General features: G+C 48.6%; 1 protein-coding gene across 2 annotated transcripts; it reads left to right on the forward strand.

Annotated features, from left to right (window-relative positions):
- Positions 1 to 15514: 15514 nt before the first annotated feature.
- On the forward strand, positions 15515 to 45108 carry NDUFS8 (NADH:ubiquinone oxidoreductase core subunit S8). 2 transcript variants are annotated; one of them, XM_075347343.1, is made up of 7 exons: positions 15515 to 15612; positions 17882 to 17935; positions 28305 to 28367; positions 28842 to 28931; positions 29033 to 29205; positions 37011 to 37139; positions 44379 to 45108. In XM_075347343.1, exons 2-7 carry the CDS (start codon positions 17887 to 17889, stop codon positions 44508 to 44510), a joined length of 636 nt encoding a protein of 211 aa, XP_075203458.1. In that variant the 5' UTR covers positions 15515 to 15612; positions 17882 to 17886; the 3' UTR covers positions 44511 to 45108. The 2 variants fall into 2 exon arrangements, with proteins under 2 accessions (XP_075203458.1, XP_075203457.1); XM_075347342.1 differs by lacking the exon at positions 15515 to 15612 and adding an exon at positions 15950 to 16094.
- Positions 45109 to 72089: the final 26981 nt, after the last annotated feature.

The raw sequence follows: 72089 nt of genomic DNA on the forward strand, positions 1-72089 counted from the left end.
CCTTCTTCTGACAAGTGGGGCATCCGAGAGAGTGCATCAGCATTAACGTTGACACGACCGGCCCTGTATTTGATTGTGAAGTCGTAGTTGGCTAGCCTGGCCACCCACCGCTGTTCCAACGCACCCAACTTGGCCGTGTCCAGGTGAGTCAGCGGATTGTTACCCGTGAAAGCGGTGAATTTTGCTGCGACCAAGTAATGGCGGAACCGCTTGGTGATAGCCCACACCAGCGCCAGGGGCTCAAGCTTGAAAGAGCTGTAATTTTCAGGGTTCCTTTCAGTCGGTTGGAGCCTCCGGCTAGCATAGGCAATCACTTTTTCCTTCCCATCTTGGACCTGGGACAAGACTGCCCCCAGGCCCACATTGCTGGCATCGGTGTAGAGGATGAACGGGTGGCTGTAATCAGGATACGCTAGGATCTCCTCCCCGGTCAAGGCCGCTTTCAGCTGGTGGAAGGATTCCTCATGCCTCTCTTCCCACACCAGTGGAGCCCCGAGGGGTCTACCACCTTTAGTCTGTCCCACGAGGAGGTCTTGCATGGACTACAGCTGTCCCTGATAACCCCTGCCTCCTTCATGTTCCTCAACATGTCTTTGGCACATTGGTAGTGTGCAGGGGGAATAGGCCTGTACCTCTCTTTGATAGGGGGGGGTGCTCACCGGTGGGGATATGGTGTTGGACCCCTTTGATCTGCCCAAAGTCTAGGGGGTGTTTGCTAAAAACTCGTTCATACTCCCGTACCACCCGGTATACCCCTTTTTTGTGATGTGCAGGGGTATCGTCAGTGCCTACATGTAACTGTCTGTGCCACTCCTCTGACTCCCCTTTGGGAAGGTGAGTGCTGGCAGTCGGTGGGGAGGTTGGGGAAACTGTCTCGCGGATGGCGTGGGGATCCAGAGTGAGCAACTTAGCAAGTGTAGCATACCGGGGGAGCCTGACTTCTTCCTCCCCACAGTTCAGCACCCTCACAGGCACTCTCCCCTTCTTTACATCTACCACCCCTCGGGCGGCCATTACCGTGGGCCAGTGCTCGGAGGGCATGGGCTCTATCATGACGGGGTAGTCACGCCCCTGGGGCCCTACTGCTGCCCTACACCAAATCATCATCTCACTCCTGGGAGGCACAATCTACGGGGCAACATCCATCACTCTCGCCCCACCAATCTCTCCCCCTGTCGAGTTCACATGTTGGCGGTACATCAAGGCTCGGATCTCACGCTGCACAGCTCTCTGTTGGCTTCCCGCCGCCGTGGCGGCCAGCTGCTGCAGTAGGGTCAACACATCACTCATACAGTGCTCTATCACATTGGTTCCTAGCACTATCTTAGGGTTATGGTCACTGGGTTCATTCATTATCACAATCATACCCTGGTGGTGCAGTTCAGCTCGCCCCACGGTCATGGCCACTTGTTTGTATCCCACTTGGGTCAATGGGAGTCCATTAGCAGCGATCAGTGTTATACTAGTATCTGGGGGAGCCAGCTCGTCTGTCCCCCAATACCGTTGGTACAATGTGAATGGTATGGTGGTTACCTGTGATCCAGTGTCCAAGAGAGCCATCACCGGTATGCCGTCCACAGCCACGGGGATGATGGGCCGGGCCCCGATATACCAGTCCCGCCAGTCTGGGGGGCCATGGGGTTTTACTCCTGAGGATTGGCCCGTGGCCCCAGGGGTTGCTCGTTTAACGGGCACTGTCGGAAGTAATGGCCAGGCTTGCTGCACCTGTAACAGATTGGGGGTCTGTTCCGCGAATCATTAGCCCTTCTCCGCTGCATCCAGGGAACATCCTCAGGGCTGTCGGCGAGCTGTATCTTTGCTGGAGGCTGGGATCTGGTCAGAGGCTGGAGTGCGGCGAGAATCTTGGCAAGGTCTCCATCCATGCGGCGGACCTGGGCAGCCAGTTCTTCCATCGTACTGCTTGGAGCTGTAGGTACTGGAGACGCTGGTAGGGCAGGGGCCACCACGACGGGGGCCGTCTCAACTGGCCATGGGGCTTGCTCCAAGACTTCCGAAGCTGGGGGTTGCAGAGCTTTAATGGCCCGTTCCTTTAACACAGCAAAGTCTACATCAGGGTGTTCTAGGGCCCACAGCCGGAGTTGTTTGCGATCCTCGGAGGACCTCATCCCCTGCACAAATTGCTCTACTAACATTTTGTTGCTGTCCGCCTCATTGATGGTGTCTACCCGCTTCAGTGTGCGGAGGGCGGTTTGCAGACGTAAAGCATAGTCCCGAATACTGTCCACAGGTCGTTGCTGACATTGGTAAAACTGCATCCTCAGCTCGGCTTCGGTACGGGTCTCAAAGGCAGTCTGTAGTCTCTCAAAGATGGTGGCTACAGAGGACCGGTCCCCCTCGGCCCAGGTCTCCGCCTCCTGCTCAGCCACGCCGGTTAGCTGCCCCAGCACTACCGCTGCACGTTGCTTATCAGTCAGGGGGTACAATTCTAGGAGCGGGCTAAGCTTTTTCCAGAAGACCTGCAACGCATCAGGTATCCCGTCATACTGCGGCAGCCAGGTAGCTCCGGGCACATAGGGCAAGGAGAACGGCATCACCTGAGCGAGAGCTGGGGCCGCGGCACCCCCTGCCAGCGCGGCCGAGACCTGGGCAGGCCCATTCCCATCCACGGGTGCCACTGCGGCTGCGACCACCGCTTCTCCAGCAGCTCCGTCGGGCGCAGACATCTTGTTTCCGTCCCCCTTAGCCTCTTTCCGGCTCCTCCTCTATCGGGGCGGGGTTTTGGCCTTCGCGCCTCCACTACTCGAGGAGACGCTCGAGCGGGAACTTTCCGCGCCAAAGATGGCGGCTTCTGAAATTTTCTGGCCGGACACCTCCGGCGATAACAAGGCGCACCTCTACCAAACGGCAGAGCGGTAAGATCCTGTTCGTGACGCCAAGTTGTCGCGGGCGGAGGAGGGGACGCTGCGCTCTCCCACTGTTCGGGTCCGGCCGCTGCTGCTGCTGCGGCTGCCGCTGCTCGGTGGTGGCTCGAGCGGTGTGCCGGATCCCGGGGACTCGAGCGGCGCTCCTCGCCCGTGAGTGAAAGGGGTGTATTGGTGGTGGGGGAAGGAATTTGGTTATTGTCCGTGACGCCACCCATGGTTGTGGTGATTTTTGGTAACACCACCGCTGCTCTGTATGGGGATCCCGGGAGCGGTGACAGGGAGCAGCTGAGTTGTTAGTTCTCCCCTCCGTGGGTAGGGGTTGATTGTCCCGGGGCCCAGTGATGGGGTGGAGGATGGGTGATGGCAGGCCGGGTGCGGGGCCTGGTGAGGTGCAGGGTCACGGGGGCAGCGCTGTTCCGCACGGCACGGTGGTACTCACTCAGCCTGAGACGATGACACAGTTTTACTGTCTCTTTCCCTGCACCTAGTACTTCTGTTGGTTCCAATGGGTTCCCACCGGTAACCCGCTCCCCGGCTTGGATATGGGCTGGAGGAGCCCCACTTTGCCCGCAGGCGCTGGCCCTGAGAAACTGGTGCCCTGGCGGTGGCGGTGTCTCTCTCATACGGTTGGACTGTTGCCTTCAATCGGGACTTAGTTGTTTGGAAACCCGGAGGTCCCCTTCACTGACGGATTTGGCAAATTCACGGCGACTCCAAGCCTTGCCGGGATCCGAAAGGCCCCTGCCAATGGTGCTGGCTTCTCCTTGTGTACCGGTCCGGTACCGCCGGGCCACCGCCCGTCCACGGCCCTTACGGCAACTCCGATAGGCCACTCCTGCAGACGGTCACCGCCGTCTGCTAACCTTGCTGTCTCTGTCCGGGACACACACCCGGACGCTCTCAGATAGTTGCTCTACTACCACTTTACTCCTCACACTCTCACATCCAAAACTAATCTCGTCTCTTTTCCCGCCTCCAGGACTGTGATCTCCTTGGTGGGCGGGGCCAACCGCCTGGCCCACCCCCTGGTGTGAACATCAGCCCCTGGAGGAAGGCAACAAGGATTTTTGGGTCTAGCTTTGATGTGCCTAACCGGGGCGTAGGGTGTAATGATGTCATTACCTGTGACCCCTGGCTTGTCCAGGGCGTCACACAACCATAGTTCATGGAAATCTGTCATCTTAAGCTGGCTTTATACGCTACGATATCGTTACTGAATTATTGTCGGGGTCACGTTGTTTGTGACGCACATCCGGCGTCATTAACGATATCGTAGCATGTAACAGTTATGTGCGACCTAAAACGATCACAAAAGTGGCAAAAATCGTTAGCCGCAGAGAGGTCATCCTAAAACAAAAAATCGTTTTCTAATTAGTGATGTTGTTCGTTGTTCCTGCGGCAGCAGCACACATCGCTGTGTGTGACACCGCAGGAGCAACGAACATCTCCTTACCTGCCTCCACCGGCAATGCGGAAGGAAGGAGGTGGGCGGGATGTTACGTCCCGCTCATCTCTGCCCCTCCGCTTCTATTAGACGGCTGCCGTGTGACGTCGAGTGACGCCACACGACCCGCCCCCTTAGAAAGGAGGCATATCGCCGGCCAGAGCGACGTCGCAGGGCAGGCAAGTGCGTGTGACGGGGGTAAGCAATGTTGTGCGCGACAGGCAGCGATTTGCTCGTGTCACACAACCTACAGGGGCGGATACGATCGCTTGCGATTTCGCTAGCGAGATCGCAGCGTGTAAAGCCCGCTTTACTCTTATGTGAGAGTATTAGTACATAATAACTAGGACTGACCTCAAATATTCTATAGTACTGGACTTTGAAAAATCCCGTATTTAAATACACAGCTTAGCCCTCTTGCGTGTACCAATATATTACACCTGAAATATATAGATCACAAATTAATTGATTATTCTTTATAGGATGTACATATCTGGCCATAGCAAGAACATCTATGATCTACAGTGAGAATGGAAAGTATTCAAACCCCTTTACATTTTTCACTCTTTGTTTCATTGCAGCCATTTGGTAAATTCAAAAAAGTTCATTTTTTTCTCATTAATGTACACTCTGCACTAGAGATGAGCGAGCCTCTGAAGGCTCGAGTTCGGTTAGGTTCGTCGAACGGAGGCCCCGTTCGAGTTCGGTTCGACGAACCGTTCGACGAACTTGTCGAACCCCATTGAAAACAATGGGAGTCAAACACAAACACATAAAAACACATTATAAATGTACACATACAGTTAATAAACATTGCCATTACACTTACAGGTCCCCGCGACACGTCCTGCACTCTGTTTCCCGCCGCTTTTCCTTCCGATAATCGCTGCGTCTTCCCGGTAACCAGCACTGATGATAGCACCTTCTGTGACGTCAAAAAAAGCATGTGACCAGTCACGTGTCTATTATCTCATTGGCTACAGACTGGTCACATGGCTATGACGTCATGCTAGGTCCTGTCATTGCATCTCTCCGGTACGTGGTGATCGTTCCAGCATCTCCGTATACCGGCGAAATGCTATGGCACATGGTTGGCTTCCCCGTTCTGCTTCCCCGTTCCGTTATTCACCGGCTACCACAGCCGATCAATAACGGAGATCACCGTTGCTATAGCAACCCGCCTGTCAGCGGTGATGTCACAGCTTACAGCCTGCAGCCTCTGCTCGCTCACTAACTGAGTGAATAGACTGCACGGGGAGCAGCAGCGTCTTCCTCCCATGCAGCGCTGTCTGATGTAGCAAAGCTGCATGGGTTGAAGGAGAAAGAAGTAGACCATGGATCATGGAGGGCTGACAGGGAGTAATAAACATGGAGTCTCTAAGTGTGTCTGTGTAATAGAAATAAATAAAGTATTTTTTCTCTTTGTGGGTTTTTTTTTTAACCCTTTATTGGAGATTCTTAATGGTCGGGTCAAACTTGCCTGACATTAAGGGGTACTTTGTGCATTGCGACATCTCTACTGCGATATCGTCTGGGTCAAATCGAAAGTGACGCACATCCGGCGCCAGTAACGATGTCGCAACGTGTAAAGCCTATATGCACCAATAAACGATCGCAAAAGCGTCGAAAATCGGTGATCTGTGTAGTGTCGGACATTTCCATAATGTCGCACCAATAGGAGATACGATGTTGTTCCTCATTCCTGCGGCAGCACACATCGCTGTGTGTGAAGCCGCAGGAGCGAGGAACATCTCCTTACCTGCCTCCACCGGCTATGCGGATCTCCGCCCCTCCGCTTCTATTGGCCACCTGCCGTGTGACGTCGCTGTGACGTCGCACAACCCGCCCCCTTAGGAAGGAGGCGGGTCACCAGCCAGAGCGACGTCGCAGGGCAGGTAAGTGCATGTAAAGCTGCCGTAGCGATAATGTTCGCTACGGCAGCTATCACAAGATATCGCATGTGCGACGGGGGCGGGTACTATCGCGCTAGCGATGTCGCAGCGTGAAAAGTACCCCTAAGAATCTCTGGCTTAATACTAGCTAGTAAAACAAAGCTAGTATTAACTCATGATTACCCAGCAAGCCACCTGGCTTCAGGGCTGCTGGAAGAGTTGGATACAGCGCCAGATGATGGCGCTTCTATGAAAGCGCCATTTTCTGGGGCGGCTGCGGACTGCAATTCGCAGCAGAGGGGCCCAGAAAGCTCAGGCCAACCTGTGCTGCAGATTCCAATCCCCAGCTGCCTAGTTGTACCTGGCTGGACACAAAAATGTGGCGAAGCTCATGTCGATTTTTTTTTAATTATTTCATGAAATTTATGAAATAATTATAAAAAAGGGCTTCCCTATTTTTTTTGTTCCCAGCCGGGTACAAATAGGCAGCTGGGGTTTGATGGCAGCCGTACCTGCCTGCTGTACCTGGCTGGCATACAAAAATATGGCGAAGCCCATGTCATTTTTTTTGGTTGGCAAAAAACTCCTGCATATAGTCCTGGATGGAGTATGCTGAGCCTTGTAGTTCTGCAGCTGCTGTCTGCTCTAGTGCATACACTAGTGAATGGAGCATTCTGAGCCTTGTCATTCTGCAGCTGCTGTCTGCTCTCCTCCATACAGACAGACAGCAGCTGCAGAACTACAAGGCTCAGCATACTCCATCCAGGACTGTATGCAGGAGTTTTTTGCCCCCCCCAAAAAAAATTATGTGGGCTTCGCCATGTTTTTGTATGCTAACCAGGTACAGAAGGCAGCTACGGGCTGCCCCCAACCCCCAGCTGCCTATTTGTACCCGACTGGGAACCAAAAATATAGGGAAGCCCTTTTTTTTATAATTATTTGATGAATTTCATGAAATAATTAAAAAAAAAAGACGTGGGCTTCGCCCAATTTTTGTGTCCAGCCGGGTACAACTAGGCAGCTGGGGATTGGAATCCACAGCTCAGGGTGCCCAAGCTTTCTGGGCACCACTGCTGAGAATTGCAGTCTGCAGCCGCCCCAGAAAATGGCGCTTTCATAGACGCGCCATCTTCTGGCGCTGTATCCAACTCTTTTAGCTGCCCTGGTGATGGGTGGCTTTCTGGGTAATAATGGGGTTAGGGATAGCTGCATATTATCAACTGGCCCTAAGCCCGAAATTCATGGTGTCACGCCAATATTAGACATGGCCATCATGAATTTCTAGCACAGATAAAAAAAAACACAACACACAGAAAAATATTTTTATTAGAAATAAAACACAACACAATTAGTGACTCCATCTTTATTGAAATAAAGAACCCCCCGCCGCAGTAATCCTGGGTCAAGGGTCCCGCACCGTCCAATCCTGATCCAATATCATCTGATCGGTTTGCTGGAAAGCAAAGCGATCAGATGATGTGTCAGGTTCAAGGGCCTGAATCACACGACACAGCAGCTGATTGTATAAACGGCTTTTATACAATCAGCTGATGCATCAGTGCAATGAAAGACAGAAAGACAGACAGAAAGACAGACAGACAGACAGACAGAAAGACAGACAGACAGACAGTGAGATAGCGAGAGAGAGAGAAAGACAGAGAGAGAGAGAATGAATGAATGCAGCCTCATTCCGTGAAGCGGCTCACAGCTGATGTCAAGCTACTCCCCTCTGTGCATAACTAAAATACAATTATAAATAAAGAATAATAATTAATTAATTTAAAATCGAAAATAAAAAAAATTCTTTACCAACACAGCCGGGACTTGAACTCGTGAAGTTATGCTTCTTAGGCGACCGCTCTATCCATTCAGCCACTGGCTCCAATGAGGAACATAGGCAGATTTCGTAGTCTTGAGGTCTGCATTGCTGACTGAAGTCTGAGGTGACAGCGCGATTCTCTTCATGTGCTAGGTGGAGCGACCACAGAGCACTCGTGTTCTGTAGCAGAGCTGACAGTGTCGTGTGGATTACTTCGGACCTGGAGGGGTATTTGGGGATTTTAATAAAATGGTGAAAGAGGATGTTTTTTTTGTCTTTTATTCCAAATAAAGGATTTTTCGCTGTGTGTTTCTTTACTTTCACTTTCAGGTTGATCATGGAAGGTGTCTCGGGGAGACACCTGGCATGATTAACTCATTATTACCCAATTGCCACCGCACCAGGGCAATTGGGGATGAGCTGGGTGGAGTCCCGGGACTGTCGCATCTAATGGATGCGGCAATTCCAGGCGGCTGCCTGCTGATATTATTAGGGTGGAGGGCTCCCGATAACGTGGCGCTCTCCATCCTGACAATACCAGCCTCCAGCCGTGTGGCTTTATCCTTGCTGGTATCAAATATGGGGGGAACCGCATTTTTTTTTTTATTATTATTATTATTTATTTATTTATTTTACTGCACGATATAGACCCGCCCGCCAGCGGCTGTGATTGGTTGCATTGAGACAGCTGTCACTCATCGTAGGGGCGTGTCTGACTGCAACCAATCATGGGCGCCGATGTGCGGGGAAAGCACGGAATAACTGATTGAATAATGAAGCGGCAGCCATTTTCAAAAAAAGGAAAAGACGCCGCAGATTTGTGACAGCCGTGCAGCGAGGCGCCCGTGATCGGTGAGTAGGAAAGAGAGAGGGATTGTGCTAGGGACGCAGGATGCATGCAGACAGCAACGTGAGCACATAGCCTTACTGTGAAAAGCCACGTTTTTGGTGCTCGAACCGCTCTCGAATTTAACTCGAACTGTCGAGCTTTTAGCAAAAAGCTCGAGTTCGTCGAACGTCTCGAACACCCCCCAAAATAACTCGAACAAGAAATTGGCGAACCTCGAGCCTCAAACATCGCTCATCTCTACTCTGCACCCCATCTTGGCAGAAAAAAAAAAGGTTTTCTTCCAGGATATCTCTACTTTGCCGCATTCAGTTTTCCTTCAATTGGAACCAGTCGTCCTGTACCTGCCCCCATAGCATGATGCTGCCACCACCACGTTTCACTGTTGGGATTGTATTGTGCAGGTGATGAGCGGTGCCTGGTTTTCTCTACACATACCGAATTATCACCAAAAAGTTCTATCTTCATCTCATCAGATCAGAGAATCTTATTTCTCATAGTCTGGGAGTCCTTTATGTGTTTTTTTGCAAGCTTTATGCGGGCTTTTATATATTTTGCACTGAGGAGATGCTTCCGTCAGGCCACTCCGCCATAAAGGCCCGACTGCTGGAGGGTTGAAGTGATAGTTGACTTTGTGGAACTTTCTCCCATCTCCCTACTGCATTTCTGGAACTCAGCCACAGTAATCTTGGGGTTCTTCTTTACTTCTCTCACCAAGGCTCTTCTCCCATGATTGCTCATTTTGGCTGGATGGCCAGGTCTAGGAAGGGTTCTGGTGGTCCCAAACTTCTTCCATTTAAGGATTATGAAGGTCACTGTGCTAGGAACCTTGAGTAGTGTAGAAATTCTTTTGTAACCTTGGTCAGATCTGTGCCTTGGCACAATTCTGTCTCTGAGCTCCTTGGGCAATTCATTTGACCTCATGATTCTCATTTGACATGCACTGTGAGCTGTGAGGTCTGATATAGCCACGTGTGTAACTTTCCAAATCAAGTCCTATCAGTTTAATTAAACAAAGCTGGACTCCAATAAAGGAGTAGAACCATCTCAAGGAGGATCACAATGAAATGGACAGCATGTGACTTAAATATGAGTGTATGAGCAAAGGGTCTGAATACTTATGACCATGTGCTATTTCAGTTGTTTTACATTTCTGTTTTTATTCTGTCAAGATAGGGAACAGAGTGTACACTAATGTGAAAAAATGAACCTTTTTGAATGTACCAGATAGCTAAAATGAAACAAAGAGGGAAAAATTTAAAGGGGTCTGAATACTTTCCGTACCCATAACCCGTAAGAGCCACAGAAATCAACCAGTGTTTGTTCAATTCTTCTGCCCATTGAAGATTAGGTTTTATGTCAAACTGTTAATTTTAACATTACCATAATATTGGTATCTTATTTACCAGAATAGTTAAATGGGGGGTTCACCCATATTCATTATTGGCCACAATGATATTATGTGGAGAAACAATGTTTCTCTCAAGTACCTTATGTTGCCAATAGTGCCTGTGAGCGGCGCCATTGCAGTTCACTCTGCCCATCACCTGACCCCCAGGCTGCGTGACCTCGGGGATCCGGTGATGTCACGTCAACTTCCTGCTCACCTGACATCACCGGCCCCAGTCTCCGTGAGTCACTCGGCTGTGGGCGGAGTTTCCCCGCTCAGCACAGCCCAGCGTCACAGCCCAGCATCTCCCTGCTCACTCCTCCTTCACTGCAGAGCGTGCAAGCAGGGGGGATGCTGGGCTGTGACGACTTTAATTTATTGCATTTATACACATTACCGGTCCCTTGTCCCGATGGCTATTCTGCAATTTTCCTGCTGAGGGATTGTTCACTAGTTGTCAATAAGGGCATGATAACATGGAAAGAGGGCCGACTAGTCTGGGAAGCAACGCACCTGCGACTAGTCACAGGCCTAATTAGCATAGGGACAGTGAGATTTATAAGTCGATATTTAAACATTCATATTAATGAATAGCAATATACAGGGCTGGTAAGGGAGGGAATTTAGGCATATGTACCGCCCCGCTCTCGGCAGCCGAGTTGCTCTGGTCCGGTCCTTCTCTGGGTGGCTCGAGGGTCTCCGGACCTGGGGGTCTCGCAGTCACGTCAAATGAAAAGGGGGAGTGATAGGATGGTGGATGTAGGATGTATATGTACGGGCTGAGCCGTACGGAGTTTGTGACGCCACCCACGGTATGTGGTGATATTGAACACTACCGCTGCAGTTACGGGGCACCCGGGGAAGATGTTGCGCAGCAAGTTGTTAACTCCTCCGTGGGCAGGGATGGTGGCCCTGGGACCCGTTGGGGGATGGTGGTGCAGGGAGATGGGCGACCGCAGGGTGCTGATGTACTCACTATTAGAAAAACGCACGAGTCTCTGGTAAACCAAGATGATGGTGGTCGGTGCCCGCAGCCGGCTGTGTTCGGGTTTCCCCACCCGGCTGGTGGTCTCTGTCTTTCTCCTGCACCTATTTTGGAATGGTGGACTGCCTGTGCTTGCAACTTCAGGAGTCCGCTCCCAGCTGGTTGTGGCCTAAGGAGCCCTTGCCCGCAGACGCTGGCCCGTGGGATCACTGAGCCTTGGCGGTGGCCTGTTATTCCCCTCAATGGGCTGTTGCCTTCAATCGGGACTTTGGGTGAGACAGGACTTCTAGTCCTGGCCGCAATCAGTTAATCAACTAGTTCCAGTCACTTCTGGGCCTAGCTTCAGGGTCTGAGTACCCCCCTGTGTGCTTCAGTTTCCGAGTCGGTTCCCCGGGTCGATAACAGCGGGCCACTACCCTGTCCCGGTCCACATCGGTTCCACCGAGCCATCTTCCCGGCTCCTGCAGACGGAGACCGCCGTCTGCCTCCTAGAAAAAAGCACCAGGGCTCCTACCCTGGTACCTGTCCAATATGGGATATTCGCCTCTGCTGGAGCTGGACACAGCTCCAGCCCACACTCCTCTCCAACTTGAACTCTAAACTTGTCTCACTTTTCCCCGCCCCGGGCTGTCTAAACTCCTCGGTGGGCGTCTTCCAACCGCCTGGTTCCACCCCCTGGTGTGTCAATCAAGCCCTTAGGGGGTGACTAGGGTTTTAAGGGTTGGCTGCTGTCACCTGTGAGGGAAGGGTGTAATGCGGGGCCCTATTTGTGACTACCTGGCCTGTGTGAATGCTGCCGGGTTGGAAGGCAGAGGGGACCTGACAGGTTCCCTTTAAACATATATGGTTGAAATCATGCAGCCAGTTACTGATACATGATGCCCATGGCACCTTCAGCATGCATCAACTGTCAAGTTCCCGTTAATAAAACATTATCCAAGTAATGGACTACCCCTTTAAGCAAGAAATACAGTGCTCAGATCTAAGCCATGTTAAGTAGCGCCGCCCAATCCTCCCCTCGTTTTTAGCTATGTTCACACAGGGCATTTTTTTTCTGCAGTAAAAGTGTAGCAAACCCTCATCTCTTAGCAGAAAATAACAATATCATAAGCTTTGCTGGTACTAGAAAAGCAGCATTTTATTAGCATAGATTTGCATAAAACCAACCAAAAAAAACATGCAAAAAAATTGTGAACATTGCCTTAAGTGGAAAGTGGTAACACATGGGGTATTTACCACAGGTCGCTGCAGACATTAGCCATTTCCGTGTGGTTGCCTAATATACGCCTATATTTTGTGCCCAAAGGTTTAATACTTTTCCTTCAACTAAGTATTACACATGGAGACAGTTAAAGCTAAGTTCACACTTCCGTTGTTTTGCATCAGAAACAATCCGTCGCCTTCAGGAATTACGGTATCCTGCAAAATATTTTGCAGGAATCTGTTTTTCCCCATAGGCTTCTATTAGGGACGGATTGTGACTGATGGCCCTGTCGTTTACTGACTGACTGTCAGGCGGGAGCAACGCTGCATGTAACGTTTTTTGTGTGCGGTGGATCGTTTTTTTTACTGTGAGCATGCGCTGTGAACGATCAGCTGATCGGCCGGTGGCCGGCTATTGTGAACGATCAGCTGATCGGCCGGTGGCCGGCTATTGTGAACGAGCAGCTGATTGGTCACAAAAGCCGGCCGCCGGTAAAACAGTAAAAAAAAACCCACAACGGAACTTTTTTTGCAGTATCAGTCACATCAATTGTGCCACTATCTGCAACGCATCTGTTGCATCAGTCACACAACTGATTGTGACTGCTGCAAAACAACGGAAGTGTGAACTTAGCCTAAGACTGCTTTGACACTTCCGTTGTTTTGCATCAGTCACAATCCGTTTGTGACTGATGTGACTGATGCGTTGCAGATTGTGGTACAACTGATGGGACGGATCCGTTAAAAAAAACGGAGAGATAGAGAGAGAGAGACCCCATCATCACCACATATACCGGCACTACCGCCCCCATCATCACCGCACACACACAGGCACTGCCGCCCCCATCATCACCGCACACACACAGGCACTCCCGCACCCATCATCACTGCACACACACAGGCACTACCGCACCCATCATCACTGCTCACACACAGGCACTACTGCACCCATCATCACCGCGCACACACACAGGCACTACCGCCCCCATCATGACAGCACACACACCGGCACTACCGCCCCCATCATGACAGCACACACACCGGCACTACCTGAGTGACGTCACCGCTGACAGCGTAACTCACTTCATTTGCTCCATGGAGCTCACAGTGAACGGCGGTGCTCTACGGCCACTCCTGTCAGCTTCCGATGTAGCAGAGCTGAAAGTGTCATGGGACCTCGTGTAGATTACGTTGGACCTGGAGGGGTATTTGGGGATTAATAAAGTGGTGAAAAGAGGGTGTTTTTTGTCTTTTATTTCAAATAAAGGATTTTTTGGGGTTTGTGTTTATTTACTTTTTACTGCAAGATATAGACCCACCCACCGGCGGCTGTGATTGGTTGCAGTGAGACAGCTGTCACTCAGTGTGGGGGCGTGTCTGCCTGCAACCAATCATAGGCGCTGGTGGCCAGGGGAAGCAGTGAATACAAGATGGAATAATGAGCGGCCGGCATTTTCACAACCAGGAGAAGCAGATGGAGCAGTGTGACAGCTGTGCAGTGCCGCGTCGGTGATCGGTGAGTATGAAGGATGGAGAGAGAGAAAGAGACTGACAGAGAGAGAGACTGACAGAGAGAGGAAGAGACCGACAGAGAGAGAGACCGACAGAGACCGACAGAGAGAGACAGACAGAGACCGACAGAGAGAGGAAGAGACCGACGGAGAGAGGAAGAGACCGACAGAGAGAGAGACCGACAGAGAGAGACCGACAGAGAGAGACCGACAAAGAGACCGACAAAGAGACCGACAGAGTGAGAGACCGACAGAAAGAGAGACCGACAGAGAGAGAGACCGACAGAGGGAGAGACCGACAGAAACTAATTTCCACTTCTGAGCATGCTGTTGCTATAAACGGATCAGTCGCTGGAATCAGTCATTTCACGGATTCCGACGGATTCCAGCGCCCATAGGCTTCCATTATAACCATGACGGATGCTGACCGACAGAGAGAGGAAGAGACCGACAGAGAGAGAGACCGACAGAGAGAGACCGACAGAGACCGACAGAGAGAGGAAGAGACCGACAGAGAGAGGAAGAGACCGACAGAGAGAGGAAGAGACCGACAGAGAGAGAGACCGACAGAGAAAGACCGACAGAGAGAGAGACCGACAAAGAGGCCGACAGAGTCCGACAGAGAGAGAGACCGACAGAGAGACCGACAGAGAGAGGAAGAGACCGACAGAGAGACCGACAGAGAAAGACCGACAGAGAGAGAGACCGACAAAGAGGCCGACAGAGAGAGAGACCGACAGAGAGACCGACAGAGAGAGGAAGAGACCGACAGAGAGACCGACAGAGAAAGACCGACAGAGAGAGAGACCGACAAAGAGGCCGACAGAGTCCGACAGAGAGACCGACAGAGAGACCGACAGAGAGAGAGACCGACAGAGGAAGAGACCGACAGAAACTAATTTCCACTTCTGAGCATGCTGTTGCTATAAACGGATCAGTCGCTGGAATCAGTCATTTCACGGATTCCGACGGATTCCAGCGCCCATAGGCTTCCATTATAACCATGACGGATGCTGACGGAATCCTGCGCACTGCGGTTTTTTTGCCGCTCCAAAAAACGTTACATTCTGCGTTGCTTCTGCCCGACGGTTAGTCATTTCAGTCGCATAGCGGATGCAACGCAAGGCCATCAGTTACAATCCGTCGTTAATACAAGTCTATGGGGAAAAAACTGAAGCTCTGCAGGATTCAGTTGTTTCTCAAAACGACGGATTGTGACTGATGGAGAACAACGGATGTAGTGCAGTATTCTCCCAGCGACACTGACACAGTGCGCAATTCTGTACTCTTCCCGTACGTTGTAGTATACATATACCCACGTGATCTCACACTGCTGTCCTATTGTCTGTAACACACGTCCCACCCTTCCCCAGATAATCAATTCTGATTGGTTATTCGTATGACAGACAGCTAAATTGACCAATCCCTGATAAGTGAAGTAGTCTGATTGACAAAGAAGGTATTCTATCTCAGGGCGGCTAAATCGTAGTAGGGCGTGGTTTGGAATGCTAATGAGTGTGCCGGAAAAGAGGGGTCAAACCCGCCTTTACATTTCAGTGACAGCAGCCTGGACCAATAGCTGCATTCCTAGCGACTTGAGCGGCACAGTTGCAGCAAGGTCAGCGGCCGCTGTCAGGTGAGTATAGCGGGGGAATAGCGTGGAATAGAGGTGCTGTGAACCATAACAGGCAGTGTGTAGGACCCGGGGAATGTGTAGGCTGCCACTGCTTTACTGAGCTCAGTCTTTTCTCAGCTGTGGTCCTAATTGTGTCATGACTTGTGGAACGCAAAGACGTTCGCCACTACGCATGCTCCTTCAGTTTGTAACGTACACTGCGCATGCGTGAGTGGTCTTTCGCTATAAATGTGCATGGTTTTCTGCGAGTTAACGTCAGTTATGTTTTGCACGCTGTATTCTGCGGACGGCGGTGGCTCTGTGCTGCCAGACGCTGATGGGCGCTTATTTGGCTTTCACGTGCCCTTCAGGTTTCTGTGTAGATGTCACCCTATATAATGTGGCTCTGCGGCTATAGGATTCATGAACCCTTATGTGTTGTCACATTATACAGTACCCTATGCTGCACCGATGTTCTGTCATGTGGCACCAGTCAGTATGTGGTCAGTATAATGTTTCTATTCGGGATTGGTCAGAATGAGGTTTTCTTGGGACATGTGATATCAACTGAAAAATGCTTTTGAGTGCTGATGTTGGTATTAAACCTATAGACTGGAGAATGCGGCCGGCTCGGGATTCCGGGCCCGCAGGGCGGGAGAATGCGGCCGGCTCGGGATTCCGGGCCCGCAGGGCGGGAGAATGCGGCCGGCCTGGGATTCCGGGCCCGCAGGGCGGGAGAATGCGGCCGGCCCGGGATTCCGGGCCCGCAGGGCGGGAGAATGCGGCCGGCTCGGGATTCCGGGCCCGCAGGGTGGGAGAATGCGGCCGGCCTGGGATTCCGGGCCCGCAGGGCGGGAGAATGCGGCCGGCCCGGGATTCCGGGCCCGCAGGGCGGGAGAATGCGGCCGGCCCGGGATTCCGGGCCCGCAGGGCGGGAGAATGCGGCCGGCCCGGGATTCCGGGCCCGCAGGGCGGGAGCAGCTGAATCGCCTCTCACCTGATGGCATAGGCAGCGTGATGCACCCAAACATCGTGTCAGCCCAGCTGGCAAGTAAGGCGAATGGCAGGGCTCGGCACAGCAGTAGGTTACACACACATAATGGTGATTACCTGCCTCCCCAATCCAGTCCTGCAGTGTCAGGATTGGGTACATGGGAGTCTATATATCAGGTTACCTAGAAAAGGAGTGGGAATACACTTACTGCAAAAAACAGTTACATGTATGAACGTTGTATCTCAATAGTAAACATGTTATTGTAGACTTTGCGCAAACTGTGTCTATTAGGCTAGGTTCACATTTCCGTTGTTTTGCATCGGTCACATGCGTTGCCTGACGCATGTAACTGATGCGTTGTACAACGGATGACAAAGCAGAAATCATTGTCGGACTCCGTTGTGTGCGGGGGGCAGAGAGCGAGGGGGGCGGGGCCATGGCGCCGGGGACTGCAGGGCTGGGGACGTGTGTGTGTGTGTACACATGCGGAGTGCGGGAGGGGCGGAGCCAAGCGGGGAAGTGTCGGCCTCCTTGCACACTGTATCCAGGGTAAATATCGGGTAACTAAAAGCAAAGCACTTTTTACTTGGTTACCCAATATTTATCTTGGATACCAGCATACACCGCTTAGCGCTGACTCCCTGCACAGGTAACCAGTGTAAATATCGGGTGACTAACCAAAGCGCATTGCTTGGTTACCCGATGTGTATCCTGGTTACGGGGGCAGGGAGCCAGAGAGAGCATGCGCAGCAAAATCCTACGGATTGCGCTGCTCAAAAAACATTACAGGCTGCGTTGCTGATACCTGATCCGTCAAAATACAGATCTGACGCATCCGTTTTGTCCGTTTTTTTGCTGATCCTATTTTTTAACAAAAATTGGAGCATGCTCAGTTTAAAAAAACTGATCCAGCGGCCGCATCCATTTTTGCCGCTATACGCCGGATCCGCCGTCCATAGGCTTCCATTGTAAATCGTGCCGGATCAAGCGCGATGCGGTTTTTTGTCAGGGACAAAAAGCATTACAAGAGACGTTCCATCTGGCCACCGCATTAACCAATTACGACGCATACGGCAAAAGCCGGATTCAACGCAAGGCCATCAGGCACAATCTGGCGCTAATAAAAGGCAATTAGGATAAAACGGATCCGGCGCCGGATCTGTATTATGTTTTTTTTCGGATTGTGCCTGATGGAAAAAACTGATGTGTGAAAGTAGCCTTAGCCTCCTATAAACCCTGTTATATTACACCTTCTGCTCCTGTGCCACTTATATATATTGATTCTTATCTCCGTAGAGAACATGAGCATGTTGGGAACTCGACTCCTCTACAATGCGGTCAAGCGAGCAGGTATGGTTGTCTGGTTTTTTTCCCTATGTAGCTGGTATGTTAGCAAAGCTTCCTACATAGAAACTGAACTCGTCCATAGGGCTTTATTAGCAGCAGAGGCCAGTACACTGTTCTTTTGGCTTCTGTCTAGCTTCTGCTCCACAGTATAGAATTTAAAAAAAAAAGTCTAAATTTTTTTTTTTTTTTTTTTTTAAAGTGGAAGTCTATGGATACCAGTGTATGGTATCTGTCATAGGTATTAATTTAAAGGGAATTTGTGATCGTAAAACGGCCTACTATCTAAATTACTGCCAGCACCATTCCAGCTATGCCCGAGCGGCACGACATTGTCATGCCAATCTGACTTCCAATGAGCCTCTTCACTCTCTTCCTTCAGATGAAACTGACATCATCAGGAAGCAGTCCTGACCTCTTCAGGTGTGCATTACGCCCTAAGGAAGTGTGTAGTGGCCCTTTAGCCACCGCTGACTAAGCTACAGGGCATAACAATGTCACGTGAGCCCTGGGAGATCCTGCCCCAACATCGCTGGAATGGCCTTGGAGTGGAGTATAGATAGGTTTTATTTTTACACTTCTCACTTTTACAACTACTTCCCAATATAGAATTGAGAAGGAGTTGTCCAAGTAGTGGATAACCCCTTTAACGTCCTATTGCTTTGGGAACTAACCCATACTCAATCACAAGAGTTGGATCCTGGCCTATCTTTTGTGTAGAATAAGCCTCTGAATGGAGGGAACAGGGTTAGCTGTGACTTCATCTACTGCAATGGTGTTATGAGGAATTCTCATAGGCTTTATTGGCATCTGTTGAAGAATCTTTGCCATGACAGATGTTTTTTTGTCTACATGTGACAGATAAGATGGTTGGACTTTCATCGCAGCCTCCATTTAATGCTTTTCCTGACATATACCTTAAACAGATGCTGTAAATCATGGTGTGAACAGAGCCATAATCCTATATCAGCTTTACCTTTGAGATTACCTGCAGGAAGGCGACTGTGATTGACAGACACAATGATGGTTTGGCTGCATTCACACACAGGCCATGTTGCAGCTTTTATAATAATAAATAAAATGGCACAAATTGGCCTTGTTTGACCTGACGAAAGGGTAATGATGCTGGGTAAGATATTGTGGGCTCTACCTTTTTGTGTGTGAGGAGAGTCTTGGCTCCCAGGCTTACCAACTGATTTATTTCATTAACAGATAAAATATTGAAAAACTAATGAGAGGAGAGTGCTCATGCCATGCTGATATCTTTATTTCAGCAAGCCCTAACCTTGGAGCACTGCCTGGCACCTGCTAATTGATTTCTAGAAAGATAAAAGTTGATAAAGCTGTCAAACTTCTATCAATTAACATTCGGGTTGCAGGCAGAATTCAAATGAAAGACACAGTCTAAATGGTGCCTTGGGCCGCCTGAAGAGCGGCTGTTCTGAATGGTTCCTCTGGCCGTCTGAAGAGCGGCTGTTCTGAATGGTTCCTCCGGCCGTCTGAAGAGCGGCTGTTCTGAATGGTTCCTCCGGCCGTCTGAAGAGCGGCTGTTCTGAATGGTTCCTCCGGCCGTCTGAAGAGCGGCTGTTCTGAATGGTTCCTCCGGCCGTCTGAAGAGCGGCTGTTCTGAATGGTTCCTCCGGCCGTCTGAAGAGCGGCTGTTCTGAATGGTTCCTCCGGCCGTCTGAAGAGCGGCTGTTCTGAATGGTTCCTCCGGCCGTCTGAAGAGCGGCTGTTCTGAATGGTTCCTCCGGCCGTCTGAAGAGCGGCTGTTCTGAATGGTTCCTCCGGCCGTCTGAAGAGCGGCTGTTCTGAATGGTTCCTCCGGCCGTCTGAAGAGCGGCTGTTCTGAATGGTTCCTCCGGCCGTCTGAAGAGCGGCTGTTCTGAATGGTTCCTCCGGCCGTCTGAAGAGCGGCTGTTCTGAATGGTTCCTCCGGCCGTCTGAAGAGCGGCTGTTCTGAATGGTTCCTCCGGCCGTCTGAAGAGCGGCTGTTCTGAATGGTTCCTCGGGCCGTCTGAAGAGCGGCTGTTCTGAATGGTTCCTCGGGCCGTCTGAAGAGCGGCTGTTCTGAATGGTTCCTCGGGCCGTCTGAAGAGCGGCTGTTCTGAATGGTTCCTCGGGCCGTCTGAAGAGCGGCTGTTCTGAATGGTTCCTCGGGCCGTCTGAAGAGCGGCTGTTCTGAATGGTTCCTCGGGCCGTCTGAAGAGCGGCTGTTCTGAATGGTTCCTCGGGCCGTCTGAAGAGCGGCTGTTCTGAATGGTTCCTCGGGCCGTCTGAAGAGCGGCTGTTCTGAATGGTTCCTCGGGCCGTCTGAAGAGCGGCTGTTCTGAATGGTGCCTCCTCGGGCCGTCTGAAGAGCGGCTGTTCTGAATGGTGCCTCCTCGGGCCGTCTGAAGAGCGGCTGTTCTGAATGGTGCCTCCTCGGGCCGTCTGAAGAGCGGCTGTTCTGAATGGTGCCTCCTCGGGCCACCTGAAGAGCGGCTGTTCTGAATGGTGCCTCCTCGGGCCACCTGAAGAGCGGCTGTTCTGAATGGTGCCTCCGGCCGTCTGAAGAGCGGCTGTTCTGAATGGTGCCTCCTCGGGCCGTCTGAAGAGCGGCTGTTCTGAATGGTGCCTCCTCGGGCCGCCTGAAGAGCGGCTGTTCTGAATGGTGCCTCCTCGGGCCGCCTGAAGAGCGGCTGTTCTGAATGGTGCCTCCTCGGGCCGCCTGAAGAGCGGCTGTTCTGAATGGTGCCTTGCACAGCATTCACGTACCTATGTGAGTACGGACTGTGATGCATTGACTATCTGCGGGTCTTGACAGCCTCCTAGGAGACCACTTATAGTCCATTTATCACAGTCTGTACTCAGACTGCGACACACAGACACTGTATGTGAATGTGGCGTAATAGTAATAAGGCATCTGGCTGCTACTTACCCTCTTAATTAAAATATGGAAACAGGGTGTACTTAATTTTGTCAACTGCTTTTGCCCTTTTTTTTTTTTTCTTAAAATATAACCTTTTTTTAACTTTTTTTTTTTAAAAAAAAAAAAAGAGAATTTGAAGAGGGTGCACTTAGTTCTTCACATGACTGTATATATAATTACATACACACTTTTCATTAGCTATTTGACAAAAGTATTTAGTTATGGTTTCCCAGATAACATAAATCACCTTTTACCCCCCCCCCTCCCCCTCCCGTGATGAGACTAATTGGCTTTTCCTCACATCCTCCAGGTGATTGACAGGTCTCTCACTATGCTCATAATGGGTAAGACCAGGAGCAGGGCTGGTAAAGTCCGTGTGGGGGTGTAAGGGTGGAAACACATCTATGCGAGTAAAATCGGTCCGACTGGGCTGAAAAAAACTCGGCTGATTTTAGTTCACGTTAGGTCCAAGTGCAACGCAAGTGCGATGCTTTTTCTGAATAAATTAATGATTTTACTAGCGTGTAATGCATGTGTAATGCGTATTTTTTACTATGTCATCTGCCATTCAGCGCTGCTACATGGCCGCTGACAGCAGACACAGACAGCCATGCAGCAGAGCTTAATGGCAGATGACAGCAGACACAGACAGAGCCGCACAATCAGAATGAACTCGGGTGAACTTCCCCCGACTTCATTGTCATGCTGCGGCTCTGTCTGTGTCGCGTCCTGATTAGTGGTCACCTGTGAAGGGCTCACCGGTGACCGCTAATCTCCTGAGTGACTGAAGTTAGCAGCCCTCTTTCATACTCACCGATCCCCGGCGCGGCGCTGCACACTGCTGCGGCGGCTTTTACTATTTTGAAAAAGCCGGCCGCTCATTAAACAATCTCGTATTCCCTGCTTTCCCCGCCCACAGGTGCCTATTTATTTCACTGCACAGTATAGACCCGCCCACCGGCTGCTGTGATTGGGTGCAGTGAGACACCTGTCACTCAGCGTGGGGGCGTGTCTCACTGCAACCAATCATAGGCGCCTGTGGGCGGGGAAAGTAGGGAATACGGATTGTTTAATGAGCGGCCGGCTTTTTCACAATAGTAAAAGCCACCGCAGCAGTGTGAATGCCGTGCAGCGCCACATCGGGGATCGGTGAGTATGAGAGAGGAGGGGAAAATGACTGACAGACTGTGAGAGAGGGACAGAGATAGTGACGGACCGACAGAGAGAGAATAGAGAGCGAGAGGGAGAGACCGACTGACAAAGAATAGTGATTGACATTGTTAGACATTGCTCGTTTCCAGTGTTTTAGGAAACATGCGAGAAATGTATTTAGAAAATCGCATGTCACTAGGATGGTGTGAATGCCGTCCCATGACATCCGATTATTTACACGTTCCCATAGACTTGCATTGGAGAGACTCGCAGTAGAAACTCGCAAGAAAGCAGCATGCTGCGTTTTTTTTTTTTTTTTTTTTTCTCAGTCCGATTTGGACTGAGAAAAAAATAGCAGATGAGAGCTGAATCGTTCACTAACATGTGTCCGATTCCAATGCGAGATTTCTCACATTGCACTACTGCGAGTAACTCGCAAGTGAGAAGCAGCCCTAAGCTGACTAGTCTCATCTTTTCCTATAGCTGTGTTTTCAAACTATAATTTCTCTGAATCACTGGAGCCGGGCTCTGATTCATGCCGTCCATGTTGTACGGTACAGATTGAATGACAAGTTCCCTTAAACTGTCGGCAGTTTTGCATTTAGCGGCACACAGTTATTAGTTTTTCGTTCACGAGTGCAACGCAAAATAGTTATTCTGCCACCATTGCATACTTTTCCTAGTTTTGCACAATAATAATAAAGTTTATTTATTGTAAAAGGGAATATTGTTCAATTGGGGATAAAACGCCAACACACCAACTATTATTGTGTAAAAGACTTTCGGCTCTTTACTATCACAAAGGATCTATTCCCAATATCACAAATATACTGTATATATTCCCAAGGGTAATAATTTCTCTGTTCCTATTGTTTTATTCTGCTTTGCCCTATATACCTGGTGCATCCCAAACAAGCATATACTCAGTCACTTTGTTGTAATAATAAAATATAACAAGTTTATTATTAACTAACAAGACTACACTTAATACACTTCATAGTGATTACATGTGTAAGAATTATATAAAGCATATACTAATAGATACACATACAATACAATAAAACACCAGCAAATACTTTACTATTAAACCCACAGTTACATACCACCCACTATGGCACTCACACAGTTACAGCCCACCCAACAATATGATACTATCTATCCCTATATGAGGGGTACTCAGCCATCCTTCTGTGTGTCCATCCAGGGAGCAAGAAGAGAGAGAGGGGGGTGAGAGGGCAGCTTAATATAGGGCTTGTGACCAAGATTCATTTAGCCCTATGATTGGCTGTAACCTGTGATGTCATGGGGGCGCGTGTATAGCCAGGTGTTGGAGACTCCCCCCAACCTGGCTGAGGGTGAAAGACATGATTTTCTGTGTGTTGCCCTCCCCCATCCAGCACAAGAGAAATTATATTATTTATTAGTTCACAATTTACTTCCCTGCTACATTTTATATAACGCCAACATATTCCGCAGCACTTTACAATCCGGTGGGGCTTTGTATAGACAAAAACAAAACAAAATAGTACATAATTCAACAGCTACAGTAGGAATGAGGGCCCTGCTTGAAAGCTTACAATCTATAGGGAAGAAGGGGGACACAAGCGGTGAAGCACACTTGTAGATCTGGCCGGCCATCGTTATGCTAGTTTATTGGTTACATATAAAGATGATTGATCTGGCCTTTAGATAGTAACCTTTTGGGTGCCCTTGCATGCTATTGCTTGTATGTAGTATCTGAGGACAAAAATAGGAGAGAGAAGGTTACGAGTAGCATTGAAAAGGTGGGACGGGGGAGAGTTAGGTTAGTAGTAAGTTATTATGATAAGCTTGTCTGAAGAGATGTGTTTTTAATGTACACTTAAAAACTTGGGGGCTGGATATTAGTCGCATTCTTTGGGTTAGTGCATTCTAGAAAACTGGCGCGGCACGAGAAAAGTCTTGGAGACGGAGAGGTTTGTATTTTGGCGGATGTTAGTCTAAGATCATTTGTGTAACGAAGGGGGCGGGTAGGATCATAGACAGAGATGAGGGATGAGATATATGGTGGTGCAGAGTTGTGGAGAGCTTTGTGGGTGAGGGATATGAGTTTGTATTGTATTCTGTAGCTGCTAGGTGGCCAGTGTAGTGACTGGCACAAGGTGGAGGCATCGATGAAGCGGCTGGACAGGAATATGACCCTGGCTGCTGCATTCAAGATGGATTGGAGAGGGGAGAGTTTGGTCCAAGAGAGACCAATCAATAAAGAGTTGCAGTAATCCAGGCGGGAATGAATAAGAGCAACAGTAAGGGTTTTTGCAGTTTTGAAAGTAAGAAATGGTCGGATTCTGGAGAGGTTTTTGAGATGCAGATGACATGTGCGAGTGAGTGATCGTATATGAGGAATGAAGGGGAGTTCTGAGTCAAATATGACCCCAAGACAGCGAGCATGCTGCTTGGGAATAATGATTAAATCATTGAAGGTAATTGAGATGTCGGGTGTAGGTTGGTTGGTAGAGGGAGGAAACACAAGAAACTCAGTTTTGGAGAGATTCAGTTTCAGATAGAGGGAGGACATGCTTTGAGAGAGACAGCAGACAGACAATCTCTGGTATTTTGTAACAAAGCAGGGTGATGATTGGAGATTATGTATATAATTTGGTGTCATCAGCATAGAATTGGTATTGGAAACCGAATCTGCTGATGGTTTGTCCAATAGGGGCGGTGTATCGAGAGAAAAGGAGCGGGCCCAAGATGGAGCCTTGAGGAACCCCGAGGGTGAGAGGAGTGGAGTAAGAGCCAGCAAAGGAAACAGTGAAGGAGCGGTCGGAGAGATAGGAGGAGAACCAGGCAAGAGCGGTGTCCTTGAGGCCAATAGAGCGGAGCATGGTGAGGAGAAGTTGGTGATCCACAGTGTCAAAAGCAGCTGAGAGATCCAAGAGAAACAATAGGGAATAGTGGCCTTCAGATTTTGCTGTTAATAGATCATTTGAGACTTTGGTGAGGGCCGTTTCGGTGGAGTGTAAAGAGCGGAAACCAGATTAAGCAGGATCAAGAAGTGAGTTTTCAGATAAATAGCGGATTAGCAGAGAGTGGACCAAGCGTTCCAGGAGCTTAGCGCTAAAGGGAAGGTTAGAGACTGGTCTGTAGTTAGTGGCACAGTTCTGATTGGGAAGGTTTTTTTAAGTAGAGGGGTTATGATGGCATGTAGGAAAGATACCCGATGATAGAGAAAGGTTAAACATTTTGGTTAGATATGTAGTCACAGCTGGGGAGAGAGCCTGAAGGAGATGTGAGGGAGGAGGGTCACTGGTTCATGTTGTTGGGCGGAAAGAGGCAAGGAGACGCGTCACTTCTTCTGTGACAGGCTCGAATATTGATAGTGAGCTTGAGGTGCGGGAGAGGAGCGGATCCAGGCTCTGAGGGGATTTTTCAAAGATTTATTTGCGGATGTTGTTGATCTTTTGTAAGAAGAGTGGCCAGATCATCAGCGCAACAGTAATTGGCTATATCTCATGGGGGGGGGGGGGGAAAGTTTCTTGCTGAATTCCAAGAACCAGATCTTATAAATGTGTCCCTGATATATATTGTGTAATGGCTGTGTCTGATCACACCACATCTCCTGAGCCAGGGATGAAGTATCCAAAAATATACAGACATTACATCACGGGATCATAGCTTAATCTTTTTGTGAGTAAAACCTTTCCATACAGTTTTTAAAATTTGTTACAAAGAAAGAAAGAGAAAATTATTTGTGATCCTGTGCTGTAATATCTATATACTTTTACTTCCTCCCCTACCCAAGATTGTGGTATAATCAGATCATGTCCCTGCACAGTCAGACACGGCCATTACACAGTACACAGCAGGGGCACACTTTGCAAGTCAGTGAAAACCACGTACAGCACACGGATTGCATCAGTGTACAGTCAGTCTGTTGGCTGTTCTTAACATTGTAATGGATAGGAGATGTTCATGAAAATCACTGAGCAAACAGTAATGACATTCAGATCCAAAACACCCGTGTGATTTTATTGCTTATGTGAAAAGTACTGATGTCTGAATGAAGCCTACCTAATGTAACGAGAGGCTGAAATGACTCTCCTCGTTTTGCATTGCATTTATTTGTGTCACTCTTTTGTGCCATCAACTTCAAATCCATAAAAATAATACACATGCAGCCCTTGCAAAAAAAAAGGTTAAATATACATGGATCTGTCCACACATTTCCTTTTCTTAGCCCTGCTTGCCCCACAATAGTGAACACAGGCTGATTATGTGGCTGAGCGGTAGATGGGTCACACATTGCACGGGACCCTCTGTGATCAGGTGTTAGAGGGTTAATACTGTAATGTGCAGTAGGGTGATTACCAAATGTTACATTGGGCTACAAGTGGAATATAAATACAAAGTGAGGACTGCATGCCATGGGAAAGCCTTGTACTGCCCATGTCAGATGGGCCATCTGTCCCTCCACTATGTCACACGATCACCGGAGCAGATTATTGGCTAATAGCCTGTAATCCAGCAAGACAGAAAAAATACACACAAACTCCTCCACATCTTGGAATAATTATCTGGGGAACTTGTAAATGGCTGCCATGTTTCATCACAGGTCATGCCACCCAACAAGTGGAGCAGATCATAATAAACATGGAGTCCCATCACCCTGAATCCAGATGGTGGGGCTCTGTGTACATTCTTTGAGCTGCCAGTCACTTAAGTGCTATTTCATCATATAAACAGACACCGTTTTATTTTTTTTTTACATATGTTATGACACAGAAGCTCACCTTCTTGTAACAGTCTCTGCTACATAGCCAGACCAAGAGTAACAGTTATTGCTGTGGTTTATAAGGAAGGTTCCTGATGCACAATAGAAACTCAGAATTTACTAGGGAGGCCTAAATTACAAGCCAAAGTTCCTTCAGAGTCAGGTAGCAGAGTTGTCCATCCAGGGCCAGCAAAGGTGAGTATGTAGAGCAAAGTGTATTACGTTTGTACTCAAGTTTATGCACCAGGGGCCCACTTTTTTTCAAATCAGTAAGTCCAAAAGGTTAGTACAGGTTTGGGATGAGTGTTTAGTCAACTCCACTAAGTACTAAAGAACACACAGGGGAAAGTATATGAATAACATATCTCCTGGTGACTCTGAGAGGAACTGCAACAACAAAGTCTCTCCAGATGAATACAAGCCGACTGCTTAGGCTATGTGCGCACGTGTGCGTAATTCATGCAGTTACGCTGCGCTTTGTAGCGCAGCGTAACTGCATGCGTCCTGCGTCCCCTGCACAGTATGGAGATTGTGCAGGGGCCGTGCGCATGTGGCGTTTTAGAGCGCAGCGCTTCGGCTGCTGCCGAAGCGCTGCGTTCTAAGAAGTGACATGTCACTTCTTCCGTGCGCTTTGCCGGCAGCTCTTGCTCTGTCTATGGGAGGAGCTGCAGGCAGAGCGCATGGAATCGGCTTTTTTTTTTTCACTACGGACATTTCTGCAGCGATTTAAAGCGCACATGTGCTATTCAGATCGCTGCAGAAATTTCTGCAGTGACTGTACGCAACGTGCGCACATAGCCTTATACTCAAGACTTGTAAAGGGATTAAAAACCCATCACCAACCAACAGCAAGGGGAATGAGAGTATTTAAAAACACAAAGGGAAGTGCTGATGATTAACAGCTGAAAGGTGAGGTAATCCGCAGGGTCCTAATGAGAAAGAGATTAACCCCAAGCAGGGAAAAAGGGAAAGTCAGGGAGCAGCTTGTGTAACCAAACACTGTGACCTCCTACAGCTGGACACCACAGGACTGTCTGTCAAGGGTGACACACCCATGACAATATGAAGTTTTATATTCCAGGAATGATGGGGGAATTGCACAAAATTTTCTTCGGTGTGATATTTTTATTTTTTTTTTTATTTTTTTTTTTTTTGTAGACCCTGTGTATTTTTATATCCCATCCTTTTATTGGGAAAGGTTTGAATTGATAGTGTTCATCCACTGTAATGTCATATGATGGGAGTCTGTTCATCCAACGTGCCACATGTAGTGTGATGCTTTCTAATCTCTTATACAGCAAGGCACATTTCAGGGACCTATTACATCCTATATTACACAGACTGTAGTTTAGGGGCTATGTGTATGCGATAGAGTTCCCATTAAATGAGGAGAGTCTGCTCAAAGCTGTGCTGTGCCTCTGGCTCTGTAGATGAAAGGAGCTTTTTACATGAAGGGATCTGTAAGTGATCTCTTCTGTATAATTAGAGCTGGGATGGTCATGGATCTCGTAATGCCCATTGTAACGCCTTTTTTTTTTTCCCCTCGTATTTCTTTCAAGGTCCCTCATGTTCCCAGGCACCGATCCGATCTTTTGGCCTGGCACCCCAGCTGTATTCGTTCAGTAAGTTACCGACCTGACCTGAGGTGTGACTACATGGTGGCTCTTATCTACAGATCCATTCTTTAATAAATGTACCTGCAATGCACAGCAGTGGAATTTTAAAGGGTAGCAACAACTTGACAGAAATGTCTTCTTTAGCAGAAATTCTGCCCCTCCCTTAAGTGTTATTCTATGTCTTTTGAATTTGTGAGGTTTGACATGTTCGGATGACCTTTATTTATCAGGGGAGGTATGGGGGGAGCGGAGCTTTTGGTGCGGCTTCTCCCCAAGTCCCCATGTAGGGACCCGCGGATGTTTGGCCAGCTGTAATTGAAGGTATAAAGCTTATTGTCTCATATCACTGGGCTGACAGCTGAGCAACAGTGAATCAAAAATGACCTCTAAAAATTTAATTATTTTAGAGGGGTTAGTGTAAAGTGAAAAGTTGTCTAATTTGATCAGTGTTTTTCTCTTTTTTGCCTCCTCCTTCATTAGAGTATGTAAATGCCAGAGAAGAAGAAACAAGCTTTAAGGCCGTGACTGACCGGGCGGCCCAAACATTGCTTTGGACGGAGCTGTTCAGAGGTGGAACTATCTGCTATCATTAAGGCATTATTTATTTTGCTCTTGTTTGTAGCGTTCTCCATTTTTTTTTTTTTTTTTTTTTTTTTCTTTTTTCCTTTCAGGGCTAGGAATGACCTTAAGCTACTTGTTCCGGGAGCCTGCCACTATCAATTACCCTTTTGAGAAAGGTCCCTTAAGCCCACGGTTTCGTGGTGAGCATGCATTACGCAGGTACCCATCTGGAGAAGAACGCTGTATTGCATGCAAGCTCTGTGAAGCCATCTGTCCTGCTCAGGTAAAGAGGCAGCAGCCCTAATGACAATACTGCCTATCACGGTTATGAAAGAGGAACGGTCACTTTTCAGGACTTGTCTGATATAGTGAATTAATAATTGTGAAGCAGCTCTTGTCGCATCTGGATATTGTGTTGTTCCTCTGATATTTTCATGAATAAATGTTAGTAAAACACCTAGCAGTATGAAACTGTGTAGGGAAACATGTTTTCTTTATCGTTCCTTTGGGAGACCCAGACCTTGGGTGTATAGCTTCTGCCTCCGGAGGACACACAAAGTACTACACCTAAAAGGTGTAGCTCCTCCCTCTGAGCCTATACACCCCCTGGTGAACCAGTCACAACCAGTTTTTTCGCTTTGTGTTCAGGAGGCATACATCCACACATGCGTTCTCATATGATTTTTTTTCTTTTTTTGGAAGAAGATTGAAGAAATGCGGGTCCACGTCTGGACTTCCGGCATATCCCTTCTCACCCCACTGTGTCGGTGGTGTTGTAAGGTTGATTTCCAAGTCTGGAGCCTTACATGCCGTGCTCCTTCACCATCCCTCCTGGGCTCTGGCTTGAAGTGGGAGCCAGCACGGTCTCCATGCCTGGCAGGAGACCGGTCTCCGACCACAGCCCCTTGAGGACCCTGCTGGACCGGAGCACTCATTTATTGTGGAGGGAGAGTGTGTTTACTGTGTTTTTTAGCATTTTTGGCCGGTCCTCTGGCTTTTCGCTTGAGAACCGCGCCGATGGTGCCTGCGCTGCTTAAATTTAGGCCCCGGCTTTGCCGGAGGCCTAGTTTCTGTTACCTGCCCTCGCATGTCACTCATGCTGAGGGACAGGCATGGCCCCTCCCGGTGGCCGTCCTGCACAGGGGAGGGACCCTCCTCACTGCTTGTGTGCGACTGCATGTAAGCTTCCGCTGCCTGAAGCGAGCACCTATCCACATTGTGAGGTCTGCTCTAACTTGGAGGTGCCACGGCCTGGGGTCTCGGGCCCAGTGGTCTCTCAGGCTGCTCCTGCACATGTGGCTGAACCCCCGGCCTGGGTAGAGTCCTTTTCTAGGTCTATCTCCCAGTCATTTGCTGAGTCCATGGGACTTCTGTCCAGGACTTTGATGAATATGCATCAGCCCCCTTCACAGGGTGCCTCTAATGCTCTTGCTAAGGGGCCTTTAGGTCTGGAGCTCACAGAGGATTCATCATCAGGGCACGGACCCCGTCCATCTAAGAGGCTCCGCAGGGTTCCCTCTCCCTCCTCATCCCGTGGCTCTGATTCAAGGGCTGAGGACCCGCAGGATGAGGAGGATGCCTATACAGGGGGCTCGGAGGCTAACTCCATGTGCCCCATAGCTCCTTCCGAGGGTGACTCAGAATTTAGTGACTTGATTGCTTCCATTAATTCTGTGCTGCATCTCAATCCGCCAGTATCAGAGGAGCAACCCTCTCTGGCAGAAAAGCACCAGTTTACCTCGCCTAAGAGAGTAAAGAGTGTGTTCTTTAACCACTCCAGTTTTCAGGCCACTGTGACCAAACCCAGGGCCTGTCCTGACAAACTCTTCCCAAAGCGTGGTTCTGATGACCGTTTTCCCTTTCCACCTGAGGTGGTCAAGGAGTGGGCTCACTCCCCAAAGGTAGAGCCTCCGGTGTCTAGGCTCTCAGCCCGGACCGTTGTGTCGGTGGCTGATGGCACTTCCCTTAAGGATGCCACTGACCGTCAGATTGACCTTCTGGCCAAATCCGTGTATGAAGCGGTGGGGGCCGCATTTTCTCTAACTTTTGCAGCAGTGTGGGCCCTCAAAGCCATCTCTGATAGTCTGGAGGAGATGCATTCCCTCACCAGGGAATCTATGCCCAAGATGGTTGCCTTAACTTCTCAAGCTTCAGCTTTTTCTTCTTATGCCATGTCTGCCATGCTGGAGGCTTCTCACCGCGCTGCGGTGGCTTCGGCTAATTCCCTCGTTGTCCGCAGGACCTTGTGGCTTCGAGAGTGGAAGGCAGATGCTTCTTCAAAGAAGTACCTTGCTGGGCTCCCTTTTGCTGGTTCCCGGCTGTTCGGTGAACAGCTGGATGAAATTATTAAAGAGGCTACTGGCGGGAAGAGTACTTCCATGCCACAAACCAAGACCAGGAAACCTGCCCAGGGTAGGATTCAGTCGAGGTTTCGCTCCTTTCGTTCCTCCAACTGGTCGTCCTCTAAGCCCTCCGCCTCGTCCGCTAACTCAGCCAAGGACCAGAAATCCAACTGGCGCTCCAGAGCAGCCTCCTCCTCGTGACTCTCTGTCCGATCCAGCCACGTCCTTAGTCGGTGGCAGGCTCTCCCACTTTGGCGACGCTTGGTTTCAACAAGTCTCCGATCAGTGGGTGAGAGATCATCTCTCACGGCTACAGGATAGAATTTTCTTCCAGCCCGCCAAACAGATTTTTTTTCTCTCAACTCCCCCCTGCTCCAGGGCCGCCGCCTTTTCACAGGCCGTGGCAGCCTTGCAGGCCAACGGAGTAATTGTACCAGTTCCCGCCCGGGAACGATTCAGAGGTTTCTACTCAAACCTCTTCCTAGTTCCCAAAAAGAACGGTACCTTCAGGCCCATCCTGGATCTCAAGCTTCTCAACAAGCATGTTCGGGTGCGGCACTTTCGCATGGAGTCCCTGCGATCAGTCATTGCCTCAGTGATCCAAGGGGATTTCCTGGCGTCCATCGACATCAGAGATGCCTATCTGCATGTGCCCATTGCGGTTTCACACCAGCGTTGGCTACGCTTTGCAATAGGAGACGATCATTTCCAATTCGTGGCTCTCCCCTTCGGGTTAGCCACGGCCCCTCGGGTTTTCACCAAGGTCATGGCAGCCGTGATTGCGGTTCTGAACCTTCAGGGGTTGGCAGTGCTCCCCTACCTGGACGACCTTCTAGTCAAAGCGCCATCCAGCGCAGACTGTCAGCGGAGTGTCTCGCTCACTCTCAGCACTCTAGCCCAATTCGGGTGGCTTGTCAATCTTCCCAAATCCACTCGGACTCCGACCCAGAGTCTCACGTACCTAGGGATGCAGTTCGAGACTCTGCCGGCACTTGTGAAGTTGCCCTTAGACAAACAGCTGTCACTCCAGTTGGCGGTGCGCTCTCTCCTGAGGCCCCGCCGTTATACCCTCAGGCGTCTGATGCTGGTGCTGGGTGAAATGGTGGTGTCCATGGAGGCTGTTCCCTTTGCCCAGTTCCATCTGCGCCCCCTGCAGCTGGACATTCTCCGCTGTTGGGACAAGCGGCCTTCCTCCTTACACAAGTCAGTGGCTCTGTCGCCACGGACCAAGAGCTCTCTTCAGTGGTGGCTTCGGCCCCTCTCCCTGTCCCAAGGGCAGTCCTTCCTGGCCCCGTCCTGGGTGATTCTCACCACGGATGCCAGTCTATCCGGCTGGGGAGCGGTATGTCTCCACCACAGAGCACAGGGCACTTGGACTCCGTCCGAGTCAGCCCTTTCAATCACTGAATAGGATAACTGAAGTGAGCACTAATATATATATATGAGTGCAAGCCAAAAATACATACTATATATAAGAATAAGGCTGCACATCAAACTTAGATAATGGTATAATGTCTCAAGCATATGGAAAAATATTGGAATATACAATGAAAAATGCTACTTGCTAATTTGAACATGTGAATAATGAATTGCATACCTGCTATGAATATTAGGAAAAAGGAGATATTTAGCAATCGCATTGATCAATGTAACTGAGCCCCAAAACCTCGTCAAGGTATATCTCTATATTGGGGTCCCTAGCTCTGTGACCCTGTGTGTCATCTCATTGCAATTAAAAACTGCTATGGGTGGAGAGGGGTAACTAAGGACTTTCTTATATAGGAGATGGAAAAAACATGGCCGAAAGGGGCGGAGCTGTGTTCACATTCAGAAAAAAAACTACATATAACTGAATAGGATAACTGAAGTGAGCACTAATATATATATATGAGTGCAAGCCAAAAATACATACTATATATAAGAATAAGGCTGCACATCAAACTTAGATAATGGTATAATGTCTCAAGCATATGGAAAAATATTGGAATATACAATGAAAAATGCTACTTGCTAATTTGAACATGTGAATAATGAATTGCATACCTGCTATGAATATTAGGAAAAAGGAGATATTTAGCAATCTTTTTCCTAATATTCATAGCAGGTATGCAATTCATTATTCACATGTTCAAATTAGCAAGTAGCATTTTTCATTGTATATTCCAATATTTTTCCATATGCTTGAGACATTATACCATTATCTAAGTTTGATGTGCAGCCTTATTCTTATATATAGTATGTATTTTTGGCTTGCACTCATATATATATATTAGTGCTCACTTCAGTTATCCTATTCAGTTATATGTAGTTTTTTTTTCTGAATGTGAACACAGCTCCGCCCCTTTCGGCCATGTTTTTTCCATCTCCTATATAAGAAAGTCCTTAGTTACCCCTCTCCACCCATAGCAGTTTTTAATTGCAATGAGATGACACACAGTTAGGGTCACAGAGCTAGGGACCCCAATATAGAGATATACCTTGACGAGGTTTTGGGGCTCAGTTACATTGATCAATGCGATTGCTAAATATCTCCTTTTTCCTAATATTCATAGCAGGTATGCAATTCATTATTCACATGTTCAAATTAGCAAGTAGCATTTTTCATTGTATATTCCAATATTTTTCCATATGCTTGAGACATTATACCATTATCTAAGTTTGATGTGCAGCCTTATTCTTATATATAGCCCTTTCAATCAATCTGCTGGAAATCAGAGCCGTACTTCTAGCTCTCCTAGCATTTCACCATCTGCTGGCGGGCAGGCACATTCGAGTCCAGTCACACAACGCGACAGCGGTTGCCTACATCAACCATCAAGGCGGGACGCGCAGCCGCCTGGCAATGATGGAGGTACAACGCATTCTTCAATGGGCGGAGGACTCCAGGTCCACCATATCTGCAGTCCACATCCCAGGCGTGGACAACTGGGAGGCAGATTATCTCAGCCGTCAAAGCGTGGACGGTGGCGAGTGGTCCCTGCACCCGGCAGTGTTTCAGTCGATCTGCCGCAAATGGGGCACTCCGGACGTGGACCTAATAGCATCCCGTCACAACAACAAGGTTCCTGTTTACGTGGCTTGCTCCCACGATCCTCAGGCCTTCGCTCATTAAGAGCAGTTCGATGCTCGAATGGGAGCGACTCGAGCTCCTGAGTATAGTGGAAGTCAATGGAGGACTCAAGCATTTCTCCCATTCAAGCATCAAACTGCTCTTAATGAATATCGAGCACCCAAGCATGGTAGTGCTCACTCATCACTAGTAGATGCCAAACCATGTAATTTTTTTTTATTTTAAAAAATGCACATCAATAAACAATATTCAATAGAAAATTACAAATTTTTATTAACAATATTAAAATGAGAATCCACAACCATAGAACCAATGTCCATATTTAACAGTAAGTGATCTGTATATAGCAATACATAAGGCAAAAGACGCCAATAAAATAAACGGACCAGAAATAGATGGTAATGACTAAATACCCCACGTAGAGAGTAAAAGGGGGACAATCTGATCAAAGGTCAGACAAATTATTGTAGGCACACCAAAACATTACAGCAGCCAACTTTAACTAGTATCATGGAGGTTCAGGCAAATGGGCAATGTGACCAAATAATATCTGATTAGTCAAATATGACCAAGTAAATGCAGAGACCCCCATGATAACTAATTAGGTATAAATATGTCGCAGTGTACAAAAAATGGTTGACCATGATCAGATATACATCACCCATATACTCCGTATATAGTCAGAGGACAAAGGTTATTCAGAGCAAAAGACAGGAGACCTAACGTACGTGTCGATTCTTAAAAATAACCAAATACATGGCTTCATCAGAGGTTGTGAGCGGCACAGCAAACACAGGTACGCACGGCACCGCAGGTGATGCTCCATTGAATAGCATGTTAGTACACCCCTGCGGGCGTGCTAACATGCTAAGAAGGCAGACTAGTCAGGGGATATAACGCCCTTCGGACTAGTCCCTTGCCTCATTAGCATATTATAAAGAATCTTTAGAAATTCTTATTCTAAAGATCCCTTTATCTATGGTAGTGTATACAGGGACGGTTAAGCAGGGATTAGCAATATGCACCCAGAACTGCTCCTGGTTCTGGGTGCATATTGCAACTGACAGGTTCCCTTTAAAGTTTTATTAAAAGCAATTTTGAGAAACTTAATTTTAACAATAAAAATGGCCTCTTATTGGGGGGGAAAAAACTACACTTAAAGGGAACCTGTCATCAGAAATTGAGCTTTAAACCTAAAAGTTTACCCCTCTGCAGCTCCTGGGCTGCATTCTAGCAAGGTTCCTATACTTTTTGTGCCCCCTTTTAAACCAAATAAAACACTTTATAAAGTTGTACCTTTTTTGCCTGCAATTCTTGTAAATTTTCCATGTGGGCAGGCCGTCTGTGTCCGTTACTGTCCCTTTTTCTGGTTTACGCCGTCCCCCATTGCTTCATTTCATCCATCAGGACGCCGCCCACAGCGCCCGAGGTCCTGTGCACGCGAGGACTGCTGGTGACGTGGTCGCAGGCACGAGATTATGGGCAGCGCTGTGATTGCATTGCAAGTGCCCGCCCATAATACCGTGGCTGCGCTCTCCCCTTTGCCTCCTGCGTTCTGCGCAAGCGCTGGCCAAATGATCCGACGTCACCTTTCCCATCTTGCCCTGCAGCAGGAAATAGATGGGAGGACCGGATGAGGCCACCACAGGTTACGAGGAGACGCTTGCGCAGAACGCAGGAGGCAAAGGGGAAAGTGCGGTCACGAGGTTATGGGCGGCACTTGCTGATGACACTCACAGCGCCGCCCATAACCTCGTGCCCGCGCAAAGAGTCACCAGCGGTCACACGTGCACAGAGTGCTCGGCACCTTATAGTCGCACAGCACATGCGCGGGACCACGGGCGCCCAGGGGCGGCGTCCTGAGGTTTGAAAATCAGCGTTCGGGGGCGGCGTAAATCTGCTGGAGGAACAGCAACGGATCCCAGAGAGCCCGCCCCCATGGACGATTTTCAAAATTTGCATACGAAAAGGTACAAGTTTATAAAGTATTTATTTTGGTATAAAAGGGGCCACAAAAACTATAGGAAGCTTCCTAGAATGCAGCCCAGGAGCTGCAGAGGGGGAAACTTTTAGGTTTACAGGTAAATTTCTGATGACAGGTTCCCTTTAATTGATATTGAGTTGCATACCTAAATTAAAGAGGATCTCTCACTTAGTTCTTAATGTTGAACTGGAACCTGGATGGAATAATGGCTGCAGAACGGAACTTTTTTTTTTTTTTTTTTGTTTTCAATTTAGCCCCCGTTGTGGTGATGTTAGCACTTAAAGCATTTCTTAACTATTGAATGATCCTTTTTTTTTTTTAAAAAAAAAAACAAAAACTTTTCATTTGGGCTGTGTACTTTTCTTTGTATGATGCTGACCAATCATAAACAGGCAGCAACACCTGTTATATATATATATATATATATATATATATATATATATATATATATATATATATATATATATATATATATATAATGTATATGTAGTATATATACACACATGTATACACGTATGTATGTGTATATATATATACATACATACATACATACATACATACATACATACATGTGTGTGTATATATACTACATATATATATATATATATATAATACATTTTTTTTTTTTTTTTTGTAATGCAATGTAATTCTTTATTTTTTTTTTTTTTTTTTTTTTTTTCTTTTCTTGTAAGGCCATCACCATTGAGGCTGAACCCCGTGCAGATGGAAGCCGTCGTACTACGAGATATGACATTGACATGACAAAGTGCATTTACTGTGGCTTTTGTCAGGAGGCATGTCCGGTGGATGCTATTGTGGAGGTGGGTTTTCATAAATTCATGGAGTGGAGGATCTGGAAGGAATAGCATTATAGCATGTCTTCTAGATAGTGGCAGCATGTGGTTGTGTTTTTTGTTTTTTTGTTCTTTGTCTCTTGTCTCTACATGAAAATCAAAAGTTCAAAACTGGAGGTGTCTTGTTGGCATTCATTATGTCCCATGAGGCACTCTGTGCAGTGTGTTGACATTATTCCTGGTGGTATACCAAGTTATTCGCCACCATAGTGACTTGTGCAGTTACATTATTTTTTTTTGTGGTGTTCAAAAGAAGTAGCAAAACAGAAATATATGCACTCTTTTTCATGAGGCTAAACTCTTAAGTGTGTGTGTGTGTGTGTGTGTGTGTGTGTGTGTCATTCCACATGACTAAAGGCCGCTTTACACGCAACGACATCACTAACAAGATATCGCTGGGGTTACAGAGTTCGTGACGCACATCCGGCGTCGTTAGCGACGTTGCATGTGACATCTACGAGCGACCGCTAATCATCGCAAAATAGTGAAAAATCGTTGACACGTCGTTCATTTCCCAAATATCGTTGCTTGTTCAGGATGCAGGTTGTTCGTCGTTCCTGAGGCAGCACACATCGCTACGTGTGACACCCCGGCAACGACGAACAGTGTTCCTGCACCCTCCGGTAACGAGGTGAGAGTGACTTAAATCCGGCTGATCTCCGCCCCTCTGCTTCTATTGGTGGCCCGCTGTGTGACGGCGCTGTGACAGCGCACGAACCTACCCCTTAAAGAGGTTGTTCGCCGCCCACAGCGACGTCGTTAGGAAGGTAAGTACGTGTTTCGCGTCCTAGCGATATTGTGCACCATGGGCAGCGATTTGCCCGTGACGCACAAACGACGGGGGCGGCTGCGATCGCTAGCGATGTCGCAGCGTGTAAAGCGGCCTTATCTGGTGAACTGGCTTGCAAGAATACCAATGGAGTGTAATTCTGGTATCCCAGTAAAAGCAGGGTACTTTTAGGGATCTAAGGTGTAACCTGTTTGCTTCTTTCCTCCCTGTTTTCATGTGTGTTAGGCTAGTTTCACACTTGCGTTGTACGGGATCCGTAACATTGCGTTGTGTGACGCATGCAACGGATGCGTTGCATATAGTGGCACAACGCATGCTACAGATCGTACAAAATAACGCAATCCGTTATGAGCATGCGCAGTTGTGTAAAGACAGCTGTGTTAACGGAATCCGTCAAATGACGCATTCTAACGGAATCCGCCACCATAAGCGTCCATTATAAAAACAACGGACGCCTAACGGATTCCTGCAGGTTGCGTTTTTTTGACACTCCGCCAAGCGCAGAAAAACGTTACATGCTGCGTTCCATCCGCACGACGCAGCGTCAAAATAACGACGCTGCGTCGTCCAGCGGATGCAACGCAGACACTTGCGTTACAGTGCGTCGTCCATACAAGTCTATGGAAAATAGCGCAGTGCGTTAACGGACTGCGCTATTCTCCATAGTGACGGAATGCGCTGAACACAAGTGTGAAACTAGCCTTACCTTGTGGTTGTTTTGCCAGCAAGATGATGCATGAAAGTAAATTGACCACAAAATGTGAAAATTAAAATATTTGTAAACCATCAGATTGACACATATGCATGTGCCCTAGAAAATAAATATCTGCAGCTGAAAGGCTACACAAAGTAAGTATATCAGGTGCATGTGCCAATACATACCAATAAGGACACTCTATGAAAAAGGTTATATCAATCCTAGAAAGAAAAAGATCGAATAGTAGTGACCGGGTTCATAGTGGGCACACTGCTGCCACCCCACACACCAGTGTGCGTTTCACACGAGCTTTGTCAGGGAGTGAATGTAAAATGTGTACGTTCCAATAAGATCAAGAAAATCCATACATGATCAGAGTGTCTAAACTTTTCACAGGTACTGGAAGTGTTCTGTGTAGAGCACAGGAAAAATTTCATCCTAAAAATGCTATCCAAAATGTTATTTATCCAAAAAATGATCATTTATGAAGCAAAACACAAGCACCCACTGATATCTATCTATGGAAATATAGGGGGGTTTCCTCATTACTAGTAGCTCAAAGGCTCTAGAAAGAGACATGGTTCCCCCCCACCCCTTTCACAAACAAAAAAAAAAAAATATGCTCTCAAAGCCAAATGTGTTTTTTTTTTTTTTTTTCCCCCTCCCCTTTCTGACCCCACAGTGTGTTCAAACTGCCATTAACATCTGTCATTACTGTAACAGCAAGTGTCCGCCTCCCAATTTATGTTCCCTTCAGAATCACAAGCTGAGCAGTGTATGAGGACTAAAGCAATTTTCACTTTGCCACATCTTTGCTTATTTCTCAAACACCACTGGGGTTAAAAATATAGTTTAAAACACTGAAAAAAGAGGCTCTGCAAATAATGTCCACTTCACACGCAACGACATCGCTAACGAGATATTGCTGGGGTCACGGAATTCGTGCCGCACATCCGGCCTTGTTTGCGACGTCGTTGCGTGTGACACCTACGAGCGACCGCTAACGATCCAAAATACTCACCTTATCGTTGATCGTTAACACGTCGTTCATTTCCCAAATATCGTTGCTGGTTCTGGCGCAGATTGTTCGTCGTTCCTGAGGCAGCACACATCGCTACGTATGACACCCCGGGAACGACGAACAGCGTTCCTGCGTCCTCCGGCACCAAGGTGGGCGTGTCGTTAATGCGGCTGGTCTCCGCCCCTCGCTTCTATTGGGCGGCCACTGTGTGACATCGCTGTGACGGCGCACAAACCTCCCCCTTAAAACAGAGGTTGTTCGCCGCCCACAGCGACGTCGCTAGGAAGGTAAATACCTGTGACTGGTACTAGCGATATTGTCCGCCACGGGCAGCGATTCGCCCGTGACGCACAAACAACGGAGGTGAGTGCTTTCGCTAGCGATGTCGCTGCGTGTAAAGCGCCCTTTACGCCCATAAACTATTCCAGGAAAATCTGTACTCCAAAAGTCTAATATGGCTCCTTCCCTCCCAAGCCCGAGTTTCTGATAAAATATAATTTATTACTCTCTGGGAAAATGGAAAAATCTGTTTTAAAAAATCTCCTAATAAATTTAAAAGAAAAAAAGCATATTTTTTTCCCCACTTATCTTGATGGTCCAGTGGTATAAAATTCTGTAAAATAATTGTGGCTTAAAGATGCTCAGCACACCTTAAGATAAAATCTGTGAGGGGTGTAGTTTCCAACATGGGGTCACTTGTGGGGGGTTCTACTATTTTAACACCTCAGGAGCTCTTTAGGGCTACAGCTTCCTTTCAGTAAAATGTTGTGTGTTTTTTTGGTTTTTTTTTTTTTCCCTTTCCTTTCAATTTGGGTTAACTCTTTTGAAGCATGTGAAGGGTTTTTTTTGTCATAAAAAGGTGTAGTTTTTAAGATGGAGTCTTGTTTGAGGGGTTTATATGTCAGAAAACCCCAAACGTTACTTGAAATGTGAAGTAGCCCCTCAAAACACAACCGGTTTTGTAAATTTAATTGAACAATTGAAAACTTGCTGCTAAACATCAAAGCTTTCTATCTTCTTTGCAAAACCCCAGAGCTTTTAAAAATGAAGCTGATGTAAAGCAGACATGCGGTAAATGGAATTTATTAATTGTGGTGGTTGACTTTTAAGGGAATACAATTTCACATTTATAACATTTGCACGTTTCTACATTTGTCAAATTTGTGATATTTTCATAAATGCAAATCATATTGACTTAAATTTAGCAATTAACAAAGTTCAACGTGTCATGTAATAATCTCAGAATCGCTAGAATATGTGAGGCTTTCCAAGTATATATAAAGAGTCATGCATCAGATTTGAAAAATTTGCCTTGGTTAGGAAGGTGAAGACTGGTTTTGGCAGGCAGAGGTTTACTTTGGGACGTGATATCTATGCTAATATTCCATGCGATTTCATTTTAACAAAAAAAAGGTAAAATATCACTTTTTCCCTCTGAGCAGTAAGTCCTCAGTCACTTCTGAGCTGTTATCTTTTTATCATCAGACGAAATTGCAGTGAAAGATAACTATTCTGTTAGGCCAGGTTCACAGAGTGTATTGCCTGGTCCGGTGGCAAGTTTGGGGCTGGAGATGTGAGGTCAGTCTGGACATTGCGGTCCGTATATGGATTGTGAAATATGCTTCAGTGAACCTGGTCTTATAGTATGAGAGTAGACTATGCGTGGCTGCAATTACAATCTGACATTTGCGGCAGCAGACAAATTGATTAAGGCTATGTGCGCACTGGGAAATGGAATCTTCTTGTGAAAATTCCGCATGCTCTCAAAGATTACCGCACCCGCGGTAAAAAACCGCGGGGAAACCGCACCCGAAAACCGCATGCGGTTTGCCGCGGTTTTACCGCGGTATTATTCGCGGTATTGCCGCGGTTTTGCAATAAAGCACATTGAAAAAAAAAAAAGTCATTTAATTCTGAGATAGTAGATAGACAGAAGAATAGATAGAGGGATAGATAGACAGGGATAGATAGACAGAGGACAGATCGCTGCATTTCCCACGGTCGGCAGTGAGTTCACATTACCGGCCGTGGGAAATGACCGGTAATTACCTCTGCTGTCTGCTGCTTTCATTCAGCGCTGTGGCTGTGACAGTGGCGGCTGGATGGAAGCAGCGCAGGACCTGTGGATTACGCCGGAGCGGTGGATTACGCCGGAGCTTTGTTTCGGGAGGGGTTAATAAAATGGTGAACGAGGCTTGTTTGTTTTATTTAAAATAAAGGATTTTTCGGTGTCTGTGTTTTTTTCACTTTACTTACGGGTTGATCATGTCAGCTGTCACATAGACGCTGCCATGATCAAGCCTGGAGTTAATGGCGGTGGTCCCCCACCATCATTAACCCCTTGTATTACCTTGCTACCACTGCTACACGGTGGCAAGAAGAGCCGGGGACACGCCGGTATTGCCGCATAATGCATGCGACAGTGCCGGGGCAGCTGCGGCTGATATTCTCGGCTGCGGGAGGTGGGAGTGAGGCGGGGGACATTAACCCTGTCCCTCTCCCTCCCCAGCCTGAGAATACCGGGCCGCCGCTGTGTGCTTACCTCGGCTGGAAGGTAAATATGCAGCGGAGCCCACGTTCTTTGTTTTCTATATTTCCGTTTTCTTTCTATGTGTGTTCTATGTGTCTGTGTCTATGTGTTCTGTGTCTGTGTGTTTACTCTGCACGGCTTCCTCTTCCTGTAATGACATCACTTCCCTGCAAAACCGCAGACAAGCGATGCACATTACCGGAGGTAAACCGCGAAATACCGCAGGGAATAACGCAGGAAAACGCAGTGAATCGCACAGAATTTGCTGCCTGCGTTATTCCCTGCGGGATTTCATGATTAACATTGAGTCAATGGAGTGAAATCCCGCAGCGACGTGCGGAAAAGAAGTGACATGCACTTGTTTTTGCTGCGGGATTCCCGCAGCAAAACATGCAGCTGTCAAATTCCGCCCAGTGCGCACAGGATTTTTTTTCTCCATAGGATTTGCTGGTGATTCACTGCAGAGATGTTATGAACATTTTCTGCAGCGAAACATGCAGCAAATCTGCGGAAAATCCGCGGCAAAATCCGGTAAGTGCGCACATAGCCTAAAAGTTAATTTGCACAAGTGACAAAAATAAAATGCACAGCCATTTATCGCTAAACAATAGCGGTGTACCCTAAAAAGTGGAACCAGTGTACCCTAAAAAGATTATGTTGGACTTAAGTTCTTAGCCCCATAGAGGAGAATAACCAATCAGCAGCTAGTTGCTAACTGCTTGCCATTTCTGCTTGGCGACAACCTCAACAATGTCAGCAGAGCAGTTCTTTATCTTCAGTTCTGCTCTGTCAACTGGGTGTCCCTGCTGACATCATGCTGATTGATAGCTGGCTCCCCGCAGTTAAGCGGGCTTTACACGCTACGATATCGTTAATGTTTTATCGTCAGGGTCACGTCGTTAGTGACGCACATCCGACGTCATTAATGATATCGCAGCGTGTGACCACTTTTGTGCGACCTAAAACGATCGCAAAAGTGTCAAATTGTTTGCCGAGGAGAGGTCGTCCTAAATCCAAAAATCGGTCACCTCTCATTAGCGATGTTGTTCGTCGTTCCTGCGGCAGCACACATTGCTGTATGTGACACCGCAGGAGCAAGGAACATCTCTTTACCTGTCTCCACTGGCAATGCGGAAGGAAGGAGGTGGGCGGGATGTTTACATCCCGCTAATCTCCACCCCTCCGCTTCTATTGGACGCCTGCCGTGTGACGTCGCATGACCCGCCCCCTTAGAAAGGAGGCGGATCGTCAGCCAGAGTGACGTCGCAGGGCAGGTAAGCCGTGTGACGGGGGTGCACGATATGCCCGTGTCGCACAAACGATGGGGGCTGGTACGCACGATAGCGATATCGTTACCGATATCGCTACCGTGTAAAGCCCCCTTTAGGCAGTGGGGAGCTCACTGTCAATCAACATTGCATCAGCAGTGACACCCCATCCGCAGAGCGATAGAGCAGGAACTGCTGTCAATCTGACCGCAATTTTCTTGCATCTTGTGATATCACAAGTGGTCAGTGACCTATCTGAGTCTGGAGAGATAGACATCAGGCAGAAGCAGGTAGTCTGCATCTACCTGCCATTAAGTTCTTGGCACCCCTACTTAGATACTTTTAAGTGTGAACACATAACAGAATTACAGAATTTGAACTTGATGGATTAGTAGTTCTTTATTTTTGTTTAACCTTTCCCAGTCCATTCATAATTATGTATCACTTTATTATTTGTAATCCACCATGTCATTTGTTATAAGAAAGCTATCCAACCCTTTTTAAATGCTGATATATTGTATTGATACTCATGTATTTATATATGTAAATGAGAGCATGGTTTGTGGGTTAGTTTTTTTTGCCGAAGATGAATATGCCCAATTTTTCGAACCTCTCACTAATGAATGGTGGCCACCTTTTGAACTGGCTCTAACTTCCCAATATCCTTCTTAGAATGTGGAGCCCATACCTGGTTCCAATATTCTAGATGTGGCGTAAGTGATTTTATAGAGGGACTCCCCTGATTTTCTCTTTTTATATACCCTAATATCTTCCTGTGATATTTTCCAGTCTAGTAATAACTTTAAGAAAACTGTGGTGAGGCGATATACATTTTAGAAAGAAAAGTGAGGTGTAAATTCCTAGTTATTTTTTGCTTCTCATCTGTTCTCTTTATTGCAGGGCCCCAATTTTGAATTTAGCACAGAAACCCACGAGGAACTCCTGTACAACAAAGAAAAACTCCTAAACAACGGTGACAAATGGGAGACGGAGATTGGGGCAAATATCCAGGCTGACTTCCTCTATCGCTAAGCAGTTTGCTCCCGTCAGATACTCAAAGCTGATTTCTAGCGGTTTTGTGCATAGGAAATTGTTTTATACATGCGTACATTGCACACATACACACATACACACATGCATACATGCCTGCCGTCACTTTTCCGAACACCCACTTCAGATCCAGAGAAGCAATGTAGACAACCAGCGGCTTGCCTTTTGCTGCTTGTTGACCACTAGAGAATTGTTTGATATTTAATAAATCAGATGATGAGGCCGTCCTACAATCCAGTTTCTTATTTGCTGCTACCTCCTGATTTTATAAATGGAATAATTTCTTGTATTTCAATAAAACCAAACATGTACCCCTACATAGGGAGACTGTTTAGAGTGTGCTGTGGAGCGTTATGTATAATAGTACACATCACTTTCTCTGATAGAATAAATTACATGGTGACATTAACTATTTTATGACAAAGCTTAGACTGTGCAGATTAATGTTGGGGGTTATGACATCTCTATGTATGTATGTATGTTCTGGGAGTACAGCTCTGTATGTATCTGGCAATAGCACTGCATATCCGTGCTTCTGCTAAATTTAATGTATTTCTTATTAAATTTGATTTTATTTGAATTTCGACTGATATATACTGCGTATTACACCGTTACTGATATGCAACATTTCTGGACTATTAAGAGGCTGCTGTACAAGAAGCTGGGGTATACTGTATGTGGGTGTTACAGTGAAAAAAAATCATGTAATTGTCTGAAGTTAATAGCTATGTAGCTTCTGTACAGTACAATGTTTTATAGTGGAACACTAAGCAGTCTTCTGCTAGTTCCTAGGCGTTTGTACTGCTTTTGCATTAGGGTCAAAGCAATAATGTGCATACGCTGCAATTAATGAATACATTAACTCCATTTTTGTTATACATGTAAAAAAAAACATGAGCAACTAACTTAACAAGTGCAGGCACTCAGTGTATCATGATCATTTACATACATGTTACAATCTGCTTGTGTTCTCATGCTCTTCTCATGCTCTATGAAGTAACCTCGTCCATTCAGCTGAGACATGCTAAGTAAGATCACTTAGGTGTGAGGGTATAGCAATTGTGGAAGTATAGTGGGTCACAGCAGTGTAATGCAAGTACACTGGAGATCAAAATTAGAGAACAGCACACAATTTCCTAAATGTTGCTGTCATTGTGTAGTCCTGTGAATATATCCTAACAAGTTTAAAATACTGCTAGTTTACTTATTTCATAAAATGAATTTATTCCTAAGCACATAATACAAATGTAAATGAGAAATGAAAAAGAACACTGATCAAAATTAGAGAACACTTTCAGATTCTTGCAAGTTATTGGTATTAATCTGGCACCTGGTGCTATTTTCCTTAAATATCTGACAAACCCTATGTAACTGGCAGCTTAACTTTCCAGTTTGCACCGACTTTGCAAAAATGGTGTGCCGTTCCAAAGTGACAAACCCTCCAGCAGCAGGTTGTCCAGATGATACTAAAAGAGTAACCTTATCATCCATAGCAAGAGAAGTTGGTTGTTCCAAGTCTGTGATTTTGAGAATTTCATCTTTACAACATCTCAACTTCATTCAAGTCTCCCCAAGAAGGCTGCTCGCACTCGAAAGACAAATGCAAGAGCGGATATGATAATGCGGAGAATCTCCATGAGTAATCGTTTCAACACTGCAGCTGGAATTTCTCGCCAGTTCAGCACTGAACAGGGTAAGGATCTGTCTTGTCATACAGTGTCACGACATTTAAGAGCATTTTGACTGAAAGCCCACTTTGCAGTGACTAAACCTCTCATTAGCAAAAAGAATCAAAAGGCTAGACTCACTTTGGTGAGGAACATGTTTTATCCAGCTCTTCCAGATTGCCCTGATGTGGTGGCAGTTGGGGTAATGAAGGGTTAATAACAGCTCACAACGTTTATCAAGCCCAAAATTAGTGATGGGAAGGGGGTCTATGAAACCCCATCACTAATCTTATAAGTAAAAAGAAATACACAAACACTGAGAAAAATCCTTTATTTGGAATAAAATATCAAAAAGCACCCTCTTTCACCACTTTTTATTAACCCCAAAAAACTCTCCTGCAGGTCCGACATAATCCATGCAAGGTCCCACAACGGTCCTGGCTCTGCTACATCCGAGTCTGGAGAGCCCAAAAACATGTCCGATATCTCCAGACTCCGGGAAACACTGACAAGGACCCGGCTGGCAGCAGTGACGTCACTCAGTTCACTGGAGGTCATAGCCGGGTTCCCACGATATGATCTCTGGTGACCTGAAGCACTCTGGGTTAAAGTACGGGGCTATGTCAGCCCTTTAACACTGACAGTGCCGGCCAAAGGTCAGAGTGTGCAGCCTGCATCCCCGTGCCGGCAATGTCATTATTTAAGTGCTGCACATCTATTCATGAATCAGAGGGTTAAGGATGAGCAGATCTGTTATCCTGAGCCTCCTTGTTCATGAGACATGCAGAACTCCTCTGTGAGGAGTCCACTATAATAATGCAAGGGCGGGGGGGACTTGCACAGAGGACTGCTGCACATCTATTCATGAACTGGGAGGGTCAGAATGAGCAGATCTATTTATCCTGAGCCTCCTGGTTCATGAGACATGCAGCACTCCTATGGTAGGAGTCCACTATAATCCTCCTGTCCACTGTAATCATGCCAAGGGGGTTTCGCCCCCGCTTCTATTATAAACGGCTCCATGCCCACGTGGACTTCGAAAAAGAATGTTTATTCCGTCTGGAAAACATTGGGCTCCATTTTGAACACGCCCCTATCGTGTGACAAATTGTCATACCTGGAATCAGCCTGTACATTCTAGGCTCATGGTAGCTGCTAGATTGTACGGGCGCCTTCAGTTTTACTGCTTTTCACGCCCACCTGCTGTCCTGGTGCCTGTGATTGTTTACAGTCAGCTGCCACTCGGGATGGGGGCACATCTGGCTGCAATCAATCACAGGCATCGGTGGGTAGGGAAAGCAGTGCATATGTGTGAGTAGTGATTAGCAGCCGAGGAAGTGAATGCAAGGCCTGGGAGCAGCGTACAGCCATGTCGGAGCCTTGGTAAGTACAGCGCGCTTGCTCCCATTCCCCTATCCCTTCTACCATAATTTTTAATCTTCAGATTCTGATCCCCATACACTTGTATGGGAGCTAGATTCCGGACCAGATCCGGATTTTAAAAAAAAAGAGAAAAGGACCCACCGGTCCCGGTTTTATGTTGATAAACTTTGGATCTTTTGTAAAACATTGTTCTAGTGGAATGGTGCACCCCTTACACAAAACCTTCAAATGTTCATCAATGCAGATTACATTATTTCTGAAAAAAGCAAGTGATCATACATTGTTCTCTAATCTTGATCTCCAGTGTATATCACTTGTTTGTTTCATGTGAGGAAGAGATCTGACCAGTTTAAAAAATAAATAAATAAATAAATGGTATTGCTCATTCAAATAAATCTCCTGAACGTCACCTCAGTCCCAGCAGGATGTCTGTTGACAATGATTCTATTTCTTTTTATTCTGTATTAGTGATGTCCACTAGGAGAGCTGCTGCAATAATTCTTTTTAACTGAAGTTGTGCCTAAGTGAAGTGTGTTATTTACTACTAGCTGTAGTACTCAGCGTTGCCTGGGATAGTAACTGTCTCTCTCATTTTCTGTCTGCCTGTTTCCCTCCTCTCTATCTCCATCTGTCTGTCTTCCTCTCTGTCTCTGTCTCTCTCTCTCTGCCTGCCTCTCTATCTTCATCTGTGTGTCTTTGTCTCTCTATGTGTCTCTGTAGCTCTGTTTCTGTGTTTGTGTGTGTGTGTGTGTGTGTGTGTCTGTCTCTGTGTCTCTCTGTGTGTATGTCTATCTCTGTGTGTCTCTGTTTGCATCTGTCTGGGTGTACTGTATGTCTCTGTCTGTGCCTCTCTGTGTCGATCTATGTGTCTGTGTCTCTGCATCAGTCTCTGTCTCTGTGTGTTTCTGTATCAGTCTGTGTGTCTCTGTTTCTGTATCAGTCTCTGTGTGTCTTTGTGTGTCTGTCTCTCTGTGTTTGTGTCTGTGTGTACCTCTTTCTCTCTGTCTATGTTTCTGTGTGTTTCTTTGTCCCGGTGTCTCTGTATCATTGTATGTGTGTCTCTTTATCAGTCTGTGTGTGTCTGTCTCTCTGTGTGTCCATGTATGTGTTTGTCTCTGTCTGTCTCTTTGTGTCTCCCTGTGTATCAGTCTGTGTCTCTCTGTATCAGTCTGTGTGTGTCTCGGTATCAGTCTCTGTGTGTCTCTGTCCCTGTGTGTCTCTGTGTGTGTGTCTCTCTCTGTGTCTGTGTGTGCCTCTGTGTGATTCTGTCTGCATGTTTCTGTATCAGTCTCTGTGTCTTTTTGTCCTTGTGTCTCTGTATCAGTCTCTGTGTATCTGTTTGTGTCTCTGTGTGTCTCTGTCTGTGTGTCTATCTCCCTGCGTGTGTCTGTCTCTACTGATATCATATTACCTCACACATAGGCTTCTTATACTTAGTATGTCCTTCGTTGCCTATAGCAACAAATCACAGTTCCTATTAATGACCTGTAGCTCCCAGCTCCATTGACATTAATGTTAGCAGGTTTTTTGGCAAATAACTGTAAAGCGCAGGTTTAAATTTTCCCCTCAAAACAGTCTATGAAGTTCCCTGAGTCAAATGAGGTGGTAGTGTAAAATTTTGTGATTGTAAATGCGACGGTGCGGATTCCTTTAGCAGACGCACACACACACACACACACACACACACACACACACACACACACACACACACACACACACCCCTACACTCCGCTTTATATATTAGATTTAGCTCTCCTTAACCCTATGATTTGCTCGGTGGAGCCTTTTATCATGTTTACAGTAGAAATTCATGTGAGAGCCTTTGCTATATCTAATGACACTGTATAATAACCGCCACTAAGCAGCATGTATCTGAGTGAGGAGAGAACCAAAGGTTGGAGCATAAAGGGGAAGGAAATAGACTTTTCTTTTCTGATTATACCCACTTAGTGCTGAAGTTTGTATCTGTGCTAGTTGGGCTGTCTTTACAAGAGCATATTTCCCGGTCCATTTACGGACCCCAACTGCCACCCTAATAAACACATACAAGATTATACATTTAGGTTGGGACACCTACAGTCCGTATACAGATGGAATACGCTCATAGGAACCTGGCCTTAGGGAGAGGGTACGTAGTGAAAATTGAAGCAATGCAGGAATCGTGACGCCACCTGTGGTTTGCGGCTATTAAGCCGCCGCTGCTGTATGGGGCCTCCGGGGCTGGTGGAATGGCAGCTTGGATGGTCCTGCTCCCCACAGTTGGAGCGGTGCCCCTGGGCAACAGTTGGTGCTTGTAAGAGTCTATGAGGGTGTTATAGATGGTGCAGTGCAGGCAAAATAACGGAGGCAACACCAGTTTCAAGATGTTTACTCACAGTTCCTGGGTTGTAGCACACTGGTGCCTTTGGACTGCTGGAACCCACTGTCAGGGACCTCCGCCGATCCTGGGTAGATCTGGGAATAAAAGCCGGTGCACCCCTCTGTTGTGTCTCTTCCCTCAGCTGTCTTCAAAGCCTCGACTTTTCTGGATGAACCTGTCTTGGCCTCCACTATAGGTTCTGGACAAGAAGGCTTGCCTGGATGGTACTCTGCCATCTTCCCAGGGGTTCTACAGTGGGATGTGGCCCTGGACGCTTGCAACCACCCTGGGCCTCGGTGTTCACCTTTGGAAATGACTTCTCTTCCTCCAGTTTTTAGGACCGTTCCCCGTATGCAGCTTGATCCCTCCACCCGGTGAGTTAATTGAGCAGGCCACAAGCTTGAAAGCTTTGCAGTGACCCTGGAATCCTTTCTGTGGTTCTCTGCTGTGGTGTCGCCTGAGTCTAGCTGGTCCCCAGGGTCTCCACCAGGAAACGTCACTTTTTCTTGCTGTTTCACTCCTCACTTCTCTCTCAGACAATCTGCCTCCTCTGCCTCCCGCAGACTTCTCACTCCCTTCAACTCCAAACTCTATCTGACTAAACTTGACCTTCCTGTCACTACTCTACTCTCAGTTGGCTCCTCCCACCCTTCCAGTTGCTAGGCCCCACCCTATGGGAGAAGGGATGGGTCTTATGCCCCCCCATCATACAGCATGGGGGTGGCTGCCACTATCCCCGGTCCCAAAATATACCTAACAATGGGTGTAGTGCAAATTTGCCTGTGGACCGGCGTTTACTCCTTTCCTTACCCAGGATGGGACATCACACCTCTGGCTGGGGTGCAATGTTCCTGTGGCGACGGAAGCCTCAGGGGCGCCACACTCCCCCACAGCGAATCCCAGCACGTCCGCGGGCTGAAACAACAAGAAAATTGGAAAAACTGCAAACTTTTTATAGATGCATCTAACAAGAACATTGGTAAAACTTTACATCCCTTTATGGGAGGCGCATATTCTTGAACGTTACTAACTTTTAAAATAATAAAACTTTAGAGTCTTTTGGGTACTCCCACCAGAATTCTAGTAGGGAACACAACAGGTGCAACATATATACAGGACGAATCTGACCACACATAGTCCAGTGGCCCAATTGTCTTTTCAACTTGGTGTTAACTTAGGGGCAAAAGGAAGAAACCAGCCACTAAATCCAGTGGCCTGGTTAAACATGACACATAAATAACAGTGGACCACATTCCAGTCTTGTGGCCCGGTAACATATCAACAAAGGGGGGTGACATCTTCGAAAAGAACATAAGGGCAGCACATTAGGGATGGGGTGTCATCTTCAAAAAGAACAAGGGGATGGGGCAATGCAGGAAAGTCTTAAAGGAATGATGGGGGGCAGACAGGGACTATGTACAGTTCTGTATCTTCTTTTCTTCTTACATTTCAGTGCTAGAGTCCCGACGTGGCAGGGCCCTGGGCAGCAGGTAGTAGATGGAGATCATGGTCTGCGTCTCCTGAGTGTTAGTGGCAGGCTTGCTGCAAGGTGCTGCGGCCTGGACTTGAGCGGGGCCGCTTGCTGAAGTGGGGCTGCTGATCGGCGTGGAGCTGCGGACTGGTGTGGGGCTGCTGGCTGGTATGGGGCTGCTGGTTTGCAGAGGGTTGCCGGCGGTACGGCGCCATTCTGGCTCTTCTGGGGCTGTCTCCTTGCAGTATATGCACACCCAGGGCGTACCAGGCCCGGTCCCTCATCAGCCGGGTATACTCCACAGGTCGCCAGGCTGGACGTCGTGCCCTGGGTGGCCTCTGGTCAGGTGCTCCTCGATTTCGCGGCGGGAGACGAACACATCTTTGCCCAGGCCGGGCTCCCTGATGAAGCCCCAGCCCGCCGCCTGTCGGAAGTCAATCACTTGGCCCCTTCTCACTGGGCCCTGGGATCCTTTATGGGCCTGCCGGATTCGAGCCTTGGAGGCCAGGTTAGACTCCTCCAAGGCCCTCCGCTTTGCCTCCCGGCGATCCCGCTCATACTGAAGCTGCTCAAGCTGTTTCGCACAGGCCATGTCGGCGGCCAGCGGGGTCGCGGCGGTGAGGATTGGCAGGGGCAGTCTCGCGTCTCGGACCGGCGCAGCGTCCCAGTTCACCCCCGGCGAGGACATTCCAGGTAAGCCGGTGGGAGGGCTCGGCAGGGGGCCCACTAGGTGCTTGGGGCCCGCGCGCTGCTCAGGGAATCATCCTCGCTGCCGGGGTCTGCTGTGCTCTCTCCGGCCTCGGAGCTGTCGGCGGGAGTCTCCTGCAGGGGGGCTTGGCGGTGGCACCTCGCTGTACCAGGGGCTCGGGCAGGTAGGGGCAACTTGCGGCTTACCCGGGTTCAGTACCGCGGCCTGCTCTCGGTGGCCCACGACCTCAGGTGCCCCCAGTTCTCCTTGGCACTCGCCCGCCTTTCTTCATCCTCCACCCGCTGTTCCACTTCGGCTTGCAGGAAACTCAACTTCCGGGTGAGGAGCTCCACTTCACTTCGGAGGAAGTTCAGCTCCGGGTCCATCTCCTTGGTCCCTGGGGCGTTTTGCTGCGGCTTCTCTGCCATGCTGCTTGCCTAGGGATTGCTCGCTGCAGAACTGCTCGGGTACTCTACCACGCCACTCGGCTGCACCCTTCCCCCTGCTGAAGGCGGGGCCGGGGGCTGCACCAGCGCCTGGCGCCAGACTGGCACCCAGCCCACAGCCGGCATCACTTCACCAACAATCCAGTACATTCTTTTTGTTTGCTGATCTGGCATCTAGAATCGCTTTGCCAGCCAGCCAGCTTCTCTATGTGCCATGTTACATCCTCCGCTCTGCATAGCGAGCACTCCTTCGCGCTCTTCTTGCAAGACCAAGGGGGCGGGGCTTACTTTCACGCCCTTCTCTTGGCACGCCCCTCTTCTTCCCGCGCTCAGCAATTTCAATGGCGGCGGTTTTTACAGTACAACAGTCTTTAACCCCTTCAGCCCCGGGGCACTTTCCGTTTTTGCGTTTTTGTTTTTTTGCTCCCCTTCTTCCGAGAGCCATAACTTTTTTATTTTTCCGTCAATCTTGCCATATGAGGACTTGTTTTTTGCAGGACAAGTTGTACTTTTAAATGAAACCATAAGTTTTACCATATGGTGTACTGGAAAACAGCAAAGAAATTCCAAATGCAGAAAAATTGCAAAAAAAGTGTGATCGCACAATAGTTTTTGGGATGTTTTATTCACAGTGTTCACTATATGATAAAACTGATGTATCTATGTGATGCCTGACATCGGTGCAAGTTTGTAGACACCAAACATGTATAAGTTTACTTGTATCTAAAGGGTTACAAAAAATTCACAAGTTTGTCCAATAAAAGTGGCGCACGTTTTGCGCCATTTTCCGAAACACGTAGCGTGTAATTTTGGCGTTTGGAATATTCTTGTCACTACGCCGTTTACAATCAGAATTGATTTTATATTTTGATAGATCGGGCATTTCTGAACGCGGCGATACCAAATATGTGTATATTTATTTATTTTTTAACCCTTTAATTTTCAATGGGGGGAAAGGTGGGTGATTTGAACGTTTAGTTAGTTTTTTTTTATTTTTTAAAACTTTTTTTTTTACTTTTTTTTTATTTTACTAGTCCCCCTAGGGGGCTATAGTGATCAGCAATCCGATCGCTATTATCTATCTGCTGATCACAGCTATACAGCTGTAAATAGCAGATACAGTCACTTTCTTTTTCCCAAACGAAAGTGAAACATCATAGCTGCAGGCGTCATCACATGACCCTGTGCTACGATGGCAACCACCGATAGTCACGTGATCACGCACGTGACTTCCGGGGGGGGCGGCGGTAAGTAAAAAACATGGCCGCACGCATTTAGATCTTGCTGCCAGACTTTGGCAGCAAGATTTAAGGAGTTAATGGCCGCGGGTGGAAGCAATTCCACGCGCGGCTAGCAGGCACACATGTCAGCTGTTGAAAACAGCTGATATGTGTGCCGACCGCCGCCGCCTGCCCGCGGGAGGGGCGGGGCTTAACGGGACACGCTCCATGACGGATATATTCGTCCATGGTCATGAAGGGGTTAAACACAGTTTTGCAAGGCGCACAGTACCTGGTGGGACTGGGCACGTTATCCTGTTCGTGACGCCAAGGTTGACTCGCCCACCCCAGGGCTATGGGACACCCGGTGCCGGGCCGGACTAGTCCGGGGGTAGTCAGTGGTGGTGGGGCCCGACTCCGTGACCTTGGCGGGAGTCAATTAATATGGCTTCAGTGGGGGTGGTGATTAATAATAAAGTTTTTAGGTTATTCGTGACGCCACCTGTGGTTTGCGGCTATTAAGCCGCCGCTGCTGTATGGGGCCTCCGGGGCTGGTGGAATGGCAGCTTGGATGGTCCTGCTCCCCACAGGTGGAGCAGTGCCCCTGGGCAACAGTTGGTGCTTGTAAGAGTCTATGAGGGTGTTATAGATGGTGCAGTGCAGGCGAAATAACGGAGGCAACACTAGGGGGTGCAGTTTCAAGATGTTTACTCACAGTTCCTGGGTTGTAGCACACTGATGCCTTTAGACTGCTGGAACCCACTGTCAGGGACCTCCGCCGATCCCGGGTAGATCTGGGAATAAAAGCGGGTGCACCCCTCTGTTGTGTCTCTTCCTTCAGCTGTCTTCAAAGCCTCGACTTTTCTGGATGAACCTGTCTTGGCCTCCACTATAGGTTCTGGACAAGAAGGCTTGCCTGGATGGTACTCTGCCCTCTTCCCAGGGGTTCTACAGTGGGATGTGGCCCTGGGCGCTTGCAACCACCATGGGCCTCGGTGTTCACCTTTGGAAATGACTTCTCTTCCTCCAGTTTTTAGGACCGTTCCCCATATGCAGCTTGATCCCTCCACCCGGTGACTTAGTGGAGCAGGCCACAAGCTTGAAAGCTATGCAGTGGCCCTGGAATCCTTTTGTGGTTTTCTGCTGTGGTGTCACCTGAGCCTAGCTGGGCCCCAGGGTCTCCACCAGGAAACGTCACTTTCTCTTGCTGTTTCACTCCTCACTTCTCTCTCAGACAATCTGCCTCCTCTGCCTCCCGCAGACTTCTCACTCCCTTCAACTCCAAACTCTATCTGACTAAACTTGACCTTCCTGTCACTACTCTACTCTCAGTTGGCTCCTCCCACCCTCCAAGTTGCTAGGCCCCACCCTATGGGAGAAGGGATGGGTCTTATGCCCCCCCCCCCATCATACAGCATGGGGGTGGCTGCCACTATTCCCGGTCCTAAAATATGCCTAACAATGGGTGTAGTGCAAATTTGCCTGTGGACCGGCGTTTACTCCTTTCCTTACCCAGGATGAGACATCACACCTCTGGCTGGGGTGCAATGTTCCTGTGGCGACAGAAGCCTCAGGGGCGCCACACATACACATTACTAGGTAAGCATATGTAGCACCCCACGGGGCAGGTGAGTTTAACTTACTCGTCGCCGGGCTGTCGACTGTCGTCATCACGGGCGGACTAGCCCAGCTCCGTTGCCCCGAGACGTACAGAAGATGGCAGGGGATAGATGTTGGGGGTAGTAGTGAGGTGTTTGTTGTGACGTCACCTGTGGTACGCGGCCAGGGAATGGGCCGCCACTGCTGTCGCTGTCCTCCACAAGTAGAGAGGGCCCCGGGGAGGATGATAAGGGGGGAAGTGATGGCGGCTCGGAGCGGCAGTACAGGTAATAAAAAGTGTCAGAGTCTATGGCTGCGGTTCCAGGTTATTTACTTACTTTTGTGTGATGCCGCTCATCCAGGTAATACTGGTCACTTGCTATGATGGGCTCCGTCGAACCCGAATCCCTTTAGAGATCAGTCCGGTTTGGTGTTCGGTGAGTTTCTCCTTGTAACGCCTGTCTGCAGATCCCCTGGCTTGAAGCTATGAGGGGCCCCTGGGTTTCACGAGATGTACTCTTGTCTCTATCTGCAGGTGCCGCGGCTCCGATGTGGGGTCCGGCTTGAAGCGAGACCCCGGTTCCTATATGGCACTGTGCTGTCGGGTGCTGTGTGGTCTGGGAAGCTTGAATCTTTCCCCGTCCAGGCAGATTCTGGAAAACCAATGTGAAATATTGATCTTCCCTAGGGTCCTGCCGCCCTGTGTGGCATCGGTTCCGAGGGGAGCAGATTCACTCTCCCCACGGCAACCGTGTGAACTTTCTCCTCCTTCCCACTGGAGCACCCTGCCCTGAGATGCGACTGCTCCCTTCATCTCCTGCTGGAGAACTCCTCTACACTGCCTGCCCGAGTGTGGCTGGCTCACTAGTCTTGTTAGCTGTTGTGTGATTCCAAACTCCCCCTGCTAGCTTCACCTCCCCCCTCCCAGGTCCTAAGCTAGTGGGACTGGGGCCCCTGTTGTGGGCATCCTGTAAATGCTTCTCTGTCAGCGACCCCTTTATTACCCTACCCTAGCCCGGTTCTCAGTGGGAACAGGGCAACCTGGTGTGTATTTGAGTGTGTAGGTGGTGTAACTGAGACTGACCTCCCCAGGATCCAAGTTTAGCATTACACCCAAATTTGGATGCAATACTATGTGGTGACTGAAGCTTCAGGGGCGCCACACATACACATTACTGGGAGGCATAGATGTTACTGGGGGCATACACATCACTGGGGAAGGGGGCATACAGCTCTGATGTTGGAGCTCACACAGCTCTAGTGTTTTTGGGCTGGGGCATACAGTTGCGGTGAGGGAGCTGAGGACATACTTCTCTGCTCTGGTTAGGGGGCTGGGGGCATACTGCTCAGGTATGCCCATGCTGCTCTGATGAGGTGGGCTGGGGGCATACTGCTCTTTTCTGGTCAGGGTGGTCGGGGGCATACTGCTCTGGGGGGCCCATGCTGCTCTGATGAGGGGGGCTGGGGCATTTTGATCTGCTCTGGTGAGGGGGGCCAGGGGCATACTGCTCTTCTCTAGTAGAGCTGTCGCGGGCGGGGGCGCAGACCACGGCAGGGGGGCTACTCAAGACGCTCGGATCCGGGGTCATGGCTGTGGCTCGAGTGGCAGCCGGACCCGGGGCCCGTGTAGCAGCCCGTCGCCCACAACGTAATAAAGGGTTTATTTACAGGGGAGAGTTTGTCAGTGACGCCACCCATGGGTTGCGGTGATAGTTGGTGACACCGCCGATGTCTTGGTATGGGGCACCCGGGGCTGATGGAGCGGGGCAGCAGGATGGTATCCCTTCCACAGGTAAGGGAAGTGTTGTCCCGGGGCCCAGGTGTAGGTGGAGTGGAATGCTGGGACACAGTCTGCAGGCTGGACTGGATGATACCGGTGTACTCACTGTTTTTGAATAAATCTCATTGAGTCCAGATAGTAAACCAAGTGCTGGATACCGGTAGCCTCCAGAGGGGTGTGCTCGGGTCCCGCACACCGGTGAACAGAACAGGGGCCCTTCCTCCTGCACTCTAGTTTGGTGTCTCGTGTGTTGACTAGTCCGCATGAAATGGGAAAAGTCCACTCCCGGTGTCTTTACTGTGGGAGCTGTGGCCCGCGAGATCTGACCCTTGGGATTTTTGCAGGCACTTGCAGACGCCCTATCCCCCGCGTTGGGCTTCCGTCTCACTCTATCTGGGCTACTAGTGGGACAAGACTTAGAATCTTGTCCCCTGCTGGTTAATCGGAGAGGTGCTTGCAGCTGTCCTCGCCCTGGGGTCCAGGTACCCGACTGTGCACGGCCTCCGGACCGGATTCCCGCTGTCGGCACCGGTGGGCTATAATCCTGCCCCGGTCTGTTATGGTCTCCTGCGACCGGATCTCCATCGCCTGTGGCCCTGCTCTGCAGTCTGCCACCTAGTCAACTCAGTTAGTCTGGTAGTCCGGGAACTACAATCCCCGACCACTTCACTCCTCTCACTTCCTCTGTCTACTCAGTTCTAACTCTTCCACTCTGACTTGTTCCCTCCCCTGACACCTCAGGACCCCTAGGTGGGCGTCACCATCTGCCTGGCCCCGCCCACTGGTGTGTCCCTATTGTCCTGGGGGGTGACTAGGCTTTTGTGGCTGGTGTTTATACCTGTGTGTCAGGTTGTGTTGGTAGGACAAGGAGGAGAGAGTCATGCATCTGGAAGATTGATGCAGTCTCCTGTGACAACCTGATTTTGTCAGGGCGTCACAGAGCCATACTGCTCTGGGGGGCCCATGTTGCTCTGATGAGGAGGACTGGGGGTATACTGATCTGCTCTGGTCAGGAGGGCTCGGCGCATACTGCTCTGTTCTGGTGGAACTATACTTCTCTGGGGTGCCCATGCTGCTCTGATGAGGGGGGCTGGAGGCATACTGCTCTGGTGGGGCATTCTGCTCTGTACTGGTAGAGCCATACTGTTCTGGGGGGCCCATGCTGCTCTGATGAGGGTGGCTAGGGCATACTGATCTGCTTTGATGATCGGGCTGGGGGCATACTTCTCTGCTCTAGTGGGTCTGGGGGTATACTGCTCTCTCTGGGGCACTGGAACATACAGCTCAGATGGAGGGGGGTCATACAGATCTGGAGGGGGGGAGGAGGTGAGTGGAACATACAGCTCAGGTGGAGGGGGACCCATACAATGTGGGAGGACATACGCTGTGCTCAGTGTGCAGGGGGATGCTAGCTGGAGCTGCGCTGTGGCTCCTCTTCATCTGTGGGACTTTAGCACACAGTGTGGTAGCTCTGCCCACAGAGGAACTTCAATGTAGGAGGAGCATGGAGCATTCAGCAGTGAATGCTGTGTGCCAGTGTGGATTAAAGGTCAGGCAACTGCACTATCCAAGATCCAGGATAGTGTGGCTGCCAGCAATGCGGTCCCCGGAACTCAGCCTGCGGCCTGCAGGATTTATGAGGCAAGTGGGCTCCCCCAGCTGTCCAGGGCCCTGGCATTTGCCCTTGTGTGCCGGGTGCTGACAGTGGCCCTGGCTGTAAGCAATAAGTGTCAGGGACTCTGTCCACCCAGAATGATTGTTGAATCCAAGTACTTTTATTCAGTACACCATGGTATGGCCAAACATTTAAGAGCACCGTCCCACCTACTTGTTTTCCATTTATCTTTGCCCTTCTCCGTTATATAAAGCCAGAGCTGTGAATCAAAGAAGGGGGATAGATAGAAACCAGAAGGGGGGAGAGTACACTTAAATATTTGGTTGCGCCATGATGCACCTGTACTTTGTCAGCACAGAATGACTGTTGAAACTAAGTCCCCTTTTAAAGGGGTTTTCCCCCCAAAAAACATATCATAGATCTCCAAGACAGGTGAAAAGGTCTACTCGCACCCTCATTGATCTCTAGAATACTCATCATGTTCTCCCACTTCTTTCCTTGTTAATGTGCATCTACAATATGGAGTAGCGGTTGTGCATATTGATCACCTGTTTACATTAAGAGAACACCACTGCTCATTTCATAGTTTTCTTCCCTTTAGTCATGCGTTTGGTGGTGAAAGGAACATGTGACCTTTGTTTCCTAATCCGTGAAGGTCTCTGCAATTTGATATTTATTAATGAGATCTAACAATTATCTGATTCTTAACATTATAGACTAATAAAATCATTGAATTGGTTAAGTGTATGCTTTAAAAGGGTTGTCTCATAAACCTTTACCACCCATTGAGATGATTAGAGCTAAATATATTATTATTGGGGATCTGACTGCTAAGGGTACTGTCACACTTTAGCGACGCAGCAGAGATCCCACCAGCGATCTGACCTGGTCAGGATTGCTGCTGCGTCGCTACATGGTAGCTGGTGAACTGTCAAACAGGCAGATCTCACCAGCGACCAGTGACCAGCCCCCAGCCAGCAGCGACGTGGAAGCGACACTGCAGGGAGGGTATGGTTATCCGATGTTTACCTTAGTTACCAGCGCACACCGCTTAGCGCTGGCTCCCTTCACTCGTAGCCACAGCACACATCGGGTTAATAAGCAAACCGTTGCTTATTTACCGGATGTGTCCTCCGGCTACGTATGCAATGAGCAGGGAGCCGGCACTGGCAGCATGAGAGCGGCGGACGCTGGTAATGAAGGTAAATATCGGTAACCACCTTGGTTACCCGATGTTTACCTTGGTTACAGCTTACCGCAGGCTGTCAGACGCCGGCTCCTGCTCCCTGCACATTCCGGATTGTTGCTCTCTCACTGTCACACACAGCGATGTGTGCTTATCAGCGGGAGAGCAACAATAAAAAAATGAACCAGGGCTGTGTGTAACGAGCAGCGATCTCACAGCAGGGGCCAGATCGCTGCTCAGTGTCACACACAGCGAGATCGCTAATGAGGTCACTGCTGCGTCACAAAAACCGTGACTCAGTAGCGATATCGCTGTGTGTGAAGTACCCCTAAGACTACCATTGCAGCTGTTGTGAGTATGCCAGACCCTCACTTCTATGATTCTATAGAATTAGTAGTGCACATGCATGACCAATGCTCCCATAAATCATGAATAAAGCAGTGATCATGAATGTGCACTACTATATCAGTCATGTAGTCTACAAAAAGCTGACTACACAGTTTAAACATCACTCATACATGTGAGCCAGCACAGTAGTTCAGAAAATGTTACTGACAGCACAGGTACCATGATCTAAGGTTAACAGGACAGTCCATAATGATGTTTGGGCCTCATCTTAGAAGTCCATACAAATTTAAAATAAGGTAGAGAAAATATACAAGCTCACCAGGTAGCTGAAACATATATGGAGGAAACTGTCGCTATCGGGGGCCGATATCACTTGTGAACACAGCAATCTAATGGAAAGTGAAGAAATGGAGTAATCCTCGACACAACCATCCAGTAATAAAACATAGAATTCTTTATTGAAGATATATTAAAGGATAATATGATCTATATTAAAAACTGGCGCGTTTCCGGCAATACAAGTCCTCAATCGTATGATTAAGCACTTACTGTATGTCACCTGAAATGCGTCAGTTTTTAATATGGATCCTGTTACCTTTTAATCTCTCGTCAATAAATAATTCTATGATTTATTACTGGATGGTTGTGTCACGGGTGGAGGAGGGGACTCTGCGCTCTCCCACTGCTCGGGTCCGGCCGCGGCTGCTGCGGCTGCTCGGTGGTGGCTCGAGCGGTGGGCCGGATCCCGGGGACTCGAGCGGCGCTCCTCGCCCGTGAGTGAAAAGGGTGGGGATTGTTTGTGGGGATTTGAGATTGTCCGTGACGCCACCCACGGTTGTGGTGAGGTTGGTGACACCACCGCTGCTCTGGACGGGGATCCCGGGAGCGGTGACAGGGAGCAGCTTTGATGTTAGTTCTCCCCTCCGTGGGTAGGGGGGTTGGTTGTCCCGGGGCCCGGTGATGGAGTAGGGATGGATGGCAGGCGGGTTACGGGGCCTGGTGAGGTGCAGGGTCGCGGGGGCAGCGCTGTGCCGCACGGCACGGTGGTACTCACTCAGCCAATGATGAGGAAACAGTTCTCGGTAAAACACACGGCTGGATGAACGGGTCCCACAGACGGCTGCGGTGTTGTTTCTCCCAGCAGGTTGATGGTGACTGCCTTTCCCTGCACCTATGTAGTGTAACGGTTCCAATGGGTTCCCACCGGTAACCCGCTCCCCAGCTTGGATGGGTGCTGGAGGAGCCCCTTTTGCCCGCAGGCTCTGGCCCTGGGAACTTTAGCCTTGGCGGTTGGACGGTTGCCTTCTGTCGGGACTTGGCTGCTGGGAAACCCAGGAGGTTCCCTTCGCTAATGGATTTGGCAAATTCACGGCGACTCCTAGCCTTGCCGGGGTCCGTAAGCCCCTGCCGGGTGGTGCTGGCTTCTCTTTGCGTACCGGTCCGGTACCGACGGGCCACCGCCCGTCCACGGTCCTTACGGTTAGCTCCAATAGGCCACTCCTGCAGACGGTCACCATCGTCTGCCAACCTTGCTAATCCGTCCGGGCCACACACCCGGACCAACCTCAGTCTGCTCTACTACCACTTTCCTTCCTTCCACTTTCCACTCTCAAACTGAACTCTCTCCACTCCTCAACTCATCTGCCTACTTTTCCCGCCTCAAGGACTGTGTAACTCCTCTGTGGGCGGGGCCAACCGCCTTGCCCACCCCCCTGGTGTGGACATCAGCCCGTGGAGGAAGGTAACAAGGGTTTGTGTCTGACTTCGGTGTGCCTGACCGGGAGTGTGGGGTGTGTAGGTGTTGTTCTCTGTGGCCCCTGGCTTGTCCAGGGCGCCACAGTTGTGTCGTGGATTACTCAATTTCTTCACTTGCCATTGGAGGGGGACAAATTCACAAATTTAAAATATCTACGTTTTACTTTTTTTTGCCTCTTGAATCCAGTACAATATTAAAATAGGGGCAGCATGAGGCAATTCTATTGCTAATCTAGAGATTACTGCAGCCATAGTAAGGACTTTGCACAATGTAATCACTTCTATGAGAACTTGTAAACATGTGTGAATGGAGTGTTTATGTGCATGTGGTTCTTGTTTCTCTTGTCCTCCATGTCTTCCTATTATCCTGCCAGTTGTCGGTCAGTATGAACTTTTTCCATCTGTCAACGTAGATCAGTTGCTGCCAAGAGACCATGAAGAGAGGGTGTGCTGGCAAAGTGTAGCAAGAAAATGAGCTCCTTCAATTTTCTGAACCCCTACAGTAAGAAAAAAATAGGAACAGGGTACTCAGGTAGTTAAAAAAGGTGAATATTGAGGTCTTGGAAGAAATACCATTCACATGTGAGCAACTGAAGCTAACAATGTATAAAGTACACTTATTTCCTGGGTACTGAACTGTCATATACCAGTAAATTATTGTTGAAAAGAAAAAAAAAAACAGACAACTGCACTTAGGGTGATACAATATAGGTTAGATCAGAAGTCTCACACACGTGGCCCGCAAGACGCATGCGGCCCCTCAGGCTGCTTCTTCGGCCCACTGGCATGTGCCCCCTTGACTATCACAGCCAGTGCAGGGTCCACAGCTGTAACTTCTTGAATGTTTTAATGGCGATGCGCAGAGTCAAGCTCTCTCTGCACTATTCCAATTGCAGCCGCTGGCCAATCAGAGGCAAGCAGCTGATGCTTATGACGTCACCTGCTTGTATCTGATTGGCCGGCGGTCACCATTGGAATAGTGCAGAGAGCTCTTGAATGTGTGCGGCAGCGGCTAAACATTCATCTGAATTTTAGATGAAGCGCTGACAGCGGCTGTGATCGTCAAGGAGGGCTCATGTCTCCGGGCTGCAAGAAGCAGGGTAGGCAACGTCAAGGGAACGGAGGACAGGTGAGAAGAATGTGTGTGTGTGTGTGTGTGTGTGTGTGTATATATATGTAGAATGGCACAATAGGGAACCAGGATGGGACATTGCTAGTGTGTGCATGCGCGCGCGCGTGTGTGTGTGTGTGTGTGTGTGTGTGTGTGTGTGTGTGTGTGTGTGTGTGTGGGTGGGTGGGTGTAGACTGGCACAATAGGGGACCAGGATGGGACATTGCTACAAGAAGAGGATCATGAAAGGGGACATTACTACAAGGAGAGGACCTGCATGGGCACATTAGTAAAAGGGGATAAGGATGGGCTCATTACTACAGGATGGGGATAAGGATGGGGCACATTTGTAAGAGGGGAGAAGGATGGGCACATTACAACAGGATGGGGACAAGGATGGGGTACATTTGTGAAAGGGAACAAGGATGGGTACATTACAACAGGATGTGCACCTTACTACAGGATGGGGACATTACCACAGGATGATCACACTACTACAGAATGGGGACCAAGATGGGAACGTTAAGAGGAACAGGATGGGCACATTACCACAGGATGGGCACATTACCACAGGATGGGGACAATACTACAGGATGGGCACATTACTAGAGAATGGGGACCAGGATAGGAATACTACTCCAAGAAGGGGAACAGGATGGGGGACAGTACTAAAAGATGGCCAAAATTACTATATGGTGCTAAATGTAAAATTATATTACTTACAAGAAAGGGATAAAAGGTAAACAAAAAAAAAATAAAAGCATTACATTTTTTTACCATCAAAAATGTTTATATATATATATATATATATATATATATATATATATATATATATATATATATATATATATATATATATACAGTGCCTACAAGTAGTATTCAACCCCCTGCAGATTTAGCTGGTTTACACATTCGGAATTAACTTGGCATTGTGACATTTGGACTGTAGATCAGCCTGGAAGTGTGAAATGCACTGCAGCAAAAAAGAATGTTATTTCTTTTTTTATTTTTTTTTTAAATTGTGAAAAGTTTATTCAGAGGGTCATTTATTATTCAACCCCTCAAACCACAAGAATTCTGTTTGGTTCCCCTAAAGTATTAAGAAGTATTTCAGGCACAAAGAACAATGAGCTTCACATGTTTGGATTAATTATCTCTTTTTCCAGCCTTTTCTGACTAATTAAGACCCTCCACAAACTTGTGAACAGCACTCATACTTGGTCAACATGGGAAAGACAAAGGAGCATTCCAAGGCCATCAGAGACAAGATCGTGGAGGGTCACAAGGCTGGCAAGGGGTATAAAACCCTTTCCAAGGAGTTGGGCCTACCTGTCTCCACTGTTGGGAGCATCATCCGGAAGTGGAAGGCTTATGGAACTACTGTTAGCCTTCCACGGCCTGGACAGCCTTTGAAAGTTTCCACCCGTGCCGAGGCCAGGCTTGTCCGAAGAGTCAAGGCTAACCCAAGGACAACAAGGAAGGAGCTCCGGGAAGATCTCATGGCAGTGGGGACATTGGTTTCAGTCAATACCATAAGTAACGTACTACACCGCAATGGTCTCCGTTCCAGACGAGCCCGTAAGGTACCTTTACTTTCAAAGCGTCATGTCAAGGCTCGTCTACAGTTTGCTCATGATCACTTGGAGGACTCTGAGACAGACTGGTTCAAGGTTCTCTGGTCTGATGAGACCAAGATCGAGATCTTTGGTGCCAACCACACACGTGACGTTTGGAGACTGGATGGCACTGCATACAACCCCAAGAATACCATCCCTACAGTCAAGCATGGTGGTGGCAGCATCATGCTGTGGGGCTGTTTCTCAGCCAAGGGGCCTGGCCATCTGGTCCGCATCCATGGGAAGATGGATAGCACGGCCTACCTGGAGATTTTGGCCAAGAACCTGCGCTCCTCCATCAAGGATCTTAAGATGGGTCATCATTTCATCTTCCAACAAGACAACGACCCAAAGCACACAACCAAGAAAACCAAGGCCTGGTTCAAGAGGGAAAAAATCAAGGTGTTGTAGTGGGCTAGTCAGTCTCCTGACCTTAACCCAATTGAAAACTTGTGGAAGGAGCTCAAGATTAAAGTCCACATGAGACACCCAAAGAACCTAGATAACTTGGAGAAGATCTGCATGGAGGAGTGGGCCAAGATAACTCCAGAGACCTGTACCGGCCTGATCAGGTCTTATAAAAGACGATTATTAGCTGTAATTGCAAACAGGGATTATTCCACAAAATATTAAACCTAGGGGTTGAATAATAATTGACCCACACTTTTATGTTGAAAATTTATTAAAATTTAACTGAGCAACATAACTTGTTGGTTTGTAAGATTTATGCATCTGTTAATAAATCCTGCTCTTGTTTGAAGTTTGCAGGCTCTAACTTATTTGCATCTTATCAAACCTGCTAAATCTGCAGGGGGTTGAATACTACTTGTAGGCACTGTATATTCACTAGAAGGTGGCCCGATTCTACGCATCGGGTATTCTAGAATTTACGTATTGTGTAGTTAATGTATGATTTTTGTTATATATATATATATATATATATATATATATATATAGATGTTGTTGTCTGTAGTTACCAAGTGTTTGTGTAGGACGCTGTACATGTTCTGGGTGTTGTCTGGCTGTGGCGGGGGGTGAGAGCGTTGTTGTATGTGTGTTGCGTGTGTTGCATTGTTAGTGGAGCGCTGTGTGTCTGTAGCGTTGTGTGTGTGTGTTGCGCGGTTTGTGTGGGTGTGGTGTGTTTTGGGGGAGGTATGTTTTGTGCAATGTGTGTGTGTTGCGTGGTATGTGCGTATATTTATGTATGCCGCGGTGTTTGTGTGTTGGGTGTTGTGTGTGTGCAGCGTTGTCTGTGTGTGTGGGTGTCTGTGTAGGGCGGTGTTTGTGGTTCCCAGTGTGTGTGTGGTGTGTTGTGTGTGTGTGTTGGGGGGAGGTGTGCACCTCCCATCGTGCTCCATCCCCCATGCTGCGCACTCCCAAACGTGCTCCATCCGCCATGCTGCGCACTCCCAAACGTGCTCCATCCGCCATGCTGCGCACTCCCAAACGTGCTCCATCCGCCATGCTGCGCACTCCCAAACGTGCTCCATCCGCCATGCTGCGCACTCCCAAACGTGGTCCATCCACCATGTTGTGCACTCCCAAACGTGGTCCATCTGCCATGCTGCGCACTCCCAAACGTGCTCCATCCGCCATGCTGCACACTCCCAAACATGCTCCATCCGCCATGCTGCACACTCCCAAACATGCTCCATCCGCCATGCTGCGCACTCCCAAACGTGGTCCATCCGCCATGCTGCGCACTCCCAAACGTGGTCCATCCGCCATGCTGCCCACTCCCAAATGTGGTCCATCCGCCATGCTGCGCACTCCCAAACGTGCTCCATCCGCCATGCTGCGCACTCCCCATCATGCTCCATCCCCCATGCTGCACCAGCATCAGCCTCTCTCCTCCCAGCATCAGCCTCTCTCCTCCCAGCATCAGCCTCTCTCCTCCCAGCATCAGCCTCTCTCCTCCCAGCATCAGCCTCTGTCCCCAGCATCAGCCTCTCTGTCCCCAGCATCAGCCTCTCTGTCCCCAGCATCAGCCTCTCTCCTCCCTGCCTCCTCCAGCATCAGCCTCTCTCCTCCCAGCCTCCTCCAGCATCAGCCTCTCTCCTCCCAGCCTCCCCCAGCATCAGCCTCCCCCTCTCAGCCTTCCCCAGGATCAGCCTCTCTACTCCCAGCCTCCCTCCTCCCAGCCTCCCCCAGCATCAGCCTCCCTCTCCCAGCCTCCCCCAGCATCAGCCTCTCTCCTCCCAGCCTCCCCCAGCATCAGCCTCTCTCCTCTCAGCCTCCCCCAGCATCAGCCTACACCCTCCCAGCCTCCCCCAGCATCAGCCTACCCCAGCATCAGCCTACCCCAGCATCAGCCTCTCTCCTCCCAGCCTCCCCCAGCATCAGCCTCCCCCTCCCAGCCTTCCCCAGGATCAGCCTCTCTCCTCCCAGCCTCCCCCAGCACGCCGTGCTCCTCTGCCGACACTCACAGATCCGATCGCATACACACACACACACACTCACACATCAGAACACACTCACACACATCCGATCGCATACACTCACACACACACTGACGATATCGCACATACGCGCTCACACTCACACATCCAGAGATACCACATGCTTCTGGCCATGTGATCCTCCGGCAGGTCCTGGAAGGTCACACCACAGTATTGTCGCCGAGAAGCAAGCGATATCCCAGGATGTTGTGAGTGTGTGGATGCGATGTGATGTGTGTGTGAGAGTGAGTGTGATCTGATGTGTGTGTGTGTGTGTGTTTTGTGTGTGCGTGTGTATGTTCCGCCGCTGCAGGACCTTGATGCGCTGGTAACTATGCTACCATGGTTACCAGCTAATCCCGTCCCCCGCTCGCACGGGAGCCCACACCAGCATACGGCGGCAACCCCAGCAATGCGAGGGTATGTGTCGGCTGGGTTGGAGGCGTACGCTGATGTGGGCTCCCGGGGGTACAGTACTCACCTGGGAGTCGTGGCTCCGTGTCGGTTCGGGGAATGCGTGCGGGCGCTGGGGCCAGAGCGAGCGTGCATTGCGTGAGGGGGCGGGGCGTGGCCGAGTTTCCAATGCGTGCAGGGTGCCGGGGCGAGAGGCCAATCCGTGTGGGGGACGGAGCCTGGGCGAGTGGCCGGCCAATCCGTGTGCGGGCGGAGCCTGGGCGAGCGGCCAATCTGTACGGGGGGGGGTGGGGCCATGGCGAGCCCAGCGGCCAATCAGCTTTGTGTCACCGTAAGGACACAATTTTGGAGCAAGACAGACAGACAGACTAAGGCAATTATATATATAGATATATATAAGCAAAAAAGTGCATGTTTGTTATAATAAATAAGCTAAAAATGTTCAGAAAACAGTACTCCAAAGGTGTAGAGAAAAGAATATGGTACCAATAAAATGTCACTTTGTCCTACAATCAATGCGGCCTCCCAAATTATTTTTTTCTATGTGCAGCCCTTACACCCAGCCGAGATTGACAATCCTTGGTCAGAGGAAGGTAGGAGAAGGTGAGAGGGGTGCTCACCTGATCAGGTTGTGCATAACACAACCCCATTATATGCCCGTAGAGAATACAGCTCCTGCAATAATTCATGCGAGCAGAAGGAAATCTTCAGCTGCATATCTATTGAGTAAAAGGAGACAGACGTTTCTGGTTGACTGACTGGATGTCAGAAGTAACAAACTCTCAATGTAGATCTATGAAAGCCTCATTCTGGTTCGCATAGACTGACTGCCAGATCACCCATCAAACACTGAATCAATCTGCCAGGTAAAACTGCTGAAAACTGACAAGAACAACGCCAATAAAATATGAAGATGATGGCTGGTAAGTATGAGAATGAGTGCAGGTGCTTTAATTGCCTTACTTCTTTAGACAGCATGAAAATAATAAAGTTTGCAAATTACTTGCTTTTTCTATCTGCTGTCATTCTGCTGCTGTGAGAGCTTTTATCTTACATAGGGTACATCTTGTTTTTAATGAGCTTGGTCAACAGAGCCTGGCCAAGTTTGTGCAGTACAATGAAAAGAAGAAATCCAGCGGAAGTCCCAGGCAAGGATGATTAAAATCCATCTCTATTCAAAAACTTCAAAATAAAGCCGTATGGATACTGGCACCGACAGACTCCTAAGGCTACTTTCACACTTGTGTTGTGCGGCATCCGTTGCAATCCGCCGCCTTGAGGAATTACGGTAACCGTTGCAGAAATCCATTTACTCATAGGCTTCTATTAAGGGTGGATTGCAACGGATGGTCTTGCGTTGCTTCCGCCCCGCGGCGCATCAGTCGTTTTGTCACTGACCGTCAGTTGGGAGGAACGCGCAATGTAGCGTTTTCTGAGCGACGGAATCCTTTTTTTTCCACTGCGCATGCTCAGCTCATGTTTCTCTCTCTCGCTTTCTCTGGCCAAACGATCAGCTGATCGCCCGACTTTTATGAACGATCAGCTGATCACCGGGTGACCGGCTTTTGAGAGAAATCAGCTGATCATCCGGCTTTGTAAACGATCAGCTGATCGCCCGGCGGCCAGCTTTTGTGAACGATCAGCTGATCGCCCGGTGGTTGATCAATTACAATAGCCTGCCACCGGTAAAACAGTAAAATAAAACGGATGCCGCACAACGCAAGTGTGAAAGTAGTCTAAGGGACTACTGCAACTGACACATTTCAACATAATCAAAAAAGGTTCGTGGAGCCTCTGTTAGGAGTCTCGACACAGAAATAGCCAGATATCCCTCCGGGAAGGACCTAGCCAAGGAGTGGCTCTTTTTAGGAGACCACCATAACCACCATATTAAGTGGCCCTTTTATCACAACTGATTGTGACGGATGCCGCACAACGCAAGTGTGAAAGTAGCCTAAAGGACTACTGTAACTGACACATTTCAACATAAAACATATTTTAATCATGGAGTCTGTTGGTAAGGTCTGTTGGTGACAGTATCCATGCGTCTTTATTTTTATTTTTAAGTTCTTCAATAAAAACGGATTTTAATTATCGTTGCCAGGGAGATTCGATGGATTTCTTCTTTTCATTGTGTAGAGCTTTGCAGCCCTGGCCGGGGTGTTTTCCTTGCTGATTTTGTGGTTCATTCCCAGATTTAATTGTGGCACCCCAGGGTTTGGTTGCCACAGATATACCTGTACCTGGGGCAGGGAAGGATCTCCACATCAGGTAATCCCACAAACAACACTTCCACTCCAAGCCTCGATGGGGAGCTCTACAAACCGAGCTCAGGTGAAGTCCCCTTTAAATCCTAGTCTGCAGGCGGAGTCAGACAGTTGGCAGTTGAGCTCGAGCTTGAGTGATGACATCAAGATGGAGAGGGCTGTGCTTAGCCCATACGAGTAGCTGTGAGACAGAATTAGGAATCCAGGAGTGAGGCAAAAGAGGAGGTGGAGCCAGACCGGTTCATCCCCGAGGAACAGCGCTGATTATCGGACACCGGCATCCGAGATTGTGAGGGATCTAATCTGCCCAGCAATAAAGACCGGAGGCCAGGGAGGCTACAGATCTCCTGGCCACAGCAGCACCTGAAGGCAAAGCCACTTCACAGAGCTTAGGGACCGCAGTGAGTACAGCAGTGACCCCTAGAGAAGCTCCCGCCGCCTGCCATACAGGTGAAGACAAAAAGAAAAGGTCAAGGTATAGCTCCAGGCAGCCTAGGACCAAGGAGAGACACAGCACAGCAGGGAGGCCTCACAACCCACCTGGTGCAGAGATCCTGAACTGTTCCCAGATCACCAAAGACTGTCACATCAGAAACTGTACCCTGAATAATACCTGCAAGTAAAACCTGGTCAGAGTTAATGAATTGGTGTGACGCACTTTATTTCTCTCATATGAGGAGCCATAGGCTGCTGCACAAAAGTGACAGTTGAAAAGGCTGTGAAGAAAAACTGCCATATTTGTATAAGGCTACAAAAACTTCCCTGGGGATTCCGCTTCACCTACGGGAAACGTAAACAACTGGCTGCCTAACCATCACCCTGGAGGTCTGACCTGCAGCCCCAGTAACCATACTGAAACCATAGGTTTTTTTTTTTTTACATTTTTTTAATTTATTCTTTTCTGACTTTCAGCGACCACCAGGGCCACGGGACCAGGCACAGGCCCCCGTGACATAATCCCATTAACGGCCCTGGGGCGGGTCAGCTTTTGAACAGTATTTTCGTGCCCGTAATCAACGGGTACTGCGTGCCGTGTATTGACTGTGTTGAACTGTAATTGGACCGCCAGAACTGCGCCACAGCGAGGATGAAGACGCAAGAGGATGCTGATGCCGCCGGAGCAGCTGCAGCACCTGAAGCTGTAGCACCGATCATGCCGCTTGTTCTGCCGTATGTCCCGGGGGCAGCATGGTTACCGCGATATGCTGGTGAACCCAATACCCTAGCTGAATTTAGAGAAAAGATGTGCAATATCCTTGATATATACTCTGACTGACAAGCAAAAAGTGTCTGTCTTGCTGGGGCAGCTGACAGGTGCAGCAGAGCGTGAGGTTAAATCCTGGCTGAACACAGATAAAAGGACAATAAACCAGATATTTGCTCATTTAAAAGCTGCTTTTGAAACTCGTACTGTAGCTGAGTTAAGCTGGGTTCACACTAAGCGACAGCGACAACGACGTCGCTGTTACGTCACCATTTTTGGTGACGTAACAGCGACCTTGTAAGTCGCTGTTATGATCGCTGCTTAGCTGTCAAACACAGCAGAAGCAGCGATCATAACGTCGCTGTGCTACATGTGCAGAGAGCAGGGAGCCGCGCTTAGCGCTGGCTCCTTGCTCTCCTAGGTACAGTACACATCGGGTTAATTACCCGATGTGTACTGCAGCCACATGTGCACAGAGCAGGAGCCGGCGCTGGCAGCAAGAGCGGAGGCTGGTAACGAAGGTAAATATCGGGTAACCAGGGAAAGGTCTTCCCTTGGTTAACCGATGTTTACGCTGGTTACAGCTTACCGCAGCTGCCAGACGCCGGCTCCTGCCCCCTGCTCGCTTCATTTCATCGCTCTCTCGCTTTCACACACAGCGATGTGTGTGTCACAGCGGGAGAGTGATGACCAAAAAATGAAGCTGGACATTCAGCAACGACCGGCGACCTCACAGCAGGGGCCAGGTCGTTGCTGGATGTCACACACAGCGACAGCGACGGGACGTCGCTGCAACGTCACAGAAAATGGTGACGTAGCAGTGACGTCGTTGTCGTTGTCGCTGTGTGTGACACCAGCTTTAAGAATGAGATTTTACAACTGCAAACAAAGGCCGCAGGATAGCATACGGGATTATGCATTGAACCTTCAGGAGGCGCTGCAGGCTGTAAACCAGGTAGACCCTGAAAGCATGCGGGAGGAAGATAAAATGTTA

This window comes from Anomaloglossus baeobatrachus, chromosome 5 (genome assembly GCF_048569485.1).
Source record: "Anomaloglossus baeobatrachus isolate aAnoBae1 chromosome 5, aAnoBae1.hap1, whole genome shotgun sequence".
NCBI classification, from domain to species: domain Eukaryota; kingdom Metazoa; phylum Chordata; class Amphibia; order Anura; family Aromobatidae; genus Anomaloglossus; species Anomaloglossus baeobatrachus.

Coding starts and splice junctions, on each gene's coding strand:
- NDUFS8 (XM_075347342.1), top strand. CDS start 16,025: ATGTGTTGTCACATTATACAGTACCCTATGCTGCACCGATGTTCTGTC. Junction 29,206..37,010: donor AAGCCATCTGTCCTGCTCAG/GTAAAGAGGCAG, acceptor TTTTCTTGTAAG/GCCATCACCATTGAGGCTGA. Junction 37,140..44,378: donor CGGTGGATGCTATTGTGGAG/GTGGGTTTTCAT, acceptor TCTTTATTGCAG/GGCCCCAATTTTGAATTTAG.